This window comes from Rhinolophus sinicus, chromosome 17 (assembly GCF_057876585.1).
Source record: "Rhinolophus sinicus isolate RSI-liver-muscle chromosome 17, RSI-T2T, whole genome shotgun sequence".
NCBI classification, from domain to species: domain Eukaryota; kingdom Metazoa; phylum Chordata; class Mammalia; order Chiroptera; family Rhinolophidae; genus Rhinolophus; species Rhinolophus sinicus.
The window spans coordinates 84,832,450-84,892,942 of NC_142517.1; the positions used below are offsets into that span (position 1 = coordinate 84,832,450).

The 60,493-nt window shown below is 37.6% G+C and overlaps 1 protein-coding gene across 2 annotated transcripts; it reads right to left on the reverse strand.

The window, feature by feature from the left end:
• Window positions 1-8,838: 8,838 nt before the first annotated feature.
• NSUN3 (NOP2/Sun RNA methyltransferase 3) lies at window positions 8,839-57,092 on the reverse strand. Of its 2 annotated transcripts, none has more exons than XM_019755536.3 (6): window positions 56,937-57,092; window positions 56,009-56,118; window positions 45,167-45,510; window positions 35,296-35,450; window positions 34,446-34,567; window positions 8,839-11,195 (listed from the first exon to the last, which is right to left on the reverse strand). In XM_019755536.3, the coding sequence occupies exons 1-6, from the start codon at window positions 56,949-56,951 to the stop codon at window positions 10,925-10,927; spliced, it is 1,017 nt and encodes a 338-aa protein (XP_019611095.2). In that variant the 5' UTR covers window positions 56,952-57,092; the 3' UTR covers window positions 8,839-10,924. The 2 variants fall into 2 exon arrangements, with proteins under 2 accessions (XP_019611095.2, XP_019611096.2); XM_019755537.3 differs by lacking the exon at window positions 56,937-57,092 and adding an exon at window positions 50,096-50,186.
• Window positions 57,093-60,493: the final 3,401 nt, after the last annotated feature.

The window sequence follows — 60,493 nt, forward strand, 5'->3', positions numbered from 1 at the left end:
ACATAGAATAAGATTTTTCTATAATTTCTACAAGTGCTACTTTAATTATCTATTTTTGACTATCCTTGATGTGCTGACGTGCAATTTCTTTTTCTATTTTAAGACATTCTCATCTGCTGTTCTGCCTTTTGATATTCCTTGTAGGTTTGAAGTATCCTCCAGCAGACAATTATGGATTTATCCATTGGCATTCCAACCTTTATTATTGAGCCCATTTCATTTTGAAACTTTCCCACACTGTATGCATGTCTAAGCATGCCCATAATACAGTGGATTCTCTTTTTAATTTACAACTCAGTCCAATGAACAAGCGTTTGAAAATAGTTTGACTGTTCTTTCAATTCACTATGGAAAAACTAAGTAGTACAGCCTAAAATATACCTAGATTGTTTTCAAATGAAAGTATAAGAACAAAAAGACTATACTTTTAAATATCTAGAACACTTAGAAAAAAATAACATCAGATCCTCTAGTAGAACTCTAGTTAATTTCAGAGGGGGAAATGTGGCAAATTACTCAGATGGTATCCCAACCAATAAGTTGGGATCCTTTATACATTGTGATATTAGGTTTCAGTTTCCTCAGTAGGATTATTCAAATTTTGATTAAGTTAAAGAGGATGCAATTGTATGTGTGTGTGTGTGTGTGTGTGTGAAAGAGAGTGAAAGTGAGAAAGATACAAATCTCAAAGCAAGAGGACATAGTATGAAATGTTAAGGGTTAGGATTTGATCCTGTAGGTAACAGGGAAACATTGAATGAAGACCTTTAAGCAGGGTAATAACATGTTGAGATTTTGTAGGAAGAGCCCTTCAGTAACAATACAGAGTGTGGATTGTGAGATGTGAAGCAGTGTCATGCGGGGTGTCATGCAGGGTCTCTTGTCCTGCTCCCCACATAAGAATGCAGGATATGGTGAGGCCAAAAGGAACACCCACGGAGCCATAGATAGGGGAGTCATACCGCTATATTCTCACTGGAGGCTGGGTTGGAGACACAGAAAGCAGGAGCCACACGATCGGCAATCTGCCATCCACTTTTCTGCCAACCGACCCCACTTGCTAACTGCAATCCACCGTTGCTAGCTTAGCCAGGGCAATTATATCAGTGGCTAGTGGGTAACTGGTAACAGCTGATGGCCATCTACTATCTGAGCTAGCACCTTTCTACATGAGGCCTAGAGCCTAGAAACTGCTCTCTGGGACTCTGACCCCACAGGCAAAATGTGGGAAGAAGAATTGGGAAGAAAATTTAATAGCCCAGATGACCTTAACTAAGGCAATGCCAATGGCACTAGGTTAAGCAAGAACAATTTTTAAAAGTTAAAATTTGGTTATTATTTAGAAGTGATAATGAAGAAGAAGATTGAGAAAAACTGAACACGAGGAGCCAATCAAGATGGTTGAGTAGGTAAACACTGTACTTACCTTCTCTCATGACCACATCAAAATTACAGCTGAACTACAAAACAACCATCATTGAGAAATTGAGAATTATGTGAAATCTTGCTGAACTGAAGCCCTGCAACTAAGGACATCCAGATGAGGCCTCCTTGAGATTGGAATGAGGGGCGGAGATGCCAAATGGGCTGGTCTCACACCTGCACGTGACCATTAAAAATTGGGAGGGATATCTTGGCTGCAGAGCCCCCCCCCCCCCCAGAGGAGCATGGAGATCCAGCCAACAAAAACCAGGCTCCCCACCCCAAGGTTCCAGTGGCTGGGGAAAAAGTTGCCATAATTTCTAGTTGTGAAAACCAGCAGAGATTTTCACTGAGATAGACGGAGGGTGGCTACACTTCCAGGTACTTCTCTTAAAGGCACTGTGCACAGACTTAACTACAGAATCACGAGCTCTGAGCTCCAGCACTGGGGCAGCACCTGTGACAAGGACATATGGAGGTAGGGGATGTAACTGAGTTGTCTGGCTGCAGGATGAGGGCAGGAGGGGCAGCTTTCTACCCAGAGGAGGAGCCAGCAGAAGCCATTGTTTCTTTGGTGAGTCCTCCCTGTTCTGGGCATGTAGACCCAGGTGGAAACGATATCTGAGTCTCCATCAAGCTAGCTGACACCATTCTTTTGCCACGCCCTGGTGATTCTGAGACCCCACCCCATCCAACTTTTGGGCACAGCCAAGCTGCTTCCAGTGGCTTTTTCATACAAACCACCTGCCTTGGCTTATGCTGAAGACTTTCCTAGGGTCTCTCAAAGGTTCTCAGAACCCAGACAAGTAGCACCTGGCTTGAGCATGTCCCAGACCTCTGGCTGAGCAGCTCTAAGCCCAGCACTAGCAGCAGCCAACCTGGCGGGTTGGCCTCTCAAGGCACCTGCAAGCACGGAATGGATGGTAGCCATCTCCAGATTGCTTTGTGGCTCCTGCTGGGGTGGCTCCTGGTGGGGCATGGGCTTCTGTTGAATTTGACTAGCAGCAAGTCCCCTTCCAGGTGGCCCTGGGGCTGGCACGCCCAGTGGCCAGCTTGGAAATGAGAGGGAGCATCATCCAGCCACCTTCAAGGATGACACACCCAAGGGGCAGATGAGGCAGACATCAGAGCCCTGCTGAGCAAATCCTGCTCTGTAGGGTCAACCTCTATACCACAGTTCCTCCACAGTAGTCATGGCCAGTCCTCATAACCAGTGAGCCTGAGGGCTAATCCCTCCCATTGATATACAAACAGCAACTAAGGCTGAATTACAAGAGGAGGGCACACACAACACACACGAAAGACACACCTGGAATGCATGGCTGAGGTGACAAGGAAGACAGCACCACTCAGCCCCACAGCACACCTACCACCTAAAGCCACTCTCCTAAGACTGGGAGACACTCTACTAAGACTAATACATAAAAACAAACACAGGGAGGCAGCCAAAATGGGGAGACAAAGAAACATGTCCCAAATGAAAGAACGGAAAAAATGTCCAGAAAAAGAACTAAACAAACTGGAGAGAAACAATCTGCCAGATGCAGAGTTCCAAACACTGGTTATAAGTATGCTCAATAACCTCAGGGAGAACTTTCAACAAAGAGATAGGAAACACAAAAATGGAGAGAAAAAACATAAAAAATGACCAGTCAGAAATGAAGACTACATTACAGGGAATCAACAGTAGATTACATAAAATCTAATCAAATCACCAATTTAGAAGATAAGGTAGCAGAAAACACCCAAACAGAACAGCAAAAAGAAAAAATAATTTTAAAAAATGTGGAGAATTTAAGGGGCCTCTGGGACAACATCAAGTATACCAACATTTGCATTATACGGATACCAGAAGGAGAAGAGAGAGAGCAAGAAATTGAAAACCTATTTTAAGAAATAATGATGGAAAACTTCCTGAACCTGGCAAAGGAAATATACAAGCCAAGAAAGTGCAGAGAGACCCAAAGATGAACCCAAACAGGCCCACTGCAAGACACATCATAATTAAAATGCCAAAACTTAAAGACAAAGAAAGAATCTTAAAAAGCAGCAAGAGAAAAGCAGTTAGTTACCTAGAAAGGAGCTCCCATAAGACTATCAGTTGATTTCTCTATAAACTTTGCAGGCCAATAGGGATTGGCAGGAAATATTCAAAGTGATAAAAAGTAAAGACCTACAACTAAGATTACACTACTAAAAGCCATCATTTAGAATCAAAGGATAGATTAAGACCTTCCCAGATAAGAAAAAGCTAATGGAGTTTATCATCAACAAAACAGAATTACAAGAAATCTTAGAGGGATTTAAGATGAAAAAGATAAAAAATATAATAACAAAATGGCAATAACTACATACTTATCAACAATTACTTTCAATGTAAATGGATTAAATGCTCCAATCAAAAGATAGTGGAGTCGGGGCCAGCCTGGTGGCTCAGGCGGTTAGAGCTCCATGCTCCTAACTCTGAAGGTTGCCGGTTCGACTCCCGCAAGGGATGGTGGGCTGTGCCCCCTGCAACTAGAAAACGGCAACTGGACCTGGAGCTGAGCTGCGCCCTCCACAACTAAGATTGAAAGGACAACAACTTGACTTGGAAAAAAGGCCTAGAAGTACACACGGTTTCCCAATAAAGTCCTGTTCCTCTTCCCCAATAAAAAAAAATCTTAAAAAAAAAAAAAAGATAGTGGAGTCGAATGGATAAGAAAACAAAACCCTTCCATATGCTGCCTACGAGATTCACTTCAGATTGAAAGACACACACTGACTGAAAGTAAAGGATGGGAAAAGATATTTCATGAAAATGGAAACACACAAACAAAGAAAAAGCTGGGATAGCAATACTTGTACCAGACAAACTAGACTTTAAACAAAGACTATTACAAGAGACAAAGAAGGACCCAGTAATCCCACTTCTGGGTATTTATTTGAAGAAACCCAAAACACTACTTCAAGAGGACAAGCTCATCCATATGTTCATTGCAGCATTATTTACAATAGAGAAGATATGAAGGCAACCTGGGTGTCCCTGAATGGATGAATGAATAAAGAAGAGGTGGTACATACATACAAAGGAACATTACTCAGCTGTAAAACATAACGAAATCTTGCCGTCTGCATCAGCATGGATGTATGTACCTAGAGAGTATTATGCTGGGTGGAGTAAGTCAGAGAAAGACAAATGCCATATGATTTCGTTTATATGTGGAATCTAAAGAAGAAAACAAACAAACAAATGAAACAGAAACAAACTCATGGATACAGAGAACATTTTGGTGGTTGACAGATGAGAGTTGATTTACAGGTGGGTGAAAAAGGGGGAGGGATTAAAAAGTACAAATTTGTTGTTATAAAGTAGTCATGGGGATGTAGTATATAGCATAAGAAATATAGTCAATAATCTTGTACTAACTGTGTAGTGTCAGATGGGTACTAGATTTGTTGGGGTGATAGATGGGAGGGAGGTTGGGGCAGGGTGAAAAAGGTGAAGAGATTTAGAAACACAAATTGGTATTTATGAAATAGTCATGGGGATGTAATGCATAGCATAGGGAATATAATCAATAATATGGTAGTAACTATGTATAGTGCCAAGTGGGTATAACTTTTGAATAACTACAATGTACACCTGAACTAATATAATATTGTATGTGAACTATATTTTAATAAAAATCTTAAAAACAAAACAAAAAAAACTGAACATGACTCCCAGGTTTCTAACTTGTAGGCCAGATGGACAGTGGTGCTTCTAAATAAAATGAGGAATATGCACCAGGAAAGATTTAGGACATTTACCCTTGTAGCCACAATTTTCTCAAGGAACTAGGAGGCAGGGGCATCTTTTGAGAAAAGAGGCACGTGTTTATATTGGAGAGTTGTAGAGAATAGTGGAAGTCTGGAAAGGTCACTAAAGGGAATGGAAAAAAGAAGCTGGCCAAAGAAGAGCTAAAGTGATGAGCAGTGTGAGTCCTAGGAGAGGCAGGTGAGCATGAATTAGTAGTGAAATCAACGTACACAGGTGTGTAAATTTGTAGTGACAGAGATCTTCACTGCTGTATGATTTTCTTTTTTTCCAAACAATGCTCATCCACTTAGGTATACAGGTGGAGGCATGGACTGTTGGGCTGATCTAGAGTTGAAAGTTGAAATATCAGATGCAGTGGAATGCAAGATCATAAAAGAGATGAAAGCACTATGAAAACAAGTTTTGAAGTGTCAATCACAGGCTTTGGGATCAAGAAGGAAAGGATACCAGAAGAGGAAAGGATAGTTTTAGGGGATGAAGGTTTAAAAAGATGTCAAGGAAAAGGGACTGTAGCTTTAATGAGAATAAGAAATAAGGAAGAACAGAAGGTACTGAAATTTTTCTACGAGGAGAAATTCTAGCCCTGTGCTGTCCAATATGTTAGTCACTAGCCATATGAGGCTACTTATATTCAAATTAGTTAAAATTATGTTCCCCAGTCACACTAGCCACACTTCATGGGCTCAATAGCCACACATGGCTACAATATTGTCCATATTGGACAGCGTAAGGCATTTCCATCATGTAGAGAGGTCCATTGTAGTGTGTAGTTCTAGATAATGCCAAGTTCTAGGAAATTCCCAGGAGTTTGAGTTGCTGAGGACAGTGGAGACAAAGGCCATTGAGGCAGAGGCAGTAAATAAATCAAGAAGGTAGGATATTGGATGGGTTTTCCATAGAGATGTTGAACTCAGCCTGTGGCAGAAGTTCCAATGGAGGAGATATGAGCTAGATGCTAACGTCCTCAGTAAATATAAGGGGGTGTGACCAGATAGATGAACATATTAACATGGTTGGAAGTTATAATGTGCTTCCTGACAATGTATCCCAAACCCTTCAAATTTATCAGTGTCCTTTTCTTCTGTACATGTTTGACTGACTCAATCTGGACCCTACCCCAGAGTGATGTTCCAGATCCCACTTAAACCTCTCCTGAACCACGCTCCTCCTTCAAAAATCACCTCTTCTGAAACGGTTTCAAGTTGCTCAGTACTGTGGGATGGGAAAGGAACCCGTTAACTCTGTATGGTCAAGTTAACTACGTAGTTGAAAATAGTGCACCCATGGGCACTCTTGCAGCTTCATATGGAAGATTTAACAGATTATCTGTACTAGGATATATGACAAAAACAATTTTTTTAAACTGAAGAACATAGTTTTTGTATGTTTGTTGTATTTATTGACTCCTCCATAGCAATATGCAGCAGAAAATTCCTTTGACAAGCCATAGCAAGTTTGAGTCATGACGAAGTACACCAAACAGCTTCCAGTAAGGCAAGCAGTCCTCTTCCTAAGGTAGCATATGCTTTCACACATTTTAAACATAACTATATGGTTTCACATGACTAAGGAAATTACTTTCTTCATTTGTAAAAAGTTACAGAAAGGTATGGAGATAATATTTAATTGAGCTAATTACATTTTAAAGAGGTATACACTCTGCTAGGCTTTCTTCCTCACTACATTTAGTAAAATCTAGTTCTTATAAAACAGCACTGAATTACAGGTCAATTTTTTTTTTCTTTCTTACTCTATTGTTTAAGTATTCCCTAAAGAGAATCCCAAATCAATTCTTTTTCATTTTATTCTAAATGTCACACAATAAGTAATATTAACAAAAACTATTGTCAAGATAGTATTTCTTTTTTTAAAATTTGAGGTAACATTGGTTAATAACTTTATATAAATTTCAGGTGTAAGGAATGTAAATTAGTGCAGCTACTATAGAAAACACTGTGGAGGTTTCTTTAAAAATTAACAATATAACTACCTTATGACCCAGTGATTCCTCTTCTGGGCATTTACCCAAAAAATGTTAACAACATTCGTTCATTCCATTCATTTGTAAAAATAGTATTTCTGATTCACTCTCAATGACTTTGTAGCCTGAAGCTATTTCAAATTATGATATGACTTTTAATGTTATCAGAACAGATGCTGTTAGGGCTTTCAGCACAAGTGGTGGATTATTAGTAGACATTAGTTAACTTATGGACCTTCATCTGAATATCCTTCAGATACCCATGGGACCTGGGAGGTGTATAGCTCAAGCCAGCCTGAAGAGTAACATCAGTAACGAGCATCATCCTTACTTCCCTCCCCAATGCAGCAATAAGGCAAGGAAAGGGAGACTATAAACCATTGATTTAAACCATATAAATGGGTTGAAAATAAAATGTGCTGTTATATTTGTCCCCAAAGCCAAATTTACCTAACACATAATACAAGTAGTTCCATTCAACTGCATCAAAGGACTTTCTGGCATCTAATAAAATCATTCCTATTGGTTCCAATTTTCTTCGTATTCCAGATGAGTTGCCTTAGTCTATGAAGATTATCTGATGTTTATCTCCCAGGATAAATCCTAGTTGGATAAGGGCCTATTAGATTTGTGATTACTTTATTTAGTCACGTAGCAAGTCATCTGGTATCTATTATTTTATGCCTACTCACATTGTATGAAAGGATACTTTTCACAATACTGCTGAGATGGTAACATGCAATCTTGAGTATAAGGTTATACAGACATAGGTAATAGGATAAAGGACTGCAGACCGCCTGATTCCAAAGTACAGATATCTGATGCTTTAAAAATTTAGTATAAACCATTTAAATGCATTACATTTATTCAGAGTCTATTTCTGAAACCAGTGGCTGTTAATGTGTTGGTAAGCAACCTACATTTTTATAGAGCTATTGTGAAAGTAACTCAATGCCACAGAAAGTAATACCAATTACTCCTTTCTTTTCAATTGACATTGCAAGGCTGCTCCAAATTTCTATTCTTCAGTTCAGCATCTGCAAAGAAAAGGAAGGCACAGAATACCTCCTTGCGAGATTTCTGGGTATTACCATCACAAAAAGTATTTCCTTAGAACACACCCTGAAACATTTCAAAGGTTTTTTTAGCCCAAGTATTAATTAACCCCGTGATGCCCTGGGTAGAGGGAATTTTGCACAAGTAGAAAACTGAGCAATGGAGAACACGGGTAAAGCCAGCTGATAATCTTGAGGGCTCCTTTAAGCTGTATCCTGTGAGACAGCATAGCGTAGGGAGAAAGGCTTGGCCTTTGGAGCTAGTTTTAATCTTGGAGCCGCCCTTTACTTACCAGTGTAAGCTTGGCAAGCTTATGAATAGCACTAAGCTTGGGTTTTCTCATTCACAAAAGGCAGTTACAATACTTACTTCTGAAGTTGTTTTAAAGATAAAAAAAGGTAACTTACATAAAAAATTTAATCAAATATTTAATGTTTAATAAATGTCAGCTACTTCATAATTATTTTTAATAGTGAGCTATATATCTATAGCTATATATATATATATACACACACACACATATATATATATATACACACATATATACATAACCATACACACTGGAGATGTCAAAAAATGCACTTTTTTTTTAATTAAAGTTTATTGTGGTGACAATGGTTAGTAAAGTTACATACATTTCAGGTGTATAATTCTGTAGTACATCATCTATATATCACATTGTACACATCTTAAGAGATGTTATCTATGTATTACTTTTAGAAGTTGAATTATGGTAGCAATGTGTAGTAGTATGACATTCGCTCAAAAGACGGCGTTAATCAAATGAATGCTAGCGTCATTCATTGTATTATGATTTTAATCCAGTTTTTTCCTTTCTTAAAATGTGCATACATTTCTTTGTCCATATATATATACACATATATACACACACACACATATATATGTATATGTGTATATGTATGTATATATGTTTGTATTCTCTCAGTAATGAAGGTCTAACTCAGTGGCATACTGAGTGTTCAGAATAGGCTTCACGGCATGATATTGGGAAAAGAATGACATTCAACACAGTGCACTGTGAAAATTTACTTTGTGATTACACCAAATAAATGTACTTTTTAAACCTATAGTATCTAAAAACAGGATTTCAAATTGAAAACACACACCAATAAGCACACATACAAAAAACTCACAAAAATTAAAAATCTTTTTCATTATTATTAATCTTCTGTATTAATCCAGTACATTTGATTGAATCTAAGAGATACAGCTTTTCTTCAAACATATTGGTTAGGTATAAAGAAAAAAAAATGATTAATGAAATGAAGGTTCAGGAAAAACATTCTTCCTAGGACTTCCCAGTTATAGGAACCCAGTTATATATGCTTATAAAACAAACAACAGGTAATAAGCAAATAGTCTCTAGCTTAAGTGCACAGAATATAATAACCAGTTCATTAGAATTCAACTTCAGCAGAATTTTGCATTTACACAGAGTTGTTTTTGTTTTTTTTAAAAAAGCTTAATTTCCAAACAGAGATAATCTTTTGAAGTGTGCTATATACTTTTTCCTAATAGTTGGAAAAATATTTTTGGACTCTAAGTGAAGCAATTTCTAGGGAAAACACACGATCCAAACCTGAAGCTAAAACCCTGAGTACAGATACAGAAATGTGCACACTATTCCCAGGATATACGTAAACAGGGAGAGCCACTTAGTATACGGTATTGGGTTTTGGTAATAGTATAATCCACTCTCATCAGGCATCTCCCTCTTGTGCATTAATATGTGACATCATACTCTCATTTCACATTTCACAACAGAGTGAAATAAAAAGCCCCTCCAGATTGCAACTGTAAGATAATCAGATTCTATAGTGTTCATTATGACTGCAATTATGTAACAAAACTCTCCGAATATAGTTCAGTTATTGCAGTTATTAATCATTCTGGTTTTGTTTCAAGTACTTGCTTTATAGCCTGTTGGATAGACTCCATTATTCTACAAGCTGAATGTAGAAAGTCAAACATGTGCATGTGAGTCTGCTGCTCTAATGGCCTTTCAACATAATTTACCCTTTCAATTTGTGTTTGTGAATACAGAAACGTGGAGAAATAAAGCTGGTGTCAATAGAGTCACTGACCTTTGCAGTAAACAGAAGACGGTCCTTAACGAAAAACAACTTAGCAAAACTTATTTTGCTAGAACTAGAAATAGTGCTGCTGAAGAAGTTAGTCTCAGAATACTAATCAGTTCTTACTAAAAGGTGGGAAAAACTCTAAAAGAATCTGTATATGTGATAAGGAGAAAAATGATAAGAGGGCCAGCAAATGTGCATTTTTAATGGTTCAAAGTACCAACACCATGAATAGAATGTATTTCTAAACATCTTATGTATAAAACCATGTAGATTAATTTTAGTACAAAATGCCAAGTAGAAGACAGCAGATTTATTATAAAGAACGAACACCATCTGCACCACCTTAAATCATTGCTATAGATACAGTTCTAAGAAACATACACACCTGGAACATTCTCAAGCCTAAATTCTGAGATGCTCAAGTACTGTATTAACTAAACAGGATTACAGACAGACCCAATATGTAAACAGACTCCATATTTAAATGTTAACATGTAGAGAGGCCAGAAAAATAAAAACAATAATACATTAACACATTTCACAAAATGCGCACCATCAATTTCATATAGTCCGTGATTTTTTCAATTTGGCTACATACATTGGGCCCCAGGCTTTGCCCTTATCAGGAATCACCAAGAGCCCACACTCCTGGCCAGTGGGAGCAAATGTGAAATCTTGGGAGCAAGTCCTTGCCATTTCCTTAATGTTCACAGGCATGATGTTACTGCAGGAGTTTAAAATTTCACTGATCACATCTTGATTTTCTGCCTTGGAAAGTGTGCATGTAGAGTACACAAGTAACCCTCCTGGACGTAAGGCTTTAACTGCAGACCTGCGTGTAATTAGGAAAACAAATTAGATTGGTTAGGTACACTAAAAGCAAACACGGGGTCTGAAGGCAAGGAAGCTTACGTACTTGACACTAACCTTACTCTGACTCAGATGGGAATGACTTTGGAGGGTTCTAGCCTCATAACTGTTTCTTTCTAATATCCTGGGTGACTTGGAAAATGATAACCAGATCAATCAACATGGAAAGACAGAGAGTGTGTTTGACTGATTCACTGTTTTGTTCTTTTAAGAATAGGAGAATGAGGTAGAGCATGGGATAATGAGTTTGTATTTGATACAGTGAGTGGTTCCAAGGGGTAGGTGGAAGGAACATCTGAACTTTAGGAAAGGGGTTGGGGCTCAGTGATACTTGAAGTCATGGGAATAAATAGGATTTCCCAGGAAAAGAGTAAGGAAAAATGTGGATGGACTAAAAACAGACCCTTAGAGAACGCCTACATTTAAAGGAAAGGAGAATTTAGGAAATTAGGAAGGCTTCACTGGATGAAAGTGTAGCTTCTGGAAAAAGATGGGAAAAAAGGTTTTGTTTTTGTTTTTTTTTAAGGGTAAGACTTGCACATATTTATAAATGCACATCCAGGAGAAGCACAGTTCCAGGCTTCAGACTGCAAATGAAGGCATTAACTTTAGAAAAGATGGGGTTCAGCTCTTCATCTGAAACAACTTGGGAGCATGAACAGGGAACCAGGATGTTTTAAGGTAAATGCAAGTTCATGATAGATAGCCTTGTTAAGAAGAGTGGAGTGGGTGGTAAGTCATCTACTGATACATAAAACCAGAAAAGTTTTAGTCCTGCTGATGTGGTGATAACTCCAGAGCAATTATTAATCAAAAATTTTTTTAAAAGAAAAAGAAATCATGTTCCAGAACCTCTGCTGGATTTAAGAGTAAAGTCAGCTCATGCCTCACATCTATATTTAAACAACTAGAGCACATCCCAGTAACGGAGGTTTATAATGAAAATCTACCTGGCAAAAGGGTATTTGTGATTAAATTAAGGTTTTTGGATAGGAAGATTATCCTGGATTATACGAGTGGGCCCAATATAATCACAAAGATCCTTATAAATGGAAAAAAGAAGCAGGAGAGCCAGAGAAAGAAAGGTGATGACTGAAGCTGAAACCGGAATAACAGGATTGCTGGCCAAAGGCCACGAGCCAAGGAATGTAGGCTGATTCTGGAAGCTAGAACAGGTAAGGAAATTATTCTCCCTGTCTTAGTCCTTTCAGGCTTCTATAACAAAAATACCTCAGTCTGGGTGACTTAAATAATAAACGTGTATTTCTCTCAGTTCTGGAAGTTGGGAAATCCAAGATTAAGGTTCTGACAGGTTCGGCATCTGGTGAGGACCTACTTCCTAGTTCACATATGGCCGTTGTGTCCTCACATGGCAGAAGGGGCAAGGGAGCCCTCTGCGATCTCTTTTCTAAGGGCACTAATCCCATTTATGAGGGCTCCACCTTCATAACCGAATCACCTCCCAAAGTCCCCACTACCTAATACCTGAGGAGTTCAACATGTAAATTGGAGGTGGGAGGGGGCACAAACATTCAGTTTATAGCATGCCCCTAGGGCCTCCAGAAGCAATTATAACTCTGCCAGCACCACTCTGATTTTGAACTTATGACCTCCAGAAGTATAAATTTGTGTTATTTTAAGTCACTAAGTTTGTGATAATTTGTTACAGCAGCAATAAGAAACTCATAAACACTTGGTGATGGCATTTTATTTATTTTTTTACATTGACATACTAAGACATTAGTAGATTTTGCTAAAATTGTAAGTAACAATAACAGTCATTTTGGGTCATTTTCTACTGACTATAGCAATGGATATAAGATTTTCTTTTTACAAAGTTAGACTACTGTGGAAGGGATACATGTAGATTTGGATGCAGATATCTTTAAACTCCCATTAAAAGGAATTTTTTTAAATCCATGTTCCACAATTAGCAAAGCCAATACCTAATGAAGTAAGTAATTCTTTCTCATTACAGTTGTACAAAAGTACATAGAAACCTCATCATTTATAAACAATATGTTCCTGGCTTGATGCAAATTTAAATTAATTTCTATAATGTTGCCAATGTTGGCTGATTCTTCTGCTTTATTTTCATTTCAACATTTATAATTTATCTTTCTAAAATGAGGCTGGTATAACTTAACTGGTCATATTTTCTAAACAAGAAAATGGTATATGGTAACACAAAGGCTTTTTTACACCTGTGTTCATCTCAACACCCTTGGGCAAAATGTTAGGGATGTGTCTGTGGAATTGTTGTAGCATTTTTGTTGCTGATGACTGTCCTTTAAATACCATTTTTTGTCCTTTTGCTTGTATTAGTTATGAATTTCAAAAATAACACAATTTTATATTCAAGTACCAAGGAAAATAGGCAATGTGAAAATAACTCACCCAGGGTTCATATAGCCAAGACTTTTCCACACAGAATTATTTCATGCCACAGAAGGCATTTTCCTCATGAACTGAACCAGTCCATATTGAGGCCCACCACTGGTTTTGCAGAAAGTATAAATCTATCTCTATAATTAGCATTTATCAATACACATAAGAGTTTCTTCACTTTTGATATATAAATGGCAATAGGTATTCAATTTTAGTTAAGGCTACAGTATTTAAAAATTCTATAATCAAATTAGTCCAATGATTTAAAAACCAATGCTTCTGGTATTGGTATTCTAATCAAAATTAAAAGATATTTAGTATGTTTTACAATATGCTACATGAAAATGAACACATACCAAACATATAAGTACCTAAACATGAGGTACTCTGCCCACTACAGTAGTATCTAGAGTAAACCATCTGCGTCCATAATAATTCACACAGATTTTGAAAGAGTCCATGGGAACCAAGCTATTATTATGATAAATTTCATCCAAACCACAAAAAGAAGACTATATATGTATTTGCAGGATGGTTAGACAGCAAGGTGTGAGAAGGGCTGTGTTGTTCCAGGAGAGAAATGATAAGAATGGAAGAAAAATACTACTTAGTAGTTCTTAACAAGCCCAGTAAGAAATTTAGAATTCTGGACGGTGAAAAAAAACACAGAAGTTAGAGAGACATGAATAATACTAATAAACTGGCAAAGCTGTGGTAATCACCATGTAAAAAGATAAGTCAGGATTAGAGACGAAAAACAAAACATGTTGGTCTGGGTTCTAACAGAAGGCAAAAGGGATCTCTATGCTTGTACAAATTTCTGTGCTATGCAAAAGTATTCTCTCTCTCTCTCTCTCTCTCTCTCTCTCTCTCTCTCTCTCTCTAATAAGAGGAAGGAAAACCAAACATTAACTAAGCAACATGCATTTGACAAAACGGTATTCTCTGTTAATCTTCTCCAAATGAGCTGAGCCCCCCTTGGCTTCTCAATGATTTTAAGTTTCATGGCTTAACAAGATCATGAGGAAGGGGTTATTTTTCACCTGTTCTATACCACTAACTATATTGCATGAAATTACTAAAAATCAAGTTGTATTATACTTGGCATTATTTACATTGAACTATAAACTGATGGTAGAGAGAGGGTTACTAGAGCTTTCTAATCATACTTACCAGTAGAAGGCAGAAAAAGATATGACTAACTACAGGAGATGAAGCAAAAGTATTATTTTGATCAGGTTAGGTAGAAGGCAAACCTAATACTTTAAAATGAAATGGAAACTCGCAGACATTATCTTGGGTTTAATGTATTATTCAACATACAACGTCCAATTGTAATGCAGAGCTGGGGGAAGTACTTCTAGAGGAAGCAGAATTGCCATATAATACAATCCCTCCATCATTTCCTTGAAACACATAGTATATTGCCTTCAGAAGCCTCCACATCAGGCTTAACCCTACTTAAGATACGAAATGAGATTCTACCTCACAACACTGCTATAGGAAATAAAGTTGATTTTGATTACTAACATAGCATAAAATAGAATGGAAAATGCTTTTACCCCAAGTACTCCTAACAGAAAAAGGACGATGGCTTTCTTGCCACAGAATGTATGTCAAATACCCTGTTGCTTTATAGCAGATACTGGCTGTATAAATTTCTCCAAATCTTTGGTTGTCTTTCAGTGTATTATGGAACAGGCTAAAATGCATTCTGTGTCTGAACTACCTAGTTAATAAAGCAGCTAAAACTAGAACAAAACGTATTCTTAAAAAAGAAACCATTAAATAGAATGTTAAATTAAAATTTCGCTTTACAAACAAAACTATAATTGATTTTTGGCAGTTCACAAAGCAGACCTCAATGGTACATCAGGTCTACTATCTCTTATACACCACCGTGAAACTGAACAAGCTCTGCAACCTACAGTTTTTTCTTAAGTGTGTGGCAGACTCATTTGGCCTCAAAATCTGACCTAAATTGATGTAAAGCTATTTATGGTCAAGACTTAGCCCCTGTGGTGTAACTATTCATAAGTTTTGCTGAAACCATATTAATATTTGATTACAAGGCGCTGCCCCAGACACTACTGGGGGAAGTGGGTGATGTGATGTACCAAATATATACTTTATTACCTTTTAAAATCCACCCCTTCAAAAAAAGTTGAAATTCTGAAATATATCTGGCCTCAAAGATTTTAAATAAGATTTTGGACGTGTATTTTAGATTCAAATGAGTTACAATGCCAAGTTATATAAAATATCTTCTGTACTACATCTACATGATACGAGGTCAGACAATTAAGTTTGCGAACTCATTCTAGAAAAAGTGCTACATACCCCATTGCTGAATATCACTACAGTCACCTTTGAAGTACTCCCCTTAGGAAGCTATGCACTGATGCCAATGCCTAGTCCACCTTTCAAAGCAATTTTGGAACTCTTTTCCTGGAACGGCCATCAGAACTGGCGTCGTATTACCCTTGATGTCCTGAATGTCATCAAAATGTCTTCCTTTCAATATTTCCTTTATCTTCAGGTAAAGAAAGAAGTCACTGGGGGCAAGATCAGGTTAGTAGGGAGGGTGTTCCAATACAGTTATTTGTTTACTGGCTAAAAACTCCCTCAGAGACAGTGCCGTGTGAGCTGGTACCTTGCTGTGACGCAAAAGCCATGAATTATTGGTGAAAAGTTCAGGTCGTCTAACTTTTTCACGCAGACTTTTCAGCACTTCCAAATAGTAAATCTGGTTAACTGTTTGTCCAGTTGGTACAAATTCATAATGAATAATCCCTCTGATATCAAAAAAGGTTAGCAACATCGTTGCAACAAGTTCGCGAACTTAATTGTCAGACCTGGTAAACTAGCCATATCTGATGAAAACTTAATTTAATTACTTTTTTAAAGTAAACCATTTAAATACTAACTTTAAAAAGTATCAGATAGCCAAATCTGCAGTCTATATGCAGGAGTCCATGAGTGTTTTCTTATTTCAACATAAAGTACAAAGGAAAACTGGATTGTTCTGTATTCTCTCAATACATCAAGGCTTTCTCTCCACCTCCCCCCCAAAAGTATTTTAACTTGTATGTTTGTATTTTTTAAAGAACATTTTGTACAATCAATAATAAAGTGACTTTTTCATGAATTCAGTGCTTTTCATGAATTTTGTTCAGTGCTTTTCACTGAATTTTTCCATCCTTGAAAGATCTGCTTAAAAAGAAACAGAGAATCAAGTCCCAAGAGTCATTTAAGATACTGGCTTAGAAACAATATGAGAAAGTGTTGCTTTCCCAGCGCAAGAAGAGACCACCTTTCCATTTTCAGACTAGTCTATGCAGCTTTCCAGCTATCAGTAAGATAGAATGACCCAAGAAAAATAAAAATAATCACCTGACTTTAATACCTTGAAAAACAAAAAGTATTACCTTAATGAAAGCATAAATTCAATGACCCTGAAAAACCAAACAAACAGATGAAAAACGAAACCATCTTGGAACCCTGACAGCTATCAAAGTTCCAAAGGCAGAGTATTTCAAACTTGAGGAAACTGGAAACTGAAAACGATGCAGGGTGTCCTATTGTTCCTGTGGCAAATCTCTGAGTCTCAGAGAATGTTAGTTTTATAAATGGCTGTTAAAGCAACCCAACACATTTTAAAAATATAAATTCCACTTTTCTGGTCTATTCTTCTGGCTCTTGATTAGAAAGCTGGCATTCTGTCGGGAGGGTCAGTGTTAATTACATCCTTAAATTTAACTGTTTTCTCCAGTTAAAAAGACTGAGCCCAAACTGCAGAAGAAAACAATCAGCACAGCAACAGTGCCATCTTTTGACCAAAGCAGAAAGTGATTTTTCTCCCCTTTACATTAATTCCTCATGATTTAGCATCAGGAGACGTACAACTTCTTTTTATTTCTTTCATGTTTGAAGTTACAGCTACTGTCTCTCCTACAACAATTTCTGTTGCAGAAGTAGAGCAATCATAGATATCTGTACTCTTGAAAAATTAAGATGTATTCCTCATCTTTCTTCCTGTCCCTTCTTTCACCATTAAAGCATCAAGGCAATAGCTACCATTCTTTCAGATGTAAATATAGGGAAGCAATCTAAAGAAACAGACTTAAAGATTCCTTTATCACCACAATATTAGCAAGCCTGTTTCCCTCATCTTAGAAACTCTAGCATTAAACATTTTTTTAAACCAAGTTAAGACTGTAGTGATTTCAAAAATGTAAAATGAGCCTTGGAGCATCAATCCTACAATTGTTTCCTTGTAACCATTTAATATTCAATTAATATTTCAGAGATTCTATATAAGGCTCCTTTATAAGGTCACTTGTATGAAAGCTACTGGCAGCCTTTGTATCATTCTGCCCAAATGAGAATTAAACTAAATCCAAAATTGAAAAGGTGAAATGCTTCCAGAGGACCTTGCACACACGGCATATATTCCTCCATGAGGAAATGCTTACTTTCTTTAGAGTAGAGTAGAATATTCCCGATCAATGGGAATGTGATTTGGTTCAGGAATCAAATGAGATGCTGTTCTTATGCTAAGCCAGTGAAGGACAGTGATCAGCCTAATTAATAATAATATTACCTTATGTTTATTTGGTGCTTAAAGAGCACTTCACACATGAGTCTTAATAAAACCTTATGAGGTATAGTCTGACCCAATTTATCAAACGGAGGGTCAAAAAGACTCAGTGATTTGCCTTAAGTTACACAGCTAATTAATGCAGCAAAGACTGCCAGCCTCATCTAATACCAGGAAAAGGACCATAGCTTTACCAGGGCTATCTACCCTGAAGCAAATTATTACCACTGCTAAAATGAGTATGGAATCTGCGGCAGTAAGACAGAGAACGCTGCATGAATACATTTTACCATCCCAACTATCCCAAATACTCACTAAAGGCAAATAATAACTGTGTACTTGTAGGCAATTGTAACATAAAGAACTAAGAATTAATAGGTCTGACACTATGACCTGAAAATCTTGGCTACCGGCTCCTTTTATAGAACATACGACCTTCACCTATTAAAGTGCCATTGCACAGAATTTATGAGGAGGCAAGTGAAAGCAAATACCTCTCGTTGAGACACAATTTGAACCTCTTCATCACAGACTAACATCTAAACCATAATTTTAAAGAATTTTAACAAATTAGACTCAACGGTTAGAAAATCAAAGGTGGTTACTCCATTAAAATTCCAAATAATTTGGTAATTATTCCAAATAAGCTGGTAATTCATTTAACCAAATTTTATTTCCACAACTCTAAAAGGTAGATAAAAATATGATTTGCTCAGAAGCTTTTTGATAATGTGAGTACAAAAACAGCCTAAGTTAAAAGGCTTCCTTTCAGCCCTCATCTCACTATACTATTTGATTTTGTCATTCATCCTCAACTTCCCGAAACTTTCTCCCATTGTGGCTTCCTGGACATGACTCTTTCTTTGTTCATGTCCTACTTCTCTGAGGTTCCCTTCTGGCCTCCTTATGTACCTTTCTTTTCTTCCTATTCCTTAAATATCAGTCTTCCCTAGAACTTTATTCTTTGTTTATCTTTTTCCCCAAAGTTAAATGTTTTATATATGTTATTTCATTCAATTTTAAGTTTTAAGATATGAATTATTATTCTCACTTTGCAGATGAGAAAATCAAGGCAAGAGCATTACGGAACTTGTACAAGTCCACTCAGTTACTAAGTGTCCAAACCAGGATTCAAATACCTGCACTAGAGCTGTACACGGTGTGTATCCCTGACGACTGTGGAATCTGGCAATCAGCTGACTGCCAGACCCACCCTGGGAAGCCTATCAGACTTTTACTTAGGTCACTATTGTTTTGAGTCTGTCTATCATTTTGAGTCTGTCTTTGTCTCTCTATATTTCTTTCTTCTGTTATATTAAAAGAAAAAATTATCTTAACTGATACTGAATTTCGTACCAGATGTGGAATTGTTCAGCAGAATCTAAAATGCAGAACTGGCTTAATAAGCAGATAATAGGAGGCAAAGTCAAACAAATATGACAGGCTAGAAAGCCAGGGATTACTATATTTTTGTGTCCACATGGCTGAGCCATGGTGCTGAGATATCTGGGTAAACATTATTCTGGATGTTTCTATGAGGGTACTGTTGGATAAAAATTGACATTGAAATTGGTGGACTTTGAGTAAAGCAGGCTGCCCTTGATAATGTGGGTGGGCCTCACCCAGTCAGCTAAAGGCCTGAAAAGAACAAAATACTGACCTCCCTTGAACAGGAAGGAATTCTGCCAGCGGATGGCCTTCAGACCCGACCCACAACATCGACTCTTCTCGGCATCCTCAGCCTGCTGGCCCACTCTACAGATTTTGACCTGTGCCATCCTCCATAATCATGTGAGCCAATGCCTTAAAAAAAAACCACAAATCCCTTTACACACACACACACACACACACACACACACACACACACACAGACGCACACACACACACACACACATCCTTTTGGTTCTGTTTCTCTAGAGAACCCTGATACAGCCAGTAAGCCTTATTATGCCACGGAATAACATTTAATAAAAGCACTGTTTATGATATCTTGGAAGACAGATCACAAAGCTTATATGATGCTGGAGTGACTAGAAAAAAAATCTCACAATGTTAGTGTGTGTTAATGAGAGAAGGCTCAGGATAGGTCTTGGGAACTGGAAGCAGAGATGGAAGGAATGCAGCTCTACTAAGGAACCTCTATGCCTGTGGATTATAGTCTAAATTGACTAAGAATTCAGTAATTTGGGCCTTGTCGATTGGGAAAAGCCAACAGATTCTGTGCCCCAACATGAAGCAGTGGTGAAAGGTATCCCTGAAGAGGCAGCTCTTACAGAGATAAGACCGGGCCTCAAGTCTCCCTCAAGCACTTCTGAATAAACGTTCTTATCTGGGCAATAGGAGTCAGTACACATGCAAAGATGTTGCTTTCATACCTCACCTAATAAAGTGGAACAGACTTCTGATACACACGATATGTGAATAAACTTCAAAAACATTATGCTGAGGGGAAAAAATCCCAGATAAAAAAGAGTACATGTTGTTTGATTACATTTTTATGTAGTTTGAGAATAGGCAAAGCTAACCTACAGTAAAATAAATCAGAACAATGGTTGCCTTTGTGAGTAAACCGATTCTGAAGGAGCCCTAGGAATCCCTCTGGGGTGATGAAAACATTCTGTATCTTGGCAGGGTTGTGGGTCACACATGCCTGTGTAACTGTCAACATTTCTTGAAACAAACATGCAGTTTAGTGTTCCTACATGTTGTCACAGACCCGCTGGATCAACTTGTTGGTGGGGCGGGAGCAGCTCCTCCAGCAATCCTGGGACCTTTCTACAGCTTCTCTGAATTCTAAACCCAGCTCCACGACAAAATGCACCAGCTCGTCTGCAGATCACTAAAGCTGGATGCCTAGTGGTGGTAAGAGATCTATGCAGGTACTGGTGACAGAAAGACGGGGTTCCTCTTTCGCTTTCTGGGTTCTAGTGTGCCTTTGTTCCCTCCCTCTTCTTGTGCTGGCTACCGACCCTGCTAACTTCACGCCCCATACCAGAAGCAGGGGCGCGATTATACACATCTTCTACAGACTGCTTAACCACCTCCTATGATTAAGATCTGATTCCTGCAAGAAATCCCTTACATCCCTCTGACCAAACTCCAACTGTGATACCTCTGCCCTTGGAGAGTAGGACAAACGCTGCTGTGCAATTAACTGTCAAGTCAAGGAGTTCAAGTTCATTCTTTGCCTCATCTATCTAGACGCATAGCACGTTGTAAAGCTTACAGAATTCTTGTTCAGTTTCCTTTTAATGAGGACAACTTTCATTCATCCTTCTAGACCTACTTCAAAACTCACATAATCTCTGAAACCTTCACTAATCCCTCACAGAATTCTTCCCTCTTCTATTTTTCCCAAGCAATAAAATTTTCAGCTCCTTGGAAACAGGGTTTATATTAGATTTGTTTTGTATTTTTCTACTGGGGGTACCAAGAAGTATATACACATTTTAAGAGGTGTTATCTATGCTAAGCAGTAGTTTGCCATAATCAGAAGTGTTTGGATGTTGATGGTAACCACTTGAAGCACCTCTTTAAATGCAGAAGTCAAACGTGACTTGTATTCATCTTTTGTTATCGGTATATGTTAAGTATTACAAATAATTAATAGTTTTTTCCTTTCTTAAAATGTGTATACATTTTTTGGCACCCTCTGTATATAGCATAACTGGAAAGTATGTTCTCAAAATATATTTATTAAACAAGTGAATGAATGAGTGTTACCTAAATTAAGTGGTTCAGGCAGATAACTTTTCAGTGTAAAACAAAGGAATATGTATATTAATTGCAACTAACACTCAAAAATTCGGGATAGGGAACAACTCAAACAACCTTTAACTCTTAAGTTACAGAACAGATGAAATTTATAGAGACCAGAAACTTTATTTGGAAAAAATAATAAAACTTTTGCTAACAATTAATTTATAAAATAAGAAACAAGGGCTTTTTTTTTCCCTGTCTTGTCAACAGGGGTCATGGATAAATCGCTACAGAAAGTAAAACAATCTTGTTAATGAAGGTTGCTATTTAATCATTGTGGTCTCCTTTCTGACTGAGTTGAAAAGTTGGGAACCTTTTAGTAAGTGAACTTGACCCTAGAAAACCTGCCCACTACTTTCAAAATGAGATTATGTGGTTCTGTGGTATGTACTGTGATTTATAATTAAAAATACGTATTTGGTCTTCATCCCCTTTTCTGGCTTAAAGCTCCTAAAATCTTGGGATTTCCTAAGTGATGAGAGCAACAAATGTGTCTTTTGTTATGCTAATGAGGCAACACCAGGACTGCACCAAAGGATTGGGGCTGGTTGCCAGGGGAACCAGCCCGGTGACTAGAGGTTTGTAACTTTCAGTCCCACCCCTTGACCTCTGTGGAGGGGAGAGGGGCTGGAAGTTAAATCAACTGCCAATGGCCAATGAGTTTATCAATCAAGCCTATGGAATGAAGCTTTCATAAGAAACAAAAAGGACAGGGTTCTGAGAGCTTCTGGGTTGGTGAACACGTAGAGGTGTTGGGAGAGTGACCTGCCCAAAGAGAGCACGGAAGCTCGGTTCCCCTTCCCATGTACTTTGCCCCATGCATCTCTTCCATCTGTCTGTTCATCTGTATCCTTTATCATATCCTTTAGTAGATTGCTAAAGGTATGAGCTCTGTGAACCGCTCTAGCAAGTCAACCAAACCCAAGGAAGGGGAACTTCTGATTTATAGCTGACTGGCCAGAAGCAAAGGTGACCACCCAGACTTGCAATTGGCATCTGAAGTGGGGTGGCGGCAATCTTGTGGGACTGACCCCTTAACCTATGGGATCTGACACTATGTCTAGGCAGACAGTGTCAGAGTTGAGTTAAACTGTAAGACACCCAGCTGGTGTTGCAGAGAATTGCTTGGTGATGTGGGGTGAAACTCCCATCACCACATGGGAGTTGGTACCAAAACCCTTTTAGGTACCCAAAATGCTATTAAGTCATATTTAGAAACAAATGTGATCCCTAACACTACCTTTTTGGAAACAGAAAGGTAATCTAACATAGTAGGTTAGTCTGGGAGGCAGGCAGTCTGCTTTAAAAGGAAGAAAATAAAACTAGTTTGTTTTTTTTTAATTAGCCTAATCTGTTGTACCAATAGAAATATTTAATTACTACAAGGTAATTTAACAAATGGTAAAACTACAGCTTTAACCAACTGTTATCAGCTCCACAAAGTTTTTATCTCTAAGTTGTTCTTTTTATGCCACACCTCACCCTAACTGTTTATTTCTCTGAATTTCATGTATTTATTTTCCTCTAAGCATTTCAGAGATTTTTGTTTCATTTACTTTTTCCTTATCATTCCATATTTTTGTCTATGTTACATTGCTAGGTTCTAGTATTCCCTTCCAATTTTTCCATTTTTGTTCCTTTTCAGCAGTTCCCATTTTCCCACTGCCTGTTTCTCATCATTTCACTCATTTGGTACATTTGTATTGGTTTACTATTTCTGCTGGTAAACAGGAGTCTGGGCGAGAAAGCAAATAAACAATTCCTACCACTATTGTATAATACAAACAAAGAAAACATTAAGGTGAAAAGTTGAAGCTCGTATACAATCTATCAAATAAATGCAGATTTAAAATTAAATTTCACATACTATAAGCATCTGAAGCACAGACATTTCTGGGTTTATAGTTACCCAGTGTTATCCTCAGTTTCAAAAGTATTATTTTACAAGCCTTGAGGGTACTCTTTACTGTGCTCACAGTAAGTAATCAAATTTCTAGATATCAAACTGTTTATTACCAAAGAAGTTCTGTAAATTCAAGATAAAGAAACATGACCCAGTTTGATATTTTCAGAGACGCCATACCCAGTAGCTGCTTTTGTCAACCTAAGAAACAAAAACAATGCTCATGATTATCTTCTGTCCACTGGCAGTAAGTTTTTCCCTTAAAGAAAGGATGTTTTTTATATAGTGCTGGTAGAGCAGAGTAATGACACTAAATACTGATGAAATAGATTACAAATGACAAGTCTTAACATTTATTATCGGTTTCTATACTTGGATCTCAAGTTTAATACATCTTTTCACCAGTTAATTACCTCATTAACATGGGTATGGGCAATGCTTAGGGATTAAAATTCTGCTGAGATTAAACATAAGGAATCCAGTTTGGGGTTGCTTAAATCAGAAAAGAGTGACAATAGATACATTAAGGCCTAACTTTAAGATAGGGTCTTTGATCTACTATCAAATATAGTCTCTTCACTCACACAAAGAAAAAGAACTAAAAAGCTTTCAAGAAAACCACAAGAATTCACTTGATTTGGGCCCACAGAAAATGTGCTTATAAATGAATAGCGATTACTAATCACTGATTTAAATGTTTTTTTTTAAGTTTTTTCAAACTTTTCTTTTTAAATAACAAGAAACTTTCTCCATATGAAATCCGACAAGTGTAACCAGACAAAGTCCTCACACCTCTCAATGGTTGGATTTGGTGTGGTGAATTAAGAGGCCCCGCTGGTCATCCTCCTCCTGTCCCTCCAGATGGCTCCTGAAACAATGCTACAGAATCCCTACATCTTTCCAAAGCAACACTTAAAAACCACTATCTTACTAAATTTTTGGAAGAAAACAACAGCTGTCTCCTATTAAAGAACAAAGTTATTTGATTCCTGCAGTGGCCAGATTATAAAATAATTAAAAGCCCATCAAGTTTACCAAAGGCATTTTAGTGACTCTATTTAGGTCATAGCATGGCAAGTTCAGATACCTGTGGCGAGTGGCAGAATGAGGTCAAGTGCCAAGAAAATCATTCTGATGGAAGAAGCAAGGTTTTCATTTTGTTTGATATCTACTAGAGGCCTTTCAAGTTATTAAGGAAAAATAATTTAAACTCTTATTAACATCAATGATATTTTACAAGTTGAATAACTATGAGGAGTTAATGAAATGCTTATATATCATCTTATTTTAAATATCTTTGTTTTTTAACTTTAACCTACTGATAATCATAACTTACTTTGAAAATTTCAGGAACTTCCTAATTAGCTTTCCTTTCTCTATTTGCTCCCTTGTGTCCACCCTCTATGTGAAATAAATTAATCTATCTAAAATAAATGTAATCACGTTACTCTGTTATCAATAATACTTAAGCAGCTCCCCACTACACGTGTGTGTGTGTGTGTGTGTGTGTGTGTGTATACAAAACAGTTGTATTGTTATGGAATAAGCTATCAAATTAAATATTACCAAAAAGCACAGGCAATTAAAACAAATAGAAGCAGCACTGTCTAGCCCAAGACTAACTAGGGACAGTAGAGCCCTGCCTTTTAACAGCCAAAATAAGGTGACTCTTAAGGGTTCTGGAGATAGCATGAAAACCACTAACAAAATAAAGTTTGTATGCTTCTAATGATATGAGCTTAAAATATATAAAGCACAACTTGACAGAACTACAAAGAGAAATGTACGAATCCAAATCATACTTGGAGATTTTAACACACCTCTTTCAGTAATTAACTGGAGATCAGTTTTTGTTTTTGTTTTTTCAGGTAGTAATGCAGATGATTTGAATAACAGAATTAAAAATGCTATCTAATAAACATGTACAGAATACTGTACTAATAAAACAAATGTAAAATTCACATTCTTCTTAAGCACGAATAAATATTTATAAAAATTGACCTAATAAAAGACTATGAAGCGAGTCAAAATAAATTTTAGAGAGTTGATATAGTATAGTCCGTGTTCTCTAATCACAATTAAAAAAAGAAAATAAGAAGAAAAATAACCAGCAAATCCCTGTATGTCTGGAAATAGAAAACAAACCTACAATTAAAAAGATAAACAAAGATAAATGTTGGATCTTGAAAGGACATAAATAAAAATTTGATAGATCTCAGGCAAGACTAATTAACAAAAATAAAAAAGAACACATCATTGTAAGTCCTGAAGACTTTAAAAAAGATAACAAAGAGAAATGGTACACAACTTTATATCAACATATTTGTAGACTTGAATAAAATGGGAAAATTACTTAAAAAAACAAACAAAAACAAAACAAACCTAGAATTCATAGAACTGATTCAAGACAGAGAGAACATTTAAGAGTCCTATAACCATTAAAGAAACTGAATGAATGGTAAAAAAATTTTCCTACAAAGAAACCTTCAGGCCCACAAGGTTTTAGAAGGTTCTATCAAATAGTAAAAAATGAGTAATAATTGTAATGTTACACAAACCGTTTCAGAGAATATAAATAAATGAAAGTCCACTCCTAGATTCATTTCATGAGACTAGTAGAACCTTGATTCCAAATTATAATAAGAATATTTCAAGAATGAAAAATTACAGGCCAGTCTCACACATGGAAAAATCCTAAGTAAAATGTTATACAGAATCCAGAAAACAATTCACACACACACACACACACACACACACACACACACACACACACACCTATATATTAAAGAATTATGAACGTTTTTGAAAACTATATAGACAAATTTTGAGACTTAATAAACTTATCAATATTATGAAATACTGGAAAAATGTCAAAACTCTCAAAATTAATACATTTAATGTAATTCCAATCAAAATCCCAACAAGTTTTTCATGAAACTTGACAGGCTGATTCTAAAATGTACATAGAAATGCAAAGGGGTCAAAAATAGCCAAGATAGTCTTAACAAACAAAATAAAACAATCAAACAAGGGAAGATTTGCACCTGCATACTATGATATTAATACCATGGTAAATAAGTTTGCGTTTGAGGATCAATAAAATCAGTGGTTAAATGGACTAGAAATCAAATCTATATTAATGTGGACATTTGACTTATAACAGAAGCCGTACTACAGAGTACTGGAAAAAGGACAGACTTCAATAAATGCTATTCCGACAACAGTATCCACATGCAAGAAAAAAAAGAAGAAAGTTAGGGAGGGAGGGAGGGAGGGAAAGAAAATACATTCCTATCCCACGCTGATAAGCAAAAATCAACTTGAGATGGATTTTAGACCTAAATGTGGGTGTTAAAAAATAAAGCCTACAGAAAATAAAATGAGATTACTTGGCTATGGAAAGATTTCTTAAACAGGCACAGAAAAACATTAATCATAAATGAAAATATAGATATAATAAATTACATAAAAAGTAATAACCTCTCTTTGTAAACCCTCCAAAAAACAAAAACAAAAAAAACCCACCCTAGCGTAAAGGGTAAAGTACCAAGCCACCATATGGGAGAAGATATTTGCACCCCAATGTCAAAAACTTTGAAGGGACTGTTATTTCATCCTGCTTGCAAGCTAAAAAGTTATCCTGTCAGTTTCATGGATGTTGGCAGATAACATGAGACTCCTAAATCAGAAATAATGGACAGTTCATTACACACAACAATAATAGCAGCCAAGTCAAACAAGGTTTGAATCTGCCCTGTTGACTACTGGTGCCTGGAACATGAAAGACACTCAATAGATACTTAAGAAAGAATAAATGGTTGGAGGAGAACCATCACTATCCTTACCTCATGTTTCTATAAGGGAGATTTCTCCTCTCCTACCCACAAGGCAGAAGGTAGGCATTTTGCTGGAGTGAACAATTCAAGGCTCTCTCTACCTATTTACTTGAGCCTCTACAAACAAGGACAGAAGGAGAAGTAGCTAATATAGTCAATGAATGGCATTGATTGTTATTATTTGACTAGTTGATGGTGCCAGAGTGGATAAAGTCACGAGTCTCAAGCATCACAACCTCACATGTTCTCTTAGACCCGCCTGAGCTTTGGCACAACAGGTCCTATCCCTTCATCCTTTTCATCATGTTTCCATGCAGAGGATATATGGGGACAGCTCCTACTTTCTGTCTAGTAGCTGGCTGGACAAGATGATTGAGTTCCAAGATTTAGATGTGGGGCTGGAATAAGAGGCTTATACTTGGGACTCAGGTCCAAATCATGTTTCTCGATTTAGTTTCAGCAGAGGTGCCTAGCTGGTGTTTAGGGGTGAGTTAACAAAAAGGATGAGATTGTCAAATCAGATTCTCATGAACCGGAGATCTTAGCCATTCTCAGGCTTTACTAATAATTTCGAGTGGCACCAAGAGAAGCAGGGACATCCGATGTGGCTTCCTAAGTCTAGCTTCTAGCTCAGCATGTTTTCTAGCTCAGAATAATAGATGAGCTCTCTAAGCAAAGTTCACAGGTCACCTCACACAGTGGGGAGCATTTAGGTTGTCACATCTCCCCAATACCTTAGAGAGCTGAACAGCTTCTATGACATTCTCCAGGATGTCATGCCTCACAAATCTACAGAGTCTAAGTTGTGTTTATCTTAGGTAACTCTAACCAGGGACATTCTCTTCAAAGCACACCATAAGTAAGAGTTCTCCTCTTAGCAAAATTCTGTAGTCTATTTACCAAAGAGGTCAGTTATCACCATGCTTAACTGGGTCACCTGCCTTCATTCTTTCTGTGGGAGTATCTCTCAAGAAATCAAAAGAAAAATGGATCACAGGCTAGCTGCTAACTCCTTCCCCAAAGAGCCATCAAGCTCTTGCCTGGATCATTAAAAAAGCTGATGTTTTAATCTCCATTAAGGTATGTTTTTGTATCTACTTCTTGCATTAATGGGATTCTATCACTAGAAAGAACAGTCTTTGATACTCCTAACTACACGAATGAATGAATGATTTAGTATGTAGCCATTCCATAACTACATTTTAAAAGACTAACACTTAATATTTAAAATGTTCATAATAAACTGTATATCACTGGTTTGTATTATTGTAAATACTACATGTAGTCAAAGGAAATAAGTCAGTATAATAACCATTTCTTTCAATAGATGGCTTAATTTCTTTACATTTCTTTGTATATATTCCAAATGCTTCATGAGACTATATTACTTTCATGATTAGGAAAAATATCTTCCCTTTAAATATTTATCTGATGCTTACTTGGTAACATGCACTTTCTGACACCCGCACCACATCCCCAACCTCGGCAAAGTGAGCCATGCCTCCTCTTGCTCCCTCTACACCCTAACTGTTCCTGCCATTATTACATTCTCACCACACGTTTTAGGATAACTGCCCTGAAGACCTTGAGAGCACAGATTATTTCCTGTATATTTTAGCATCTGCAGTCCCTAGCAGAGTTCCTGATACAAAGTAGATACTTAATACATGTTGGATAAATTCATAAGTGTTTATAAATATCTTATTTTCAACATTGTATTTCACACCGTGAATCGACACTTGAGATGTAGTTTTATGACTCAAAATACAATAGCTACAAACTATAGCTATAGATGTCTCTTCAACCTTTCACAATTTCATTTAATGTGGAATATTTTCATCTGTAAACTCTTACTAAAAAGAAGCATGTAGGGTGCCGGCCCGGTCACTCAGGAGGTTGGAGCTCCGTGATCCTAACTCCGAAGGCTGCTGGTTCGATTCCCACATGGGCCAGTGGGCTCTCAACCACAAGGCTGCCGGTTCAATTCCTCGAGTCCCGCAAAGGACGGTGGGCTCCGCCCTCTGCAACTAAGATTGTACACGGCACCTTTGAGCTGAGCTGCTTCCTGGATGGCTCAGTTGGTTGGAGCGCAAGCTCTCAACCACAAGGTTGCCAGTTTGATTCCTCGAATCCCGTGAGGGATGGTGGGCAGCGCCCCCTGCAACTAAGATTGAACACGGCACCTTGAGCTGAGCTGCCGCTGAGCTCACGGATGGCTCAGTTGGTTGGAGTGCGTCCTCTCAACCATAAGGTTGCCGGTTCAACTCCCGCAAGGGATGGTGGGCTGTGCCCCCTGCAACTAGCAACGGCAATTGGACCGGGAGCTGAGCTGCGCCCTCCACAACTAAGACTGAAAGGACAACAACTTGGCTTGGAAAAAAAAAAGTCCTGGAAGTACATACACACTGTTCCCCAACAAAGTCCTGTTCCCCTTCCCCAATAAAATCTTAAAAAAAAAAAAAAAAAAAAAAAAAAAAAAAAGGCATGTACTTTGCCCAAATGACAGATTTCCAATCTTAGAACCTCTGACTCCTGCCACCTAACTTAAAGAAAAAAGAAGAAAAAGGAGGAGGAGGATTAGCAGCAGTAGTAGTAGTAGCAACAGTAATAGTAGCTGTAGTAGTAGTAATTGTTGGCTTTAGTCTTCTGGATTCCAAACATAAGACTAAGCATATGATGAGAGCATGCAAGGTTAACTGAGTTAGTTGAACTTTTAAAAGAAAATACATATATAGTTGAAATAGTGGTGGAAATACTCCATTCTAATAGAACCATGTGTCCAAAGATTATTTTTCCAATAGGAACACATCAACGTTCTGGTCACTAGGTATCGCTTATTTCAAGAGCATGACAGACAGAGGTTGGTGATTGTTTTTTTTAGTGTTTCTTTTAAAACACAATTTTTACTGTCAGAGTACCACTTTTTAAGAGTTGTTATCTGGATGATTTATACAAATTTCCAAAATGTTACAAAATAATCTAAGCTTCCTTTTTCAATGAGTTCACAAATTGGATTTTACTTGTCAAGTGGTGAGAAAAGAAAACCAGAAGGGGTCAGTATTTTAAACATGATGGATTTCCTCCGAGGAAATGGATGACATGATACATTACTGCAATAAGATACCTATATTTTTGTTATAAATCATACTCTTCACTTTGTGCTTTCCCACCTAAAAATCATGTAAACTTATCTTGCACAAACATCACAGCCACGTTCTAAAAAGACTACGTATATATCATTTCTAGCATATTTTCCCACTGTTTTTCTTAATATATTTAAATAAAAATGAGGCAAGAGAATCTGATTATGTAGTGTGTACATACACAGCATGTAATAGAAATGACTGGTCTCAGAAATTATTTTGAGAAATGGTAAAGTATACTTTTAAAAGGCAATCTATTAATAGAATTGGCTTATGTTCAATTATTCCTTGTATCTTTCCCCACATTCTCATCTTCTGAAAATGGTTGGGGGAGGGGACACATGTAAAAGAGAGTTGAATATATTTCTTTTTCATGTTTTATAAATTTAATAAAAGATTCTAATTTTTCCACTTCTATAGGATAAATCAAAGAGTGAGTCCTCATAAGTGTACAAAGAACTCGTATGCTTTGTGATCTTTCTCCTGTCATTACTGTATCTTCCAGTAAGCTTTTCACGCTAAAAAAACTCAGGTTAGATTACTATTTTCATGAAAATATGTTACATATTTTCTTTATGAACACTAATTTTTTAAAGAATTAGAAAAAGATTATTACATACCTATTTACTACCCCATATCTACTCACATTACTTCTTTAAAAAAATTTAACATCAAGAAACTTCTATTAGTGGCAGCTGGATGGCTCAGTTGGTTAAAGCGTGAGCTCCTGAACAACAGGGTTGCCAGTTCGATTCCAACATGGGCCAGTGAGCTGTGCCCTCCACAACTAGTAGATTGAAAACAACAAGCTGCTGCTGAGCTTCCGGTGGGGCAGATGGATGGTTTAGTTGGTTAGAGTGCGAGCTCTCTCAACAACAAGGTTGCTGGTTCAATTCTCGCATGGGATGGTGAGCAGTGCCCCCTGCAACTAAAGATTGAAAACGGCAACTGGACTTGGAGCTGAGCTGCACCTTCCACAACTAGATTGAAGGACAATGACTTGGAGCTGATGGGCCCTGGAAAAACACACTGTCTTCCAATATTCCCCAATTAAAAAAAAGAAAAGAAAGAAACTTCTATTAAATAAAGTATCAATTTTCATTTAAGTATCACATTCATAAAAATGTGTATAAGATTAATATTTGGTTGTAGAACATAGTGTTTTCAAAAGCTAAAATTCTGAACAGTTTGCAGGCTGCCTATTTAATGTAAATATGAATGATTTCTGGGAAGGTAAATGAATATACAGCCATGAAAGGCATAAGGTACATTTAAGCATCTGTCCAGCAAACAGTGAAGATACAAGTCTAGTCTTTGATAAAATAGCACAATTCAAAAAATTGTGCTTATTTGCTCTCAACTATCCTTTCCACTCCCTTTCTCCCTTCTGAGTGCCATCTTCTGCCCACAGTACCAGGACAGGCAATGCTTGCTTGCTTTCTAACTGTTCTTTGCAAATGCAAATAAGGATCTACTATCAAGCCTTTACACTTTTGACTAAAACTCACACACATCAGTGTATTTACTTTCCTACATATGTTTGCATTTAAAATATTTTATTTATTATTGTGGGAAAAAACAAGATTGGCTTTTTTTAAAGGAAGGTAACACAATAACTGGGTGAGGAAGATCTAAAGAAAGAGAAACTTCTTTGTATGTGACATAGTGATAGGGCTATCCCCGATGAGAAAATTACTACAGACCTTTTTTTTCCTTCATTTTTTGGAGTCAGAAGATAGAGCTTATGGCTGGAATTATCGTGTTTTCCTTTATCTTTTTAACCCCCAGATTTGTAGATGTTAGAGAATTTCAGAAGCATTATCCATGCCTATAGCTTGAGTACCTGCTCTTTCCCCTTTCTCATTATAATTACACAGCTAAGGGACTCAGAGTTTCAGCTGCTTTGAGTGGCTCCAAAACCTCTCACACAGACCAGACAGCAGAGGTAGAGAATACAGATTAGCTGCTCAAGGAAAAGAATGGAAGATTTCTGGTATGATGGTCCTTCCCAATCCCATGATTACGATGAAAACCTACACTCATAGTGACTGAGACATCAGGTGTGGGGCCTGTCAATATGCTACTAAAGTGATGCGGAGCTGAAGCCCTTCCTCTTTGTGGAGCAAGATGACGGGAGAGAGGAGTGGCTACTAAAGAAGAGCCTCAGTTGTTAGGGCGTGAGGATGTGCCTATGTGAGCTTTACATAAAGGCATGACCTTCACGATGATGACTGGGAAATGTATTACATGGGGGGAAAAAACTAAACTAAAACTAAAACCACACTTTGCTTATGCAAAAGCAACACTAATCAAATTATATGAATTGCTTTATATTTATGCCTAATTACCATGCAGCACAATAACGATCCTATCATTATTTTTGTCAGATTAACTTTGCTATTAATTTAATTACAGATGTAAATTATAAATACTTAGCCCTTACAATTTAGTATTTTTAAGCAATTATTGACTGACAACATTCTACACGCCAGATGACAAGTTATACAATGGGAATAAAAACCATCAGACAGCCCCTGCTCCCACAGGACTTAGTGTCTTGTTGAGGAGAGAGACTGGGTAAATGTCAAGCAGAGGAAGTGACAATCATATTTTTAAGTAAAAATAAAGACATGAGGGGAATATCAATCTCAGTCCTAGGGAGTCAGGTAAGGCTTTGACAAGGAGATATCAGAGCTGATTTCTGAAGACCAGCAGAGTTAACCAAGAGAAAGGGGAGGATGAGTTAGAAGAAGAACTCTTGAAGCAAAAGGAACAGGAAATGCACTGGCCTCAGAAGTGAGACACTGGAAGGACAGTCTGAGGAGCTGCTCAGATGGAACACAATGCATCAGTTAAAAGTAAGAAGTAAAGCATGTTGTCAGCAATCACAGAACTGTCACTCATTTTCATGCCACATGTAAGAAGTAATGAGTGATAAGGCATCATTTTAACTGTATTTTAAAGATTCTAGAGAATTTGTATGCAGCATTAAACAACAGGGATTACTTGGGAGTAAGGTGTAAGTAGAAGTATTTTTTGAAACGAGGACAGGATATCCCAAAATGCCTCTGCTATGAAGGAAACCAAGTATCTCTTGGTGGTCGTGCTCTTCTGGAAATTCTTAGAGGGGAGATAAGTGCTAACAATGAACTACCACTTCGTAGGAGGCTGACTCATCCAAAACAATGTGTCCATCATACACAAAAAAGCATCCTGGTCTGAAGCTACTCTTGGAGGCCTCTCAAATTCTGGTGAAATAATTGGGTGATGAACCCTAGGCTTGGAATGGTCCTCATAAGCAAACAATTTTAAACCACAGTAAAATCATATGTGCCCTTTAAAAGACAATGCACAGCAATACTGTATTTCATTGACAGGGACAAGGGTGGGGACACAGGGGACATTACAGCATGAGAGCTGCAAGGGAAGAGGTTAAGAATTTTCTGGGTGCAGCCTTAGGAGGAATAAGTACTGACACGTACACAGGGAACCCACTGTGGGGGCCTTCCCTGTGTCATGTTTTGGCATGGCTATTTAAATTACATTAGAAAGCAAAATAGACATTTGTATTAATAGCCCTCACCTTAAAAGTTCTATCTGTAGTACAGGTAAATTCCTCCTTTGGCTTATCCTACAGGCTGCCTTCTGAGAATCAGAAGAGAACAACCAACTTCGATCATTGGAACATGGAGCATCGACTAACACCTAGAGGGGAAAAAGGGCACATATGCAAATATGTGCTAAAAATATATCCTCAGACACAAAGTATATGGGAAGCTATGCAAGACATGACAAAAAATAGAAAATAAATACATTTCTTTTAAAACCCAAAATACACCATAGTTAGTTCTTTATGACATTTCTTTACTAACACGTTTCAGAAAAATTTCCTCTGCACTTTTAGTGTTTGGTTTTTTTGGAGGAGGAGGGGAATCAGAGGACTAAAAGTTTATTAATGTCTACTAACTGTTCATATTCTTGACAACTACACAAAAACTTTTCTGAAAGTTACTCATTTTAAACAGACATTACTGTATTTCTGAATTCTCAGCATTTATTTTTAGGAACTAACATTTCAATTTCAGTTTACTGAAATGTTCTCTTTTTCTTCAACTGCCAGACTCTGATATTAAAGCAATACAGTGCACATCTCTGTGTACTGACCCAAATAGTATCTGATCTTCTCCTAAGTATCTTTGAGGTACACGGAAATAAAAAACATTCTATAATCACCGATCCCAATGTTACCGCTTCCTATGAACCATGCTGACCATCAAATGAAAACTGCTTCCATGTTCACTTTATCAAAATTTCCCAGGGCACTGAAAAATTGTATCTGGCTCTGTCTGGAAGAAGATGGAAAACAATAACAAAGCCACATAACAGTGGTATCAGGGGGAGCCCATCAGTTAGTCACAATGTAATAAAAGTACCTTGTCAAACGTTTCAGGCTGGACATCTCCCACTTCTCTGCCATCCAATTCAGACACTTTAATTACATTTATGAAAGGCGGTGGGATGAAAGATTCTAACGTCTGCCTCAGCCACTTCAATCTCAGACTATCGTATTCATTACAATGAAGATAACCTAAAGACAAAGGATTAAAACGTTTTAATATGAAAGTTAAATTTCTACTTTTGATCAAATAAATTTCAAAAATAAATCAATTTATCATAATTATGCAGAAATAGGGCTCAGAGGTAAATATTATGATTATCATATCCTGAAAAAGCAGAAAAGAAACACACACTACATAAAACGTTAATAATCATGCCTACACAGCCTCTCAGAAGTTCTCACCATTTACTCATTCAAATTTAATTTTGGAGGTGAAAACCTTTAGAGAATTATGAATTCCTAAAGATGTGCTGTACAACCAGTACCTCAGACACAGTTCTCCCCTAAAACTCTTAAGAGCAAAATTCTATGAGACACCTGTCCTTCCAGGACAGACACCTTTATTTTGAATAAAGGAAAGTATGTAGTATGTAAAATGCTGTTGGCTCTATGGTTAGAAAGACATGGGCTCAAATTATGAGCTGAGAGACTTCGGTGGGTAGGGCATACAGCTTGGGAAACAAAGGAATGATTCACATCTGGGGCAAGACAGAGCAGAACAGTGCAAGAGTTCATCACGCTACTCATAACGGCACACAATTTAGAGCTCATGGTTTATTTCTAGAATTTTCCATTTAATATTTTCAGACCATGGTTGACCATGGGTAACTGAAACCACGGAAAGAGAAACTGTGGATAACGGGAAACTACCTTATAGAAGGTACTTAGCAAATAATTGATCCCTAATAAAACAGTTGTTTTGTTATTTTCTTTATTTAAATATATACTTATATATTTATAAATATTTTATGTTTATTATATAATGTAAATTATATATAACACAATTATGTAATGTATATGTTTAAATACAAGCATATCTTTAAAAATTCATAGAAGTATACAGGAAAAACATCAAAAAATACCTGAAATTCATAGTCTTCAGATAACTGCCATTTAACATTTTGAAAAATAACCATACCATCTCTCTTTATGCATATATCCACATAAAATTCACATAAATGGGATTATATAATATTTTTGTTGTGTCATTTTTTTCACCTTATCCTTCATCTACGCCCTCCCAACTGCCAAACCCCTCCATCAAAAACAACCTGTGTGTGTGTGTGTATGTGTGTGTGTTTGTATGTGTGTGTGTATACTGAGGGTGCCAAAAAAATGTATACAAGTGGACACTTTGGTCAGCATTGCTCAAGCAGTAGTTCCCTGTAATCAGAAGTGTCTGGACAATGATGGTAACCACTTTGAGCACCTCTTGTAATTGCAGAAGTCTGACGTGACTTGTATTCATCTTTTGTTATCGGTATATATTATTACAATTTTAATAGTTTTTTCCTTTCTTAATATGTATACCTTTCTTTGGCAATATATATATATAGATAGATAGATAGATAGATAGATAGATAGATAGATAGATAGATATAGATATAGATATATAGGCATCTTATATAATTATGTACATACTCAGGATTCTATTTACACACTTCTCTGCCCCTTACTCTCCACATATGCCAATACTTCAAAGGAAATACCACCAAGTCTATTTGTAGAGAGAATTTTTAAAGGCTGCTAAGTAGTGCACTGAATAGATGCGTCACCCTTTATTCAACCATTCCCAATTTCTGGGCATTCACACTGTTGTCACTAATAACAACATTCAGTAAACATCTTTATACGACTGTCTTTTCATAATGTGATTTTACTATTAGAGGACAGTGTCAGAGGAATGGATAGGTGTGGGTAGGGGAAGTTTTAGTTTTATTAAATACTACCATGTCCCAGCACCAAATTCCCATCAGTATTATTAGTTGTAGTAGAATCCTTGATTTCTAACACAGTTCAGCATCTCTTCATTTGTTTATTCACCATATGGTTTTGCTTTTATGTCAAGTGCCTATTCTTATCTGTTGCCCCTTTTTTCCATTGCTGTATTTATTTGTCTTATTAACAGGTAAGACATATCTAATATTATAGATATTAACCCTTTATCTGCTATCTAATTTCTAAATATGTTTCCTAAATTGTCCTCTGAATTTATTTGTGGTATCTTTTTTAATGTACAAGTTTCACAATTTTTTTATAGCCAGTCATATCACTTTTATAATTTCTAGGTTTTGGGTCTTATTTACGGTGGTCTTTTCAACCACTAGATTTTCATTAGATTCTACTAAACATTCAAGTAGGCCACATTTGTCATCTTCCTACACAGGACAGGAACCTCAGCTTGCCTAAAGGGCTGGGTAAGACATGCATCTTTCGTGGAAGGCCTTGTGGTGGTCCACACAGGTGGTAATTCAGGTTCAAGAAGGTAAGGCTCACATTGGGCAGGTGAAGGAGCTGTCCTGTCTTAAAAACCTCATGTCTCACAGGTGCCAACACCTCTTCTAATAACTCCACAGACACAGCTTCCAGGTCCCCACAATAGACATGCTCAATTGCAAAACTCACTGCACTCAGGGAGGCTCAAAGCATGGCACTCCCAGCTTGTCGCTAGTGTTGATTTATTCTTTCTCCCCGTGCACTGTACCAGTCAGAGTCATTTTTACCATAAGCAATGTTCCTTGGAAATAGTGATGATCTCTGTCAGGTCACCAGGGAAACAGAGAGATCTAATTGAAGGTGAAATTCTAATGTAGAGGGGGAGAAATTTTTTGTAAACCCTTTACTCAAATACATATATGTATATACAACTACACGTGCGTATACATCTATATACCTATATATCTGTACACATGTTGTTTTTTTCTGATTGTTACTCCACTGTTAAAAACTTTTAATACCTGCCCATTATCCACTAAATAAAGTTCAGACACTTAGTCTTTAATTCAAGGTCTATAATACTGAGATCTCAAGACAACCTTTTGATTTTAACCTCCCACTATTTCACAAGCATATTCTGTGCTCCACCAAACCTGACTGACTAGTCCATTTCTAAAACATACTTTTTCCTCTCCTATAGAACTTACCATATTTTATCTCATATGAGAGGTGTTCAGGTGTATTACTCACCTTTTCTACTAGCAGGGTTCCAAATTTCTATATGGAAAGAGCTCAGGAGATGGCATCAATTTTTCAGAAATGGGGGAAGCAGTAGAAACTCGCCTTAAAGCTGCATTTGCACAGGTAGTACACTTTTTACTATTTAGTTACATTTTTATTTGGGGTGGTTTTGGAGGATTCGCTAATGCAGCTTATGAATAGGTGTCTGAAAGTTCTTGTTTTAGCCGGAGATCACTAGAAAACAGTCTAAGACAAAAGTTTATGTTATGGCAGGGGTGGGATCCCAGGGAAGCAAACGCAAGAGAGAAAAAAAGTAAATCATTCAAGGAGGGAGCACAAATATAAGAGGCTTTGTAACCAAGCTGATGACAGCTTTGCTTAGTCTGTCAGGATAGGTCCGGAGTTTGACATTACAGAGCCTTGGAAGACATTGTGAGGTTTAGTAGAATCGGGAGAAAGAACAAATAATCTGAGGGCTTCTTCCTGTCTCCTGCATCTCATCGGTTCAAGTCCATTCCAAGAGCTGAAAAGTCCTACCCGCTTTCGGTTCGTGCTACCTGGCCCCTCCAGGCAAGTGCTTAGGAAGCCAGAGAGTCCCAAGGCCAGGTTCAGCAAGCACCCAGGTGTGGTAACCTCTGCTTGTCAGCTGGCACCCATTCGGAGGCTCCTTAGTTTATGGCACTGGTAGGAAGCATTAGCAGCAGAGGCCTGCAGGAATGGCATAAGCCTTTGCCAGGGTTCGTCCAGTCTGGAAACAATTCAAAGCTGCTCAGGCCTTGAGGTGGGGGGGGGGGGGGGAGGAGGAAAGGTGAAACTAAATGCATCTGTGGTGATTCCTAAACTGGGGCCAAGGGAGCCCCGCAAAGTCACCCCTTGTCTCCACCACTGCTTACCAGATACTAAGAGCCTCAAAGGAAACAAAATGTCTTAATTATCTTTCATTGCATTTCTCCCTTTTTTGGTTTAAATATTTTACATTCTATTTCTATTCTTTTAGTAGTAACCCTAAAGGTTTTAACGTGGATATGTAAAAGAAAATCTAAATTAAGTCTATCTTCACCATTTTTCCTAAAAGATAACAAGAATCTTATAAGACTCCTTCCCAAATTAGATGCTATTTTTATTATACATTTGGGTTTTATTTGGACTTACATTTTTTAACTGCACAAAACATTATCATCATTGTCTTCTATAGTGAATGACTATTAGATTTTTCCATATATTTCCCACCTTCTTTGCTCTTCATTTCTTTTTGTATCTTCTATCTTCCAACTAGAATGACTTTCCTTTTTCCTGAAGCACATCCTTCAGAATTGTTGGTGACAAGCTCTTACACTCTCTCTCTTTGTCTAAAAAAAAGTCCATTTCACTTTGGCTCTTCTGAGATACTCAGGTGAATATATTTCGGGACTCGTAGTCATCTTTTCTTAGCACATGGAAAACATCATTCCTCTGTTACTCTCAAAGGTCAACCCCGTCTAACGTCTGTCCCTCTGCAGGTAAACTGTCTGTCCTCTCAGGCTCCCATAACATCTTCCCTTTATTTTCAGTGTTCTGCAATCTTGCTAGAATGGTGGACATTGGCTTAACCAATGTGGTTACAAAATTTCAGAGGGTGTTTCCAATCCTCCCCCCTCCCACCAAAGCTGAAGACAGTTTTCCTTTCAGTCCCTTGGAGAGGACAATTTCTTCCTAGTTTACCTTCCATGGAGGGAATAGCACTATGGTGCCTCAACTCTATGTAACTTAGTCTCCTAGTAGATGCACTACTTGGGCAGGCTCTGGCTTTCTCCTCTATTCCCACATTTTCATGAAATCAACATGCATGTTTTTCAGGGTAAGCAAATGCACTCAAGCCAAAAGCTGGCTTTGATGCTCTATTTACCTTCTAGGTTCCTTCCCTCTGTCTCTTAGATTTTGGCCAGGGAATATTTGGAGATGATTAATACATTTAAAAAATATTTTGTTTTCCTTAAATATTATGTCCTACATTTTCTAGGTTGTTTGCAGCAGAAGGGCTGGTTAGGAGACTGTTACACTGCCGGCAACAGAAGTCTTAGTCATTTCTATATCCCTCACAGCTCTATACCTACCATCCAATGCCAAGCACATAGTATGTGCTCATTAAATGGGGCTGACGTAATTTGAAACATGCCATTGTAATAAAGAATACTAAAATTGCTACAACTGAAAATCAGGCAGCTTTTCAATAAATTATAGCTTTAGTAAAGATTCTCAATTCAGCGTTTTAAAATAGCTCCTAGTTGAAATATAACTTTATGATATATTGTTGTTTTGCTCAGATATGGATTTTATTTGAAATAGTCTTACGTTGGTTAAACTTTTTAATATATGCATTATAAGGCATCCATGTTTCATATAGATACTAAGACTTGCCACATTGAGATAAAATTAATTTTATGCTTAGACTGTCAAAAATAAAGAAAACCTTGGTATTTTTTTTCCATCTAAGTATGAAAGGGGGTAAATTTACCAAATTCCTCAATAAATCATTGAGACTTTATGTGTGGCAGCCTTTGGTCCATGGAAAGGAACTGAAACTATAAGTTCCATTCATTTATTTATTTTGATATACCTAACTTAGACAACAACAATTCTGCTTGTTTTCAGTTCTGCTAACTATTCCTTGGAGCATAAGCTATAACACAATTGTTTTATATGTTCCTTTCAGTGTAAAAATTGGAATGATACTTTCCATATATTAAAAGTGCTGTAAAGGCTAATAAGATTCTTTGAGCTACCTGGAAACAATGTTAACAAATTCACAAAAAAATCCAAAATGGTAATAATGAACTTGTTAAAACGTGGTAGACGACAGATTAATACACACTTGAGAGTATAACCATTATAGGTTCTGGTTTATTAAGCACCTGTTATGGACTGGGCAGTGTTAGCTGCTACAGACACAAAAATAATGAACAAACTGTGCAATGGAGGATGCTGGGTAAGGCAGCAGCTGAGTTCCACTGCCAGAACGCAGAACGCGTCAAGGAGTTATATATTAGTGAACACTGGAGTTCAGATCCCAGCTCTGCCACTCACCTAGGGCCATTCAGTTCACTTCTCTTTGTCTGTTTTATTTTTAAAATGAAGATAATAATGCCCAAATCATGGGTTGCAGAGTTCCATGAGATCATGTACACCAGTGACAGTCACACTGTTCCTCAGAGCCCTACGACATCAGACAGATGCAACCTAAGACGCTGGAAGCAGAGACTACTACAAATGTCTGAACAACACAGATTTATGCAATGTGATTAATACAGTCCGTGGCACATGCTGAGTGCTCCAAAATGCTTATGACTTTTATTATGACCACAAAGAAGGTGCACCTAATGCAGGGAATTCAGGAAAGGCTTTCCAGGAAAGTTGATTCCTGAGTGAAAACCTAAAGAATGAAAAGAAATGGGCAGGGGAGGAGGGCAAGGAAAATGGTACCTACATATACATGTGAGAAAGGCCTGGCGGTATGAGGTCCCTGGAAGGAGGGCTAAGGAATTCAGTAAAGAAAGGAGTGCTTCTAATCTTCTCTGTCAGCAGAGAGATTTCATGCCCAGAGGGATACAGCTCTCAGCAAGAAAGTTAAGCCACTCCACCAAGCTAGGTCATTCTTCTATATTAATGTTTTCCTACTTAGAATCTGAATTGTTTGCTCTTTTTCTGTTAAGACCAGGACATATCAAAGGCCGTGTTGACAAAAACCCAAACAAATGAATAAAAACAATGGACAGTCTGTCACTGCGCTAACAGATGGAAGCAGCTGGACCAACAGAGAAGTGGAATGATTTTTTAAATCATCTTAAAACATGAGGTTTTAATCATTCAGAGCTGTGAGCCTCCTGGCCCAGAATGAAGGCCAATACTGATCTAAAGAAATCTGGTGTATAAATGCTCATTTACTGTAGCCATCATTTTAAGTTTTGCTTATGAAAGGTTTGATTCTCATTGCTTCTGCATTCCAAATCCAAGCACTGCAGCTAACCTAATTTGGTCTTTGAGCATCAGCATGAAGACATCTATATTTCTTAGTAAACCATTATCATTAGTCCTACTTAGATGAAAAGCTACTTTACTTGGAACACTGCCTGTAGCTCATTGTCCTTGAGGTAGGACAGGAAGGTTCTTTCCACTTAAAAGTCCTACAATGTATCAGTTTGCCTTTGGATTCCTGATCAAATCACCTTCCCTACCTAAGCATATAAGATATTTATAGTCTACTAATAAGGACAATTTAGGATTAAAATGCCCTCTCTTCAAAACAGTACCAAAAAATTGACATTTCTCTCCCATTTTTTACAATACTAAAAATTCTATTTTCAAAACTGATTTAACAACCAAAAAAATACTGTCAAAGAACACAGAAAGAGTGACAGTAAAGATAAATACTCCTTATGATTCCATAAAACTTCATTTCAAATTATAAAAATGAAAAATACCTTTTCAAAATAATCTCTTTTGTTGTGATTTCTTACGTAAAAAATACAGCAAGTTTGACTAACAGAGTTTTAACCACAATTCTGAAACACACAGGATGTTTTCTCCTAAATATACAGTTAACTGATACATTTATTTGCACCACTTCTTAGTACACCTGAATTCACAGTTCTCATAGAACGATTTTGTAATCTCTTTCAACAGGGAGTGCTCTCCAACGGAGATGTAAATCAGCAAGCAGTCTTCAAACTGGGGTATGCATGCCCTGGGGATACATAACAACTTTCTAAGGAATATGGGGGCATGGACAGTTTCAAAAAAATTCATTTTCAGATTCGCTTCCTACAGGAGGAGAAGCCTTGAGTCAGAGCATCTCCTTTCACAAGGGCCATTCACCAACTTTACAAGTGAGGAGCAAGCTTCCCACCCATCCAGACTCCTACAAGGGCAAGCTGTGCCAGGGTGTGGAAACCTCCAAAGCACCAAAGTTCAACACACTGGTGCCTTGTGGGAACAGGAAAGAGTCTGACAATTAGGGGACAGACACAGCCTTTTGTCCTTGAGATGATTCCAATCTTTTGCCTCCGACAAAATAAAAACAGACCTAAAGAGTGCTCACTTAGTAGATCATTAAAATAAGGCTGGATGAAAAGTGTGTGATGTGGGGTTATAATTCAGAAGTTTAAGGAACTAGTGAAACTACTATAACACAACTCCCACCATTTCCATCTTTTCCAGCATTTGCATTATAAAAACGAAACCATCAAACAAACAAAAACCAGACAGAATTGATGCTGAATTCTGTCTCATTTAGCCATAAGTAATATTCACCCAGGGAAACCTGAATTTTTTAAAAAAAGCCCCATAATCTCGTTAAGAAAATAATTTAAGATGAATGTTGACTAATTACTTTTAACAAATATTTAGGAAAGTGTATATTACATACATGTCATCATTTCTGTACTAATAGTAATGATAATGACACGTCATTTCAAAACAACTTTTAAAATCTTTCAGAATTGCATTGTCCAGTATTACATCCACTTGCTGCATGGGGCCCTGAGCCTGCAGTGTGGCCAGTTAAAAGTGAAATGCACTGGAAGTGTAAAATACATGCCCATTGTGAGTCTCTGCAATAAAATGAGAATGCAAAATATCTCGTGAATAATTTTTATTTTGATTACATGTTGAAACGATATTTGGGATGTACTGGGTTATAATGTATTATTAATTTCGTCTGTTTGTTTCTACCTTTCTAAGGAGATGAATGGAACCAAAGTTTTGCCATCCTAAAACCACCTTTGGGGATACTAATTTTAAGCTGGTTATTAAGAAACAAGACTCAGAAAGATTGTTTGACCCTCCCCCTTTCCTGCCCAAGAGATCCACATGGAAAGACCTGCGCCAGAAAAGAAATCTTACCATATGCCCCTTAGCCTACTGTGAATCAAGTATGATACACATGAAGGCTCCGAGCGGGGAGGGGTGGGGGGCTGCTCACTAGACCACCTCCCGGGTCCCGCTGTTTCTGGGTTGTCTAGCAAGAATTTTCCCGCCTTGTGTGTTCTCCTCTCCTCAACTACCTGGTAATCACTATTTCCTTTGAAATCTCAGGCCCCCGCCCCCTTTCTCCTTTGTCCATAACAACATATAAACCTCAACTGCCCAATGCATTTTGGGGTCTCACATCTTATGACACCCCCTTGCATGTACACACTAATAAACTTTGGACATTTTCTCCTGTTAATCCGTCTCTGTTAATTTGGTTATTAGCAAGGAAAAAATATTTTTTTTAGCCCCCACAGAGACTACTCTAAATTTTTAAATGATATATAAACATCACATGATATTTCTATTGGGCCAAACTACCTTAGAACGTTATGGTCCAATGATTCAAAAAATTATTTTAAATGTATATGTTTCTATTGCATAGAATTATGACAAGGATACCAATATAAGACTCTCGAGTATAAAAGTAATAAAATTAAAAAATCTTTGTCACTAGCCTATGAGGATTCATATTATCTGATAGATTTTCAATCCCAAAATGTTATTGTAGTTGTGTTCCCAATTACATGCTAGGATTAAGTAGCTGGGAAAAAAAAAGGTCATTTACACTGATTTCCTCAGCTAAAATTTCCATTCGCTCCACACTGTCCTGGTTTTCAGGTTTCAAAGTCTGCAAACTAAAGCTTACATTTCTCCCCATATACTTTCAAAGCATTTGACACCAGATGGAGAGTGGCCGATCACTGAAAGCAGTGCACACCTACCTGGATGAGCACACTGCAGCAGAGCCACTGACTTGCCCCCAGGAGCAGCACACAGATCCAGAACCTTCTCTCCATCCCTTAATTCCAGAGCCAGGACTGGGAGAAGAGAAGCAGCATTCAGGAGATAGTATTTTTTTAAGTTTCCAATTTGGTGTCTTTCTGAAGGCATCCTGCTGGGAATTCTGCTCAGGTAACACTTCATTGATTTAGGATAATAGGGTAAAGATCCTTGGAAGAGTGTGTGATAGCCCTTCAAATGTAAATCCTTTTCCAGTTCAAAAGGGTAATTGAATCGGTTAAGAAGGACAGCATGTTGCCAGCATGATGGGGATGTCAGTACATACCTAGAAATAGGAAAGCAAGGGAACATTATTATACACACCAATACAATTTCTATTACTTATCAAGCAAATGGGCCCTAGCTTCACACCTTACTTCCCTGAGATTGTCAGAGCCAGGATCAATATCACTGACTTTTTCTTCTACCTCAGGCTCTGGTAGGACTCAACCCAGCACTTATGATCACATCTCTATTTAAATGTTTGATATTTTGTTCATCATGGATTTTTTTCTTTTGTACCAGTGTCGGCTATTAAAATATTACTTATCTTGATCATCCGGTTTTAGGTACCCCTCAAATTCTGTACCATCGAGGAATGCCTCACTTGCCTCAGCCAAGTCCCTGCCAGCAGAATATCTTGCTAAAAAACATCATGGTCTGCCTTTACATACCTCTACATCCATCAAAATAGATTTGAGTCTATCACTCTTTGCACAACAAAGTGTTTTTCTTAGAGACAACATTTAAAACCTGAGACTATTAATACTGGAAGGAAAAGTTCTATCATTAAAGGGTGGTTGAATTAGGGAGTGCTCAACTTTTCTTTATGAAGATAAAAGTATGAAAAGCTAACTACAGTGAACTCTACAGTAACAGAGTTAATGAGGGGCTCAGTGGCTCAGATGATACAAAAACTAAGGATGGTTTAAAAATCACTTATGGATGGATACTGCACGTTCTCCCCCCGCCCCCTGCAGATTTACCTTCCTAATTTTTCATTTGGTCCAACAGTTAGATCTCTTGACAATCACAGGATCACATCAACTGACAGATTATACAGCAGGAAATATTTATTTACGAGCTGACCTTTCTAGCTGAGTTATTTGGGAGCCTCATTAACCATGGTCAATTAAATAAACTGCAGCTGCTGCTCACCCTGGAGTTGCCTATGCGAGGCTCGGCTGGATTGAAATGTAACAAGCCTATGACTTGAAGTGTGCCCTGTGAATTTTAATCAGGGCCTAGTAGTACGTGAAACTGCTTTCTCCTTGTACTGCCTCTTACTACGATGATGCGTCCTATTAGCCCGGTGTATCTGTTTCAGCCACTCTGGAAGATGGCCACCTCTTTCTTTGAGAATGTGCCTCACAAACTTTAGCATGCATCAAGTGTCTGTAGAAGACTGCTGGGCCCTAACCCCAGGGTTTCTGATGCAGTAGGGCTGAGGTGGGGCCTGAGAATTTGCATTTATAGCAAGTCTTCATGTGATAGTGATACACTGCTGACCCCCAGGACCACCCTTTCGGAACCACTGCATTAAAATGGACCCCAAAGAAAAACCTGTGAACGCCACTGTTGTAAATCTTATGTCAATCCATCCTAATCTTACCCTCTAAACTGGGTGAAAACCTACCCAGGGTTTTGAGTCATGTAGTAACAGAAATGACAGTCAGGAACATCATTAATATAAATTAGAGTGGCTTGGCTTACCTCATGCGTCCACCCCTTAGCTACCAAAGGGTAGGGCACTTTCAATTGGTTACTATCTGACAGGGCAAATCTCCATTGTTTTTTCCTTCAAATTTCTAAAACTATTTTAGAATGCTTATTCTTTCAGGTGAACTTTAGAATTAGTTGGTCAATTAAAATAATTATAAAATATTTGAGTAGAGAGATAGATAGTAACCTGATTAGGATTATAGTAAACGCACTCAATTTGGGGAGAATTAACATCTTGACTGTATTCAGTCTTTCCAACCCTGACTCTAAGATGTTCTTCATTTATTCACATTCTTTCAGATGCCTCAGTAAAGGTTATTAATCTTGCATATTTCCTCTTAACCTTATTGTATAAAAGCATTATTATTAACTCAGGAACACTACTGATTTTTGTGCATTATCCACTATCGTGAAGGATGAGGAAGAATTAGCCATAGGATGCAACGAGAAAGAGGTTCCAGGGTGAAGGCAATAATAGCACATGCGCAGGCATAGAGGTGTGAGGAAGGGCAGTGCGTTTGGGAATTAAAAGTAGTCTGGCGTATCTTGTGGCAGACGATTATAAGGGTCAAGTATAATATGATAAAGTTTTTTAATTTTAGCTTATAAGTGATGAGAAACCATTGAAAGACTCTGGTGGAGAGAGCTTCAATAGATTTAAAAACAAGTACAGTGGTACCTCGGTTTTCAAACGTCTCCATTGATGAACATTTCGGTTTACGAACGCCATAAATTTTATGGATCTATGGTATCATTAGATAGTAAAATTCATGCTAAATTTGCAGTTTGAGGGGTTGATTTTAAAGGTCTGGAACGGATTAATCCATTTTTGCATTACTTTCTATGGGGAAACCGTGCCTTGGTTTTCGAACGTTTCAGAACTCGAATGGTCTTCTGGAACGGATTATGTTAAAAAAACCGAGATACCACTGTACTTATGGCAAAGTGAGGAAGAGTCTTCTGAAATTATTCTATCTCACTCTTTAACAGGAGCAAAATAAGGCCTTATTTAGAACAAATAAATTTTCTGATCCCTCCTAATTTATGCCCAGCCCTACTAACATTCTTGAATTCCCTGGACTAAGTTTTCTTTAGCCTTTACCAGGCTCACCATAAACTGCTCCCTCTCCCTAACCTGTCGCTGACTCTCCTACTCTCCGCTCAAGGGCAGTTTAGGCTTTATCTTCCCCGGGAGGCCTTTCTGTCTAACACCCAATCCTCACCCTGATAACATTAATGAAATTTACTCATCGGATGTTTACAATGTGCATTTTACATGCTGACCTCTCTTAACCATCACAACAACTGTGAGGGGCAGCTATTACCCCGTTTTAGACGTTAGGTAACTGAGGCTTTCAGAGTTTGGTAACGTACCCAAGGTCACATCGTTAATAAGCAGAAGTAACTGATTTAAAATACGGCTGGCTTTGAAGCCTAGCAGGAGTGTGAGACCCTGACACTGGAGCACTAATGGTACACCGGGGAGGAGCAGAGAATTTCCACCCCAACCCTCACATAGCGCCAGTGACCCTGGCCTTCCTGCTGTTATAGATAACAATGTCTCTAACTAAGGGAATAGCTTGACACACTCTGCCCTGAGGACCAGCTTCAGCACGGCAAACTCAGTGAAGGGACAGGCTGGTGCTTCCTAGTCCTGAGAAAGCAAACAGGTGTATTATTGTGGCGCTTAGTTCCCTCTGCATCCACTTTCTAGTGACCTACCTCTCCCCTCAACAGATACACACACCCTCCAGTGCTTGCATTGGGGGGATGACAACCTGGGGCTGGCAGGCTAGTGGCTACTCAAGTCCAAAGCACTGAGTAGCCCAGCAGCTACCCTGTTTCCTCGAAAATAAGACCTAGTCGGACAATCAGCTCTAATGCGTCTTTTGGAGCAAAAATTGGTATTATATTATTATATTATATACTGGTCTTATTTTACTATAATAATAAAAATTAATATAAGACCCAGTCTTTTATATTAATTTTTGCTCCAAAAGACACATTAGAGTAGATTGTCCAGCTAGGTCTTATTTTCGGGGAAACATGGTAGTAGTGAGGTAGACATTAGAAGACGCAAGAAGACACTGACCAGGTACCACACTCCAGGCTTCCTCCCAAAATTCATGAGGAGTCTGAAGCTGTTCCGCATACTGGTCTCCAAAGCCAGAAGTTCAAGTACACTAGGAGCTAGCAGAACTGGGACTCAAAAGGTCAGCAACCTGTAAATGTTTTCCTAGGATATTCACTGATGTCATTGAGAAAAAACTATGTACCCTCTGGCACATTTTCAGTTGACATCAAAATCTTCACCATATATTTAAGAATATGATTTCCAGCGTACTGTAAATATTGACATTTTAAAATATAAATTATACCACTTTTTAAAATGTATCCAGTGGAACTGAAATACCAGATTTTGAAACTCATCATTGTCCACTTAAAAATGCATGGACTCTTCTTGAGCAGGTGGAAATTTTACACTGTTCCTTTTCTCTTGTATTACATTCTATTTTCCTATATAATTTTATCCTAATATATTACTGTGCTTGAAATACTTTTTTATTACCATTATATTTGCCACACATACATATATATACTAAATTTGCTTCCACTGTGGCCTTAAATTTCTAAATGTTAACATGGTATTTAATAACTTGTAGATTCAATTATCAATAAAATTATTGGTACAAATTGATCAAAATAACTTATTATACATTTGATAATTAAACATGTAAAGGAAAAATTGATAAAAAATGGACTTTTAATGAAATTAGTGTGTGTGTGTGTGTGTGTGTGTGTGTGTGTGTGTGTGTAGCTCTAGGGAAGACTATTACTTTGTGCTATAATGAGTTGGGGTTCAACATTAATTTTATTCCTATTTTGTGTTTTTATAAGGACTGATAAAAACCTTCACTTACACAAATGGGTGAGAACTAAATACATTTTGTTATGGCAATGTCTCCCTTTTGTTAAAATTCTTACTGAGTTATATTCCCAAGTAACTTAATACCTAACTTCAAAAATATTTTAAATGAGTTGTTAGCTGATAACTCAACTGGGGCTCCTTTACTTTTGTTGAAAACAACAAAATTCTCTGACCTGTCAAAGAATTTTACTCATTGGTGACTTACTTTCCTAACACTTACCATAACATTCCAACAGTCTCCGTCATATGGAGGTTCTTACACCTGGAGCAACGCAGTGTGGAAGAGTCAGGATGGTGCAGCGTGCCTTTCTCTGTAAAGTGGGGCAAAGACAACTACCGTGTTTCCCTGAAAATAAGATCTAGCCGGATCATCAGCTCTAAAGTGTCTTTTGGAGCAAAAATTAATATAAGACCCAGTCTTATATTATATTGTATAAGACCCGGTCTTATATTACAGTGAAATAAGACCCATCTTATATTATATTGTATAAAACACAGTCTTATATTATAGTGAAATAAGACTGGGTCTTATACTAATTTTTTGGCTAGGTCTTATTTTCGGGGGAAAATGGCATATAGGGTAGGTTGGAAAAGGAGAATACACACCCCCTTAGGCACGCAGTGGAGCTGAGTAATTTTCTGAAAGTGCTTATAAGGAAGTTGAGGATCTAGAAGTTGATTGCTCTAACTTGCCTGTATATTCCTTGAAAAATTGCATAACGTATTGTCTGGAAAATGTTTGTTATTTAATTATATGATTTTCATTCAATTTTTCTGTGACTTTCGTCTTTTCTGTTACTATCCTAATCTCCATCCTACCTCCCTGTATAATCATTTTATCTAGATATTGCTATATTCCTGCTGATTGGTATAAATAACCCTGCTGATTACAAAACCAACTAAAATTTTCACGGTTAAAAAAATAGAAATCCCTTTTATTTTCTTGCTATTATAGTCCACTAGAGGGCGCTCATTCAATCATTTTTAAAGTCTGGTTTAGAAATGAATAAATCAATTCATGGAAGTGTACCAAAGTATGTTTTCCAGCCATTTTATTTTTATTCTTCGAAAATTCTAATGATGAGCCAATTGCCTCCTACTCTTTTTTGGCATTGTTTCCTCCTTGTCTCTCATAGAAGAGCAATCTATGTCCATATTTGTTATCCACAGTACCTCAGATAAGAAGTCATGAGTGAAGGTTAGTGTTTCTGGTGGAGACAACAAAACCCTAAAGACACTGCATACAAGGAGTCTCTTATGTGAGATGTGTGCAGGCAATCATGAGGCTGGGACTGCAGACCTTCACACAGCACACTTGGTAGATGAAAAGGCATGGACTTGCAAGTCACAGGTTTAGATAGACCATAAATAGACATTTTTTCTAACCTCCGACTTTAAAAGGGCTATAGTTACTACTTTGCAGGGATTTGCACAGATTAAGGTCGAAAATGTGTGTAAAACCAACAGAAGGACAAAATGAAAACCTAGCTACTAATTAATTTCTGTTTTCTCCAACTACCTCACGCCACCCCCTTCACAGATTCTTGCAATGCAATCTGGTGATATAGTATTTTCCCCTCTATATGTGAACTATATGAACTCTGGGTTAGTGAAGACAGAGTCCAAATTAAAAAAAAAAAAAATATGTACAGACAGGCCAGACTTAAAAGGGGCTCTTTTTTTCTTTGCTTGCTACAAAGTGCATATAAAATTTTCAAAGTTCACAAAAATTTCCAATTAATCCTCTTCTCATATATATTTGAGGGTAGAATGTGCATAATCCATCTTTGTATCCCCAGTGCTTAGCACAATGCCTAACTTGTGAACGAGTAGGTGACTTGCCCAAGTCTTAAGGTGTTAGTTTTTCAAGACCCTCCCTTGGAAGGAAAGAGACAAGTCAGTCACTAAATCATGACAATACAATCTTGAAAGAAATACAACAGCTGTATCAACAAAATGCAATGGAAATACAAAGGGCAGAACTAATTTTGCCAAGGGTATAAGGACAGCTTGATGGAGATTTGGTTAATAACAGTAACAGTTCGGGGACTAACTTATCGGGGACTTACCATATGTCAAACAGTATTCTAAGCTCTTTACATATATAAAATTCATTTCACCTTCCCAAATAACTATGCGAAATACACACTATTTTTCCAGTTTCACAAATAAGGGTAGTGAGGCCCAGAGATGTTAAGATGTTAAGGTATTTAGCATCAAGCACTGTAAGATGCAGAGGTGAAATCTGAACCCATACTTTAACCATTGTGCAGAGGAAGAAGGAAGAGGGTCATTCCTGGCAGATGGAACAGCATCTCCAGTCCCAAAGGAATGACGGAGCCTGTCTAGCTGTGATGAGATATTTAGTCCCAACATAATACTGCAGGTGGCAGGGGAGCAAAGGTGGTTTGTACTCCAGAAGTGACACAATGGAATGTGGCAGCATTAAGCAGCAACATGACAGAGTGGATAAAACATACTCCCAAGGCTATTCCAAATGTGAGCTGTATATCACTGGGCAAGTTACTTAACCTCTATATGCCTCACTTTGCCTGTCTGTAAAATGGAAATAATAACTACCCCAGAGGGTAGAACCGAGGATGACAAAGTGATTAGGATTATGTAAAGAGATTAGGACATTGCCTGGCATACAGTGCCATAAAAGTGGTTGCTAAAATAAGCAAACAAATTATTTTAAAGGTGGGAGACTATGGAAAGGGCCTGTTGCAATATGCTAGGTAAGAAGTGATGAGGGCTAACTAAAGAGTAATAGTAGGAATACAAAGGAGATCCCAATTCAGAAATTTCTCAGATAGAACAAAATTCGGTGAGCAGTTAGATTTTGACGGGGGCAGGTAGTGGTGTGTGGTAGTGCATAGGGAACCCCCAAGACCACCCTCACTTCTGACACCAACTGTAAATTCAGGGTCCTCAGGACCACTCTCAGGTTTAGTAATTAGCTAGGAGGACACACAGAACTCACTGTTATACTCATGGTTATGGTTACGTTTTATAACAGCAAAAAGATACAGATTAAAAACAGTCAAGGTAAGAGATGCATGGCGTAGGGTGCAGGAAAGTTTAAAGCATGAAGCTACCAGTTGTCTTCTCCAGTGGAATCATGGACAAGGATAACTTTTCCCTGCAGCAACGTGTGACAATACCCACAGGAGTATTGCCAAACACGGAGGCTCACCAGAGCCTTGGTGTGTACATTTTAGTGGGGCTCAGTCACACAAACGTGATTAACAGCCCATTTGGCTGATATCTAGTCTCCAGCCCCTACAGAGGTCAGAGGTCAAAGGCCAGAGGCCAAGCTGATATCATTTGCCCTCAGCATAAACCATGTTAGAAGACTTTCCCATGTGGCCCAAGCCCCCAGGTAAACAAAGACACTCTTAGGTAAGTCATGCCAGGGCCTTAGAGATCACCTCCAAGGACCTAAGGACAAATGCAAGACCCATTTTTGAGTAAGGTTCATTCTTTACTACAAAGGTAGTAAAAGTGTGGAAAAGGAGAAGGGAAACTGGATTGGTGGTGATGCCTTCAATTGAGATAAAGTATGCAAGTAGCCAAATGATAATGCAGGTTTGGAAGGAAAAAAATAAAAATATGCTTTTGAGTTAGCCTGGTACGAAACTAAGTGAAATTGCCAAAAAACACTTAGAGGTATGGGACTGAAGCTTGGGAAGGACTGCACAGCTTGAGATGACAGCATATTGAGGGAAGTTTAAAGTCCTGTCACTAATGAGCTCATCTGAAGCACAATACGTAGAGCAAAAACTGAACCAGGATAAACTCCAACTTTAAAAGGCTGCTCAGAGGGTGACTCAGTAAGAAGGTTATTGCAAAAAAATAGAATTAAAATAAATACTGAATCTTACCCTCTACTATAGGAAACTGAAAATATTGAGTAAATTATTTTCTAGGTAGGATAAAAATGCACTCGCCTGTCCCTGGAAGTAGACTCTGCAAACTGGATTACGAACACAATATTATGTCTTGCAAATAGAGTTAAAAAACAAAACTATTTCTGTTCTTATTTCCCTGTGCCATCTTCCATGCTCAGGCTGCTTTCTAAGCTGAGAAAGCCTTTATTTTGCCTGTGGCAAATTTAGCACATGTTTATGCAAAACTTAAATTACCATGAAAACCCAACAAAAAGGTAGATGAAGCAGAAGGCACAGTTAATTAAATGGATATGAGGTTCACTGGTCATTTTGTTTAGGGTCAAATAATAATTTATAAATCTGTCTGAGCACATTAAATAAAAAATAACTCATTACAGGGTATGGGCAGCCAGATTACTATAAAGTCTGAAGACAATATACCTCTTGAAATCTGTTTTTTGTTTTTTTTTAAAAAAAACAATTCACGTATGTCTAATTACATCACAGGTATGAGAGGCATATAGAATAGGGGTGAGCAAAGGGAGTTCTTGAACCAGAGAGCTTGGGCACAAATCCCAATTCTGCCACTTACTAGTTGAGCGAACTTGGGAAAGTTACTTAAACTCTGCAGTTTCCTCAGGTAAAAAATGGGAAACAAATCTAATAGGTTTGTTCTGATGATCACACAAATTTAGTATTGCCTGGCACATACCATGTTTCCCTGATAAGACCTCGCCGGACAATCAGCTCTAATGCATCTTTTGGAGCAAAAATTAATACAAGACCCAGCCTTATTTTACTATAAAACGGGATTATAATATGATAATATAAGTATAATACATATAAAATATATCATATCAAGACGGGGTCTTATATTAATTTTTGCTCCAAAAGATGCATTAGAGCTGATTGTTCGGCTGGTCTTATTTTTGGGGAAATGCAGTAACAAGCATGTAATACGGTATTTTATTTGAGTACCTTTGCACTGAAAAACTCATGAATTTATTGCACACTTTACTACTGATTCTTTATCCTTTTTTCTCTGTGATAGAAGGCACTCATTTTAAAATGTAGTTTTGAAATAAAAACCACAACTATAAACTACACATTTTCATATTACAGTATTTACAAGTTACTAAAAAAAGCTTCATTTTTTTCTAAAATTATCTCAGAACTACCTCACTTTATTAGTCAAGACTTAATTTCTGTTTAAAAAAAAAAAATGCTTAAACCTGTCTTTTGTAAAAGAAATTCTTATTGTGTTGACCCCAAAAAGAGATGAATAAAACAACCATCTGACCAAGTTCCAGCCAGTCTATAGCCATGTAACTTTTTGTCCCTGAGCAAAATGTACTGGGTTTTTGCCCCTAACTTCACAATCAAATGCCTGGTTACTTTTGCCAAGGTAACTCCTGTAAGTCACCAACACCTGGCTTCTCTCAGGCCTTTGCTGGTACCATCAGGCTTTGTTAGGTAAGATCAGGTACTCCTGCCCAGCCCACTTCTATCATGATGCTGATGGAATTAGAGCTTTATATAGTTTTCACCACGCTCCTCCTCCCCCATGAACACCAGACTGAAAGCAAACTGAACATGGATACTGTCTTGCTCTTTGTATCCCACAGGCCACAGTTATACTGTATCAGGAACTCAAAGGAAAGAATCCAGAGTAACATTCTGATGAAAGGCAAAACTCACTAAACGTTCAAATCAAACTTCTCTCCCTTCTATGGATTAAAGTTTCCATATTTCTGTTTTGTGTAATATATTTAAAGGATCTGTGTTTGTGTGCACATGTGTTCAAAACATGGCCAGCCAGACCCAGCGAAGGAATATTGTTACCAAATAAAGTGACTTTAGCTAAGATAAAGCGGTGCTGCCTTTAAAGATCTGTTGTAGTATCTTCTGAATTTCAGAAACTAGTGGAATACTCTCAAAAGTGTTAAGATTGTTCTGTTACAGCGTAATTAATTTTGTCAAACTGGTGGGCACTCTTGTTGGAAAGATCAAAGCAATTGCTCAAGGCAAGGTGTAACAATTTTTGCTTATCATCACTACAGTTTTCCCTCCCTTCAATCTCCCTATGATTCAATCTACTTCCTCCTAGTTCTTCCCTCTGTAGTGTTGGCAGGAAATGGAAGCCAGGATTAGATTCCTTTATCTTTTATCCTCACAGCACTCCTCCCCCCAAAGGGTTTATTTCTTATACCATCATAAAGCATCAAGAGATGAATTATACTAACCTTACTGTATTCCAGGCATCTCCAAGTTCTTTGGAATATTGCTTTTCAAAATGATCCAATACAACTTTGCAAATCTGTTTTGCAAGCTTCCTCTCTGATTGTGCTTTCAGCTATGATGATAAGAAAACATTGCTGACACACACTGATATTACAAATTTATTGAATTTCACCATTAGCAGTCTTTTTTCTTAAAAACACATTTTTAGATAATTATTAGTTCTTGAATGGGAGCAGGACCTCACATATAAGCAAACTGTATTACCATACACTATCTTATGAAAAAACAGGGTTTCTCCAGATGATTCTTGCTCAAACATAAAGCAATGGCACAGCAGAATCTAGTGGTGTTAACACAGAAAGCTGTGTCAAAGTATCAAAATTAATTTAAGTAAGTCACTCTAGATACAAACAGTAGGGGGAACTAGGTGAAAATCATATGGGAAGTTTGTATTATCTTTGTAATATTTTGGTAAATGCAGAATTATTCCAAAATAAAGTTCATTCAGAAGAAAACTCACTCTCGTTTCCTTGGAAACTCCCTTGCAATTCTTTTTACTCGTCTAAGAAAAGTTTATCGAGGGTCAACTATGGACGCAACAGGCATCTTCTAAGCTCCCAGGATAGGGCAGTGACAGTCCCAGCCCTCGAGGAGCTGGCTTTCTGCTCCAAGTTGAAGGGAATAGCTTACACCCTTCATTACACTGCAAAGCTGAAGTCTGCGGGCTGGCCTGCAGTTATCTGGGGCGGAGGTAAGTCTTGGAAGTAAGTGACAGAGAATGCTCACGAGCTCGGGCTTGGGTCTGTGAAACCAGACAACCCCCGAGATCCCGAAGTTCCCACATCCCAGCCCCCGCCCTCGCCACCTCGACCCTTAAAGAATTATGTGTTTGGTTCAGTCAGAGACGCCCGGCTGGGACCCAACCCTCACCCGGGTCAACATCATCCCGCCAGGAGATGCCAAACAAGTAGTCTACATCGCCCGACAGCCAAAGCCGCCCGGGAACCAGGAGAACAGCCTGACTTCAGAATCTCGTTGGAATTCGCTTCCTTCCAGCACTTTTCCGGTTCAACCTCTCGCGAGATACTGCTTTGCGTCAGTTACCGAAATCTCGCCAAGGAGGACTAGATCTCGCGAGATACACTCGCGAGGTTACTTCTGCTCTTGGCTGGAGGAGGTGGTGCCTGCTTCTGGGGGCGTGGCCGGGGCCCTGGGGCAGAACCTGGGGCGGGGCGGCCTTAGGAAGTCACGCCCTCGTGCAGAACAGTGTCTGATGCGGCGTGCGTGGGGCCAGTGAGAGAATGGAAGCCTTTGTCATTATTAGGTTTTGACCATTGTTTTAAAGTGTTCTCAGAGGTGAAGCTAGTTACTGAATTAATCTACCAAATCTTATGACCTCCGTTAGGCCAGATATTCAGAACTCAGGATAAAAGGATGGATATGATAAAAAAGAAATTAAGTCATACGTTTCATAGAGATAGCCCATTGGGATAATCTCGCTCTTTTACTGGGGAGGGTTAAATGATTAAATTGAAATACTCAAGTAAAGCGTTTAGGTCAGACTAGGAAACAGTAAACGCCCAAATGTTAGCTGCAGCTGTATTTTCACTATCGTGATCTTCCTGATTATCAAGTTCTGATAACCAAATCCCTGAAGTCCAGAATTACCCCCTTCACTAACTCACCCACCTTTACTAGTGGCAGTATTACTGGTTCTCAGGAAGATGAGAGTATTAACACCCATTCTGATAGTAAGAGCAGTTTATTTGCTCTTTTAGTGTTACTCTTTTGTTGCTCCCTTGAACAGCAATTTATCAGAGAAAATCAGTGCTTAACGTGATACTTAATATTTAGTAAGCATCATCATTTGAGACTCATGATGCTCAAAATACCAGTATAGGTGTATACTATGGGTGCAAAACTTAGGGTCATGTAAAAAGATACATGTCATTACCATTAATGTGATTTGAACCTTAATATATTTATTTTTCAAACAAGTTCCCTAGTAATCTAAAAATTTAGCCCAAAAGAAAATACAGTATTAAGGAGTGAAATGGTTAAACGCATACAGTTTGTTGTTTAGGAAGTATTAGTCTACCTTTCAGCCTCTGTATGTAGAGGTTTTATATAATTTATTTTTTCTGCGGTTATTACATATGCATAATGTTGCATTTAATGAATTAATATGGTAGATATTTACAATGTAGACATATAAAAGACTTAAGGAGGTATTAGAAATCATATATTTCTACTAGGGAAAGGAGATGTGCTATGCTTGGAAAGAGGTGATATTAGTTCTATTATATTGTATGACTTTTTAAGCATATTTCTATTTTCTGATTTTAAATAATGTTCATTGAAGAAAAGTATTTTTAAAGCCCATGAGGATGAAAATTAGTCATAATACTAGAGATAATCATGAACATTTCAGTATATTTCTCTAATATTATGCATTTTCAAGGTTGATCAAACAGTATGTATAATGTATCATTTTTATAAACATATTCTTAAAAAATTCTTCATATATGTTATTTCTAGAAGTTGCATAGTATTTAAAGGTATAGAGGTTATACTTACTAGCTGTCTCCTTATTCATAAACACTTTGGCTCATGAATTTTTGCACAGCTGATAATCTTACAATTTTTTATTATGACCTTAGTTTGTTAGGTTTTGAAATCTTAGTTATTATATATTTTGTAAATTAATTACCTGATCATGTCCACTCATCAATAGATCTTAGTGCTATTTTTATTTACATTAGAGATGTTAACTATATCATATTTTTCAAGTACTTTCTCAATTTTTCCTAGACCCACTTTAAGTGTGAAAATATTTTAAATTTTTATGCAATCAAGTTTTTAACTGATTCCATTGCTTTCAGACTTGAAAATTTCTTCGCATAAAGGAGAGCTACTTGTTTCTTCCCCTCCCCTTTTTTACAGTTTAATCTTTAATTCATTAATCTATCTAGAATCAATACTAATGTATCATGAGAAGGTTAATAGATTTCCCCTATCCCATACCAAATAACTACTGAAGAACAAACAAAACTCCACACTGAGTTTTAAGAATAAAAACTGTTAAAAGCAGATTTGTTTAAATCACTGCAGACATAAAAAATTGAGCTGACACAAAAGCCACAAATTTTTTTTTTTCATAGTGTTAAAGAGGAAGGGGATGAAGAATGAAGAATGAAGCAGCATGATAAGGACTTATTGCTAAACAGGAATTTTTACATTTCTAAGCATTTTAATTGTGAAGTCATTTGATCTTAGAAATGTTTCAGAGTATGTACACTTTTATAGACTATCTCCTATACAGTTTTATGCATTTTCATATTTACATAAAACATCTTTCAAAAACCTTCATGAGGTTTATGTGTCAAAAGGTAAAGATAGGCTTTGTAGTAAAACAATCTGTCTGACATTAAGAGAGAACGTTAGTGGTGGCCAGTTGCTTAAGTGGTTAGAGCACAGTGCTCATAGTAACACCAAGGTTGCCAGTTTGATTCCCACATGGGCCAGTGACCTGCGCCCTCCACAACTAGATTGAAAAACAAAACTAAACTAAAAAAGACTTGACATGGAGCTGATGGGTCCTGGAAAAACACACTGTTCCCCAATAAAAATTTGAAAACATAGAGAGAGAACGTTAGTGCCTTAAAATGGATGTCAGAAAAACACCAGAGAAACATGCTATCAAAGCAAGAGAACAAAGCCTAGCTAGTTACAGGCAATCTTGGACTTTGACTTCAGTTTAGTAACTAGTTAGCTGGGACTCTCATTTTATTATTTTAGGCTTCCATAGAGGTGTGTACAAACTCCAGCAGACAATCCACTGAGACTGGGAAGTAAACATAATAACTTGCATTTTAATTGTATCTAATCTTTTAAAAATGTTTAGGGGTACATGTGTACAAAGTGCAGCAGAGCATGTGTATAAATGTTACAGGCTGAAAGTTGTCCCATCAATATTCCTCGTATTGTAGCCCTAATCCCCCAGTACCTCTGAATGTGACGTACATGTTTGAAAATAGGGTGTTTACAGAGGTGATTAAATTAAAAGGATGGCTTCAGGGTAGGTCCTAATCCAATCTGATTGGTATCCTTATAAAAAGAGGAAATTTGAACACACTGAGACACTAGGAGAGAACACACACACAGAAAAGACCATGTGAGGACACAGAGAAGGAGGCCATCTGTAGGCCAAGAAAGAAAGGTTTCAGAGGAAACCACCCCTTACCAACACCTCAATCTGGATTTTCAGACTACAGAACTATGAGAAAATAAATTTCTGTTGTTTAAAGCCACCCAGTCTGTGGTAGTTTGTTGTGGCAGCCCTAACAAACTAATACGACAACTTAAATGTATATTAAAAATGTTTACTGAAAAGGACGTATTATTATAAAAATTTGAAGACCATGGATTCATTTTCCTAGGTCATAAATTCTGTTTCTAATCAGCACTCAGAAAGAATTTACAACTCA

Bases quoted from the DNA above. Each gene is read 5' to 3' on its own strand.
- NSUN3 (XM_019755536.3), bottom strand. The intron at 35,451-45,166 runs GTAGGTGTGCAC...CTTTGTCTTTAG, and splicing joins GCTGCAGTGTGCTCATCCAG to GTTATCTTCATTGTAATGAA. The intron at 11,196-34,445 runs GTGAGGGCTATT...AATTACACGCAG, and splicing joins CTACAGATAGAACTTTTAAG to GTCTGCAGTTAAAGCCTTAC.